Raw genomic sequence first — 60,948 nt, 5'->3', positions numbered from 1 at the left:
AATGCAGGAAGTGAGGTTACAGGGAACCAGGCAGAAGGCCGTCTCAGTAGTGGCACCTGCCCTGTGGAACGCCCTCCTACCAGATGTCAAGGAAATAAGCAGCTATCCTATCTTTAAAAGACATCTGAAGGCAGCCCTGTTTAGGGAAGTTTTTAATATTTAATGCTGTATTGTTTTTAACACTCGATTGGGAGCCGCCTTGAGTGGCTGGGGAAACTCAGCCAGATGGGCAGAGTATTAATAATAATAATAATAATAATAATAATAATAATAATAATGCACTGTGATGTACCTCAACCATTGTTTCTATAAATGGAGACACCAGCAAAGGCCTCTTTCTCCTCTCCCCCTACTCAAAACCACACAGACAAGAATGGCTTTAGCAAAGGCTTCCCTTTTAATTTTGCCCCTCACCTCTTCCCTGCCATTCAGCTCTGCCTTGGCTGGTGCCAGCAGCAGCCGAGATGCTTCGTGAGAGAGCCAGGTTCTTCCTGTCAAAGCCTCTCTTGCTCTTCCCGTTGTGGGATGGGGCTTTGAAGAGTCCTTTGCCCACCTCTAGCTTCCTGCAGGAGGGAATCAGTAGACAGGGCCAATGCTTGCTGCCCCCTTTTCAAACGAAACTAGGGCCCTCTGTTAAAACTGGGTTGCAGGCACTCCACCTTGGCAGGCCAAAAAATGACGTCCTCTTCCGTCAACACAGGAGACCTAATGGATGAGGCTGCAAAGGCCTATCTAGACCAACAGCCCTCTCCCCAACTCGTGACTCCTAGCAACTAATATTCAGAGGCAAACTGCTTCGAACAGTGGAGGGTCTTTAAGGTCTTATATATAATATATATATATTCATAAATGTACCAACCAAGCACGTACATGGATATGTGGACCACATGTCTGGAGCAGTACAGGAAGACCGCCCTGAAACCATTTTGACTCCCAAACTGACCAAATGTTTTCTCTGCAAGGAGGGAGGGGGGGTGAGGGAACCTTCCCATTGTCTCAGGAATTGGGTAATCACCATCTCAAAGGAATGGCCAGACCAGTAGGAAAGGCAATCAGATAAGGCATTATCAGATAACCTGGCAGACAGGAAAAACAACAACATTCAAATTTCTGTTGTAGACCTCCTTTTCTGTGATGTAGGTATGATGTTTGTGGGGGGTGGTCTTGGGTTACACCCCTTCTGTGATGTAGGTATGATGTATGGAGGGGTGGTCTTGAGCTCCAGGGCAGGAAATTTAAAAGGTCTATATAAGGGCAGGCACACCTTTGTTCTGGGTCCTCCTCCCTTCCTGCGTATGAGGGGAGCACCCTGTTGCAACAGTTCAATAAAGATCAGGCTTACTAGCTGCTTTGTTTCTCAATATTCTCTGGTTGGCCTCTGTTATTTTCTCCTACCGATGGAGAACCTACAAAGGACTCTACAAGGGCTCTTGTGTCCCCGTAAGGGAATAACGGCATATTTTGTTTATTACAAAATCCTCCAAGGAACTTTGAGGGATGGGTGAGGATCTTGCTGAGCTTCTGGGATTCTCGGAGGATGTCTGCAAGGTCGTGTAACTACATAGACAAGGCCCTGTCCCCCCCCCCCCAAAAAAAAAATCCAGAGGTACAAAAGACCTGCAAACTAGCATTCAGATGCCTCTTATCCACACAGTCCCCAGCCAGGAATGAGTCAAGAAGGGAAAAAAACACACCATTGCGTCTTTGCTTTAAGTTTGTATCAAAAAATTGCCAGATGCCAACGTTTATTGGTTTTTATGGCCCCAGAAAATTACAGTTTAAAAAACAAAATTGTGAAAACCCATAGAAAAGAGAGAAGATAGAGAGGGAGAAAGATAAGGCTGGCCCCTCCAAACTGAATCAATACTTCTGCTGTTCCAGAGGTTGAAAGGAGATACAGCTATGGGACCGTCACGGGGATCACCAAGCTTGGAAAAACCTTGGCTCCAGTTCGAAACTGAAACTTGTGTCACACGCACACAACACACACACAAAAGGTAAACATTAACTTGGCCCCCAAACAAGAAAAAGGCCACTAAAAAACATCCCCCCCCCCTTCAGCTGACACGGCGCATCAGACAGAAAGCAGGACAGCGACACGCGCATACACCACCCCACCAGGAGGAGGCAGCATTATCTCTGAATGCAACCCTCAGGCTCCTCACCGCTTGATGTCGGCTTGTCCTCCGTCAACAACCACACTGCAACATGGGCGTCTGATCCCCCAGAGTCTTTCCTCACAAACAGGAGCCTGTTTGGCGGGCCTGTCCGTGACTCAGCATCAGGCGATTATTTGCGGCGTGTGGTTGTTGAAGGAGGAAGACCGCCGGCCCCAGGCGCAGGGCTCAAAATGTGGCCTCGCTTTGGTGCCTGCGCACAAGCAATGAGCGCACCCTGGCCTGGCACGAGAGGAAAGTCATGCGTGCAAAGTTTTCCCCGGTTGGCAACAAAGGATGCAAAAGTGTGGGTGGCTCAGGAGTTATACTGGCCTGGCTATGCGCATCAGGCCCAAGGCCTCCAGCTGCGCACGCGACATTTGACCTCTGCCCTCTCCAGGCCAGGGACGGGGACGCTGTGGCCTCCCAACCCCCACAGCGAGATGCAGTGTAGCCATCTCTGGAAGGCCATCCATTGCTCTGTCCAAGGCGCTGGCCACCTTTCGGCCCTCCAGATGTGGCCGGACTACAGCTCCCATCATCCCTTGCCACTGGCCATGCTGGCTGGGGCTGATGGGGGCTGTAGTCCAATTGTGTCTGGAAAGGTTTTGCACCAAAGCAGAGAGGCTCCTTTGGCTTTCACCTCCCTGGAACAGGAGAGAGTTTTTCTCTGTCCTCCTTTGCCAGCCGGACTGTTTCTTTCCAGGCAAACTCTTCCTCTTTGTGGAAGGTGTGAGGGAGAAAGGAGAAACTCCTGCGCTTCCATCTCGCTTGCCGTAGGAGAGCAGGCCACAGCCGGCTGGAGAAGGAGGGGAGGGGAAGGGTCCCGACACCCAGGTCTGGCAGCTGGCCCCGGCTCAGGCCTGCGTGGCAGGGAGGTTGCTGCTGTCGGGCAGGCCGTCCTGGTGAGCCTCCAGGCGGGCGAGGCGGCTTTGCTCCAGGGCGATGGCCTCGGCCGAATGCTTGCACTTCTCTGAGCCGCACTGGCATGTGAAGTATTTGCTCTTGATGTCCCAGAAGCGGTCGCCGTAGTCAAACCTGGAGGGCAGAGCAGGGGAAGAGGGAAAGGAGGAAGAAGAGAAGAGGAGGAGTTTGGATTTGATATCCCGCTTTATCATTACCCTAAAAGGTAAAGGTAAACCCCTGACCATTAGGTCCAGTTGTGGCCGACTCTGGGGTTGCGGCGCTCATCTCGCTTTACTGGCCGAGGGAGCCGGCGTACAGCTTCGGGGTCATGTGGCCAGCATGACTAAGTCTCTTCTGGCGAACCAGAGCAGTGCACGGAAACGCCGTTTACCTTCCCGCCAGAGCTGTACCTATTTATCTACTTGCCCTTTGACATGCTTTCGAACTGCTAGGTTGGCAGGGGCAGGGACCGAGCAATGGGAGATCACCCCGTCACGGGGATTTGAACTGCCGACCTTCTGATCGGCAAGTCCTAGGCTCTGTGGTTTAACCCACAGTGCCACCCACGTCCCCTACAGGTGCCTGCAGAGGCCAGGAATAACCTCCAAAGGCGCATGCGTATCCATGGGTACCATGCTGAAAGTGGGGTGTGTGTGTCTGCATACCTGCATACTTTTGACACACCTGCCATTGGCAGGTAGCCCTTGAAAGGAGGTGGTCAGCCCTCAGCCAGGCCCTTGTGCTGAAACAGGGTTAGCATGACTGATGGAGAGGGGAGGGACTGCTCTTCATCAAGGGAAAGACAGCCAGAACCCCCACCAAGATCGGCATTAAAACTCTTGACAACCTGTGCCTGAGCTGGTGTTTTCCTCTTCCCTCCTCTTCCTATTTCCTCATGTGCCGTATCTTTTTTTTTTTTTAAAAAAAGATTGTGAATCTTAAAGGGAAGGACTGTCTTGGTGCTGATTTTTTATTTATTTTTTTCTTGCAAGCCTTTTTTGGCTAAAGGGTGGAGGGGGAAAATGGCTCAGTCAAGGTCTCTTATCTCCACTGACCCTAGCTCTTCGCCGGTCTGAATGTCCCGGCTGCTGAAGAAGGCAATGCGGGGGAAACGCAGGTCCTGGTGAAGCATGAATACCCGCACGGGGATGATGTTGGGGTCGCACAGGTGGTTGATGAAGCGGCTGACGTTCCCGTAATAACGTGCGTCGATGCAGTAAACCTCACCGTCCTGCAAGGTATAGAGGGAGGGAGATCAGAGACAGGGGGGACCCGGACAGTTTCCAGGGCTTTACATCCACCCAAGACCAAAGAGACCTGGGGCATCCACGAGAAAGGGTGGGTGGGGAGTCCCTCCACCAATGAATTATGATCCCCAGATTCCTAGAATTTCTTTTTAAGAAAAAAAAAAAGGAAGTTTCTATCATTTGTAGAAGCTGAGATCTGGGGCAAAATGTGCAGGCTCTCGTCTTCTCATTTTGGGGGTGAGAAACTAGCCTGCTCCCCCACTCCAGTGTTTTATGCCACCACCTCCCTGGAAATTTCCTGCTGATGACCCTGAAACAGCTAATAATAATAATAATAATTTATTATTAATACTACTACTACTATTATTTATACCCCTCCCACTCTGGGCAGCTCCCCACAGAATATTAAAACCACGATAAAACATCAAACATTAAAAGCTTCCCTAAACAGGGCTGCTTTCAGATGTCTTCTAAACGTCAGGTAGTTGTTTATTTCCTTGCGGCTACCGAGAAGGCCCTCTGCCTGGTTCCCTGTGACCTCACATCTCGCAGTGAGGGAACCCGGGTTGTAAGACCTAGCACTTTCAATTCCTAAACGTTGACCAATTTAACTCAGGTTTATCCTGATCTGCTTCCCTGAGCTGGGGCCCTTCTTTTCTAAGAGAGGATCCCTCTCTTCAGACTCCTACCCAGGCAAACCTATATAGCTGCAAACAATGACGCTTTAAGTGTGCTTTAAGTGCATTATGCAAACATGACACTAGATGGCGATGGTGAGCTTATGACAAATTCAATATATTTTTCTAACCTTTTTTTTTTAAAAAAAAGCATTTCCACAGTGTTTTTATGTGTGTGTAGATTCCACCCAGGAGCCTGGATAGCCTCACCTTATTGTCCAGATCAAACAGGTACGAGTCGTCTTCCCTGACATCAGCTTCTGCATCAGAAATCAGTTCCCCCACATACCTTCAGGCAGGAAAACGTGGGAGATGTGAGAGAGGGGCTTTGCTGGGCAGCTGCTCCTTGAAGCAGGCAAAGTCTAGTACTGAAACCCCAAAGTTTGGAGAGGAGGGCCTCTCTGCCTCCCTCCCTCCTTCCCACCCACCCATCACAACACCTCTCCTGATGTAGCTGGAGCTTTGGGGACGGGGGAAAGGGAAAGACAAGTTTTCCTCCAGCACCAACTCACTCGCATATAAAGGTTCCTTGGGGAATCGTCTGTAATGCCCGGACACCCCATCCCATCTTGGCCGTGCGGTAGAGCTGCAGGCGGACCCTGCGGTGAAGGGAGAACAGAAGGACACTGGTTTCCAGCAGGCTAGAGAGACACGCAGAAACTTGTGGTGGGGCCTGCGTCCCCTTTCGATGGTTTGGAGGTTCTGAACACAGCAGCAACAACAAAAAAGGACTCACTTGATGCCGCTCTGAACCACACGGTTCTTGCAGTTTCTCCAGCAGGTGCAGGCCTGGTTGCATTCGAAGATCAGGGGTGGCTCGATCTTGTTGAACTCTTGCAGCAAACGGCCGTCCTGCAAGAGGGGGAAGAACGGGAAGGAGAGGGTAAGGAAGTTATCCTGGCGGAGGAGATATTGTGGCAACGCTGCTGCCATTTCCCTATTGCCTTTCAAATCTATAGCCAGAGATTAAAATAGGGCTTGCCTGAGATATTGAGATAACAACAACAACAACAACAATAATAATGATTTATTATTTATACCCCGCCCATCTGGCTGGGTTTCCCCAGCCACTCTGGGCAGCTTCCAACAAAACACTAAAATATAATAACCTATTAAACATTAAAAGCTTCCCTAAACGGGGCTGCCTTCAGATGTCTTCTAAAAGTCTGGTAGTTGTTGTTCTCTTTGACATCTGGTGGGAGGGCGTTCCACAGGGCGGGTGCCACTACCGAGAAGGCCCTCTGCCTGGTTCCCTGTAATTTGGCTTCTCGCAGCGAGGGAACCGTCAGAAGACCCTCGGCACTGGACCTCAGTGTCTGGGCAGAATGATTTCCCTGTCAACATGTGTGGACAAAATCCCTCCAGGGATTTTGACTGCAAAATGGAAATTCTGCCCATAGGACAGTGGTCTGTTATCTTCAAGGAATTGTTTACTGTTGATGTGTCTGCAGAGGAGCTCTGCAAGTACACCTTAAAACCCGTTTGCCCTGCAAAGGGTTCTCTGATGTTCTCCAGGGCCTGCTCATTTCACGAAGAGCAGTGGCCAGGCACTGAGCAGATGGAGTTGACGCCAAGGACCCCCTGGCACACATCTGGCCCAATCGTGCCCCCCCCCCACTCCTCGCTCTGCCTACCAAAATCACCAGCACCCAGTTGACTTTTCCCGTGGGTAAACAGCCCTGCAAAGAAAAGAAAGGTTCCTCACCTTTGCCTTAGACCAGGGGTTGAGGAGCCTTTTTGGGCCAGAACTTTCTCTCACACTGCTGGCTAACGTTTGACACAGGTGGGCAGGAGAAACCTACCTGTCACTCACCCGACACCATGACAAAGTGAGGTAGACAATCCTGCCCACCTGCCAAAGGTGATCCATGGGGGGAAGGGGTGCGCTTTGCTAGTGTGTGTGTGTGTGTGTGTGTGTGTGTGTGTGTACACACACACACACACACACACAGTTATACCTCGAGTTGAATGCGCTTCGGGATGAGCGTGTTCGAGTTGCGCTCCACAGCAACCCGGAAGTAACGGAGTGCATTACTTCCGGGTTTCACCGTTCGTGCATGCACAGATGTGCAAAATGACGTCACGCGCATGCGCGGTAGCAGCGAAACAAGACCCGCGCATGCGCAGACGCGCCGTCGTGTCGCAGAACGGATCCCGTTTGCATCCCAAAGTACCACTGTGTGTGTGTATACACACACATACACACAAATACGATACACACAAAAACATTGTGAAGAACAGTTTTAACCATGCCACATCATAATATTGATGCTGTTCAAATGAACAAGAGATCAAAAACCCTTTTAGCTGTTGCTAAAAGGCCTCTTTGGGGAGAAAATTCCACAAAGAAGCTAAGCACCAAAGCCACCTTCCAGTTCAACCAAATGGAGACCATATCCCACTCTGACAAAAAAAAAGGGGGTGCCAGTTTATATACTCCACTTAGTAGGTTTCCTGACATTTCAAGGTTTCCATCTTTCTGGGTCAGCTAACAAGCCACTTATACTCCCTCAGTCACTCACCTTGTCATACCAGCAGCGGATGCTGAGTTGTCCACATAAGCAATTGCTGGAGGAACAGTCATCCTGGCAGGTGCAATGCTGGGAATGTGAAAAGACAAGGTGTGAGATGGATGCCACACAAGGGGAGGGGGAGGGAGAGGTACCAGCCCCCACCTGGGGCAAAGCCACCTGCAGCCCACAGGTGCACTGCCTTGCCAACTTGGGGAGGGAAAGGAGGAGGGTGGAGCAGGCACCACAAGAGGGGTTTTGCCACTGTGGTGCCCCTGAGATCTTCCCCTGGGCCCCTGCAAAGCCTCCCCTGTCCCCTACTCGTCCAGCACTGCCCCCTTAAACACAAGGTACTGGGGATGGTTAACGCTGGCGCCCTTAAGAAAGCAAATTTCCAATTCCAGATTAGCACAGCGGTAGCCTTTTCCGGCTCCTTGCTAAAAATGTTTCGTTCTTTAAAACTGTCCCTTTTCGTCTCAGAAACTGTTTTTATTTTTGGAAGGAGGGCAGTCACTACGAAGCCCAGGTTGCCCAGCCAATGGAAGTACCTGCAAATGGGTGATGTTGCGGTCGATGTTCATGGTGGAAGTCTCGCAGTTTTCCGAGATGTATTTGTAATCTTCTGGGCAGGGCTCGTCGTCCACGGAGTTGACACAGGGAATGGGGACGTTCTCGTAGCCACGGGCCACGTCCCTGGAAAGAGAGAGAGAGAGAGCTTTAAAGGTATGTCGTGTGTGCAGCCAAAGTGATGTCTTTTTGAGTACAGTGGTACCTCAGGTTACATACGCTTCAGGTTACACTCTGCTAACCCAGAAATAGTGCTTCAGGTTAAGAACTTTGCTTCAGGATGAGAACAGAAATCGTGCTCTGGTGGCGTGGTGGCAGCAGGAGGCTAAAGTGGTGCTTCAAGTTGTGCGTTTTCAGGTTGCGTCCTGCGGTGACCCGGAAGTAACGGAAAAGGTTACTTCCAGGTTTCGCCGCTTGCGCATGTGCAGACACGCAAAATGAGATCATGCGCGTGCGCAGAAGCGGTGAATCGCAACTCGTGCATGCGCAGACGTGGGTTGTGTTTTCAGGTTGCGAACAGCCTCCGGAACGGATCCCGTTCGCAACCAGAGGTACCACTTTATATTATTATCATTATTATTATTACTGCTGGTGAGGCAGAATGGATGCAATTCTCTGCTAGGTCCACACAGAAACAGCCATACAAGCACCACCTTGTCCATCAGGGAGGAGTTGGAGGCAGACCCCCCCTTCCCTCATAGAGACACGACCTCAAACCGCACCTGCTGATGATGCGTTCGGTGCGCACGGAGCGATTCATAATCCCTTGGCGGATCTTGCGGTTCAGCTGCAAGGCAAACCACACCTCCGAGTTCTCCAAGGTCAGGTCCAAGGGAGTGTCCCCTTCTTTGTTCCGCACTTCAGTGTCGGCCCCCCGGGACAGGAAGAGGCTGCTCGGGGGATAGGGGGGAAGGAAGAGAGGATTAGAGCCGAAGGTGTCGTGGCGCCAACCAGCCAGCTCCAACCCCCCTGCAATGCGGATGGGAACCCTGGCTGGTCTTACAGGACACACTCGTGGTAGCTCTCCCGCGCGGCTATGTGCAGAGGCGTGTCTCCGTGGAAATTGACCGCATGGAGGTCGCACTGGGCATTCAGCAGGACTTCCGCAATCTCCGCGCTCCCCGTGAAGGAGGCCCAGTGCAGGCAAATGTTCTCTTCCTGGTTGGGAGAAGAGGGAGGAGTTACGGGAGGATATGATTCTGTCAGGGGGGGTGGTACTATTATTGCAAGAGAGGAAAAGCAGCATAAAGGAACAGAGCAAAGAGAACACTAGGAGAGACTTTTGATTGTAGCTCTACGCGTTCAGCAGGCGTGCTGAGAGAATGAAGATTCCTTCTGCTGCTTTTTCAAGCTATAGTTACTTGATAAGAACAGGGCTTCTCTAAATTTTAAGAACGTGCATGCTTGCCTAACTTAAAGTAGATCAGTTGGGAGTCGTTCTTGAGTAAATATTTTGAATAATTTATTTTATGTAACTGACAGAATTAAAATAGGAAGTCCTTTTTATTTTTCTTCTATTTTTTGGTGTTCCTTTGGCATTTTCTTTTCTCTCTGGTTTTGTTTTTATTTAGACTGGTTTCTTTTATCTACTTGCGTTATGAAAAAGCTTTAATATAATCTTATTTAAAAAACAAAGAAACTTGCACACGTTTCACGTCGCTCTAGTGTTCATCTCTGAAACGCATGGAGCTGCAATAAAAAGTCTTACACCAGTGAGCTCCAGAGCCCATTTCTCCTCTTTGCTCTGTTTTACAAACAGGTACTAAGTCACGTTCTCTGGTCCATGGCGTGCTCTGGTCCATGGGGTCACGAAGAGTCGGACACGACTAAACGACTAAACAACAACAACAACAACACTAAGTCACGATGGATACGCATTTCTTCCATGCAGATTTATGCAAGTTGAACTGATTATCCCACTCATTAGAAAGCAACGGGCTTCAGGGTCAGAACCACACGTGCAGCAGAAGGGGGTGACAGAACGTTGAGGTGACCGGACGGACTGTACCACTCAAGGCTTCAAGTGGGATGGGGGTCACATTTATGGAATGCTCACCCACATTAAAAACAACAGAAAACCAGGTAGGATAGAACATTTCCAGTGCTTTCTATTGGCAGAGAGTTGTGTGCTTTTTAAAAATGTGAATGCACATTTTCTTTAAAAAAATAATATTATTATTATTTATCAAATTTGTGATAAATTTGATAAGTGAAGGTCCTGTGTGAGTGTCTGGAGGCGGTTGGAGGATGGATGGTGGCTAACAGGTTGAGGATGGATCCTGACAAGACAGAAGTACTGTTTTGGGGAGACAGGGGGCGGGCGGGTGTGGGGGACTCCCTGGTCCTGAATGGGGTAACTGTGCCCCTGAAGGACCAGGTGCGCCGCCTGGGAGTCATTCTGGACTCACAGCTGTCCATGGAGGCGCAGGTCAATTCTGTGTCCAGGGCACCTGTTTACCAGCTCCATCTGGTACGCAGGCTGAGACCCTACCTGCCTGCAGGCTGTCTCACCAGAGTGGTGCATGCTCTGGTTATCTCTCGCTTGGACTACTGCAATGTGCTCTTGGACTTCCAAGCACAATTCAAAGTGTTGGTGCTGACCTTTAAAGCCCTAAACGGCCTCAGTCCAGTATACCTGAAGGAGCGTCTCCACCTCCATCGTTCTGCCTGGACACTGAGGTCCAGCGCCGAGGGCCTTCTGGTGGTTCCCTCGCTGCGAGAAGCCAAGTTACAGGGAACCAGGCAGAGGGCCTTCTCGGTAGTGGCACCCGCCCTGCGGAACACCCTCCCAGCAGATGTCAAAGGGAAAAATAACTACCAAACTTTTAGAAGACATCTGAAGGCAGCCCTGTTTAGGGAAGCTTTTAATATTTAACAGGTTATTGTATTTTAGTGTTTTGTTGGAAGCAGCCCAGAGTGGCTGGGGAAACCCAGCCAGATGGGCGGGGTATAAATAATAAATTATTATTATTATTATTATAATTATTACTGCCCTTCATCCAAAGATATCAGAGTGGTTCACAGCATAAAAATGAAAAATTAAGAACACAAAATACATGATACAATCACGAATAAAAACAAAACAACCCCATAACGTTTCCAAGCACAATTCAAAGTGTTTGTGCTGGCCTTTAAAGCCCTAAACGGCCTCTGCCGAGTATACCTAAAGGAGCATCTCCACCCCCATCGTTCAGCCCGGACACTGAGATCCAGCAACGAGGGCCTTCTGGCAGTTCCCTCATTGCGAGAAGTGAGGTTACAGGGAACCAGGCAGAGGGCCTTCTCGGTAGTGGCACCCTCCCTGTGGAATACCCTCCCTTCAGATGTGAAGGAAATAAACAACTATCTTGCTTTTAAAAGACAACTGAAGGCAGCCCTCTTTAGGGAAGTTTTTAATGTCTGTATTGTTTTTAATATTCAGTAGGAAGCCGCCCAGGGTGGCTGGGAAGGCCCAGCCAGATGGGCGGGGTATAAATAATAAATTATTATTATATAACCCCTCTCCCCACCTGCAGGCCAAAGTGGTACAGTCCATTTGGCCCCCTTGTTTCTGAGCACGTGCAGACGCAACCTCTAGTTAATCTAGAGCAAGCCCCACCCACTTTTCCTTTTGCGCCAGCTTTGCCGGCCTGAGCTCATCCTGCACGGGAGCCAGGGGACCAAAAACTCACATACATTGTCAGTCAACGTGACGTCGGCTCCACGGGTGAGAAGCATGCGGATCACCTCAATGTGCTTATGCTCAGCAGCCCAGATAATGGGAGTCCAACCGCCGCTATCCTAAACATGGGAAAAGAGAGAGAGAGAGGAGGCTTGTGTGATGGCAACAGGAGGCTTGTGGCTCAAAAGGCGGTTGTGTGCTATTGGGAGAATTGCATTGCCTGCCAATTAGCTGCTGGGGCAAGTTCAAGGTCAAGGTGCCAGACAGGGCATCTTGCAGATAACGTTCTATCAAGAGGACTTTCCCTTCACCTGCTGAGAATTGGACCTCCAGTGCACGAACAAAGCAAATATATCCCAAATAAAGAATTATAATGTCTATTATGACATGAGGCATTGCTTTAGACACTTACAGAACACCTTTATTCAGTGAGGGAGGCAACCCAAACATGATTTAGTTACCCATATTCATTTTGTTTGTTTTTAATTTTTATATATGTTTGTTCTCAACGATGATGGTTTTAGGCACATTTGTTTCTTAAAATAGTTTGTGGATTTTATCTATGCTTTACTTACAATTTCATTTCTGTACCGCATGAAGAGCTCTTTGACCAAGCAGTTTACAAACCACCTAAATAATTCATCTTAAGCATTGCTGTATTTCAGTGTGCGTTTTCACAAAAAAAAAGGTTGTAGAGCTGCTGTTTTCAATAGATCTGTTTTAAATATTTTTGCTCCCTCGTACACAGCTTCGACTATTTACACACAGATATGTGTGAGTGTGTAAGTGCCACAAAATAATAAACATGCACAGACCAAGATGTGGAGGGGAGGTGGGGGAACAATGCAAGTCCGCCCCAATTCCCACTTGCAACGAGCCCTAGACTCACCTGGGCGTTGACGTCCACCTGCCCTGTGGAGAGCAGCAAGCTGACCATCTCCACATTTCCATTCTTGGCAGCGTGATGGAGACAGGTAGAGCCATCATCCTCCTGTAGTGGCACCACCGGGATGATAAAAACCAGCAGAAATGTATTTATTGTGGTTTATTTATTCCTTCCTCCTGAAGGAGTCCAGGGGTAGCAAACATATCGATTCAGTGGTACCTTGGTAGTCGAAAGGAATCCATTCTGGAAGTCCGTTCGACTTCCCAAACGTTCAGAAACCAAGGCGCGGCTTCCGATTGGCTGCGGGAAGTTCCTGCAGCCAATCAGAAGCCACAGAAGCCGCGCCAGAAGTTCAGCTTCCAAACAATGTTCAAAAACCGGAACAATTGCTTCCAGTTTTCAATCGTTCAGGAGCCGAAACGTACGCGTACTAAGGCGTACGAGTTCTGAGGTACGACTGTATATATATCGAGTGTGTGTGTGTGTGTGTGTGTGTGTGTGTGTGTGTATGCATTCTAAAACCACTCAGAACATTCTGAAAACATTCTCTCAGCCAGTAATCCCTGTGTTGTTAGGATCTGTGTTTTCAGTCCCTGAATGCTTAGGCGAACAGGGGTGTTTTTGAATTCGTCTTGAAAGTCAGTGATGAGGGAGACAGATGCACCTCACACAGGGTATCCGACAAACACGTTGTGAGGCCGGCACTTAACCTGAGTAATTTAATGTGTATGTAACAAGCATCTCATAATGGAACCCTACCACATGTCCCTTGTGTGTTACTTCCCTGCACATTTCTCCCATGTTCACCTGACCTGATAGGAAGAGCAACAACTCAGCGGCAGTGTGTCTCCCTCACAAACTCCAGATAGGGCTGGAAAAAGAGTCCCTGCCTGAAACTCTGGAGAGCTGCTACCAGCCTGTGTAGACAATACTGGGCTAGGTGGGCAAAATGTTGGGAACCACCCAGTTTCTCCTACCAAATCTACTTTGCCCTCAGACAGCTATTCAACCTCAGCTCCAGCAATTAGCATGACCCACTCACACGACCCACTGTGGCCGGCCCCTCTCAAACAGTGCAGTGTTCACAAAACAGGTTGTGTGCATGCCCCGCTGGAGACACACATCACACAAAGATGCTAATGTCAATCTAGCCCCTAGGCTACGTTTGCCTTGTTGCAGACGTGCAGAAATTCAACTTTCTGTTCAGGGAAGTTTTTAATGTGTGACATTTTGATGTATTTTTAATCTTTGTTGGAAGCCGCCCAGAGTGGCTGGGGAAACCCAGCCAGAAGGGCGGGGTACAAATAATAAATTGTTGTTGTTGTTGTTGTTATACAGGTGCACCTGTGGAATTCAAAGGCACAGTGGCCATTCCAGGGGGACATATAAGACCATAAGACGCACCTAGTTTTAGAGGGGGAGAACAAGAAAAAAATATTCTCTCCCTCTGTGCGTAGCGCCCCTTCAGCGAAGCAGCAGGAGAAACGGAGCCCCTTCCATTTCTCCTCCCACTTCGCTGAAGGGGCGCAGTGCAGAGAGGGAAAGCTGTGCAGCGCTTCTCAAGCGAAGCGAAGCCAGGAGAGCAAGAGGGATCGGTACGAACCGATCCCTCTCGCTCTCCTGGCTTCAGCGAAAGCAACGTGAAGCCTCCGGAGCAAGGCGGGAGCTCCCACTGCACTCCGGAGGCTTCACGTTACTTTCGCTGAAGCCATGGACCCTGCATTCGCTCCATAATACACACACACACATTTCCCCTTACTTTTTAGGAGGGGGAAAGTGCGTCTTATAGAGTGAAAAATACGGTAAATAGCATCTCTGCCCCTACAAAGAAACCCTCTCACAAACAGCCCAAATATCCCTCTAAGAGGGGTGCCTTCCCCACTCTCATCCACACAGATAATAATTCTCCTCTTGACCTTAGTGTAAACGCAGCCGCCTCTTTTGACCAGGTAACGTGCTAACTCCACGTGGTTGTTTGCAACAGCCTCCATCAGCGGGGTCCGGCGTAACTTGTCCACCGTGTTTATATTGGCACCAGCCTGGGGGGCAGAAGAAAAGTTAAACAGGGCTTGTATATTCCCCACTGTGCAAGCCCAAACCAAGCTCACATGTCACACTAAACAGTTTAAGGTAAAGGGACCCCTGACCATTAGGTCCAGTTGTGGCCAACTCTGGGGTTGCAGCGCTCATCTCGCTTTAATGGCTGAGGGAGCTGGCGTACAGCTTCCGTGTGGCCAGCATGACTAAGCCGCTTCTGGCGAACCAGAGCAGCACATGGAAACGCTGTTTACCTTCCCGCAGGAGTGGTACCTATTTATCTACTTGCACTTTGACGTGCTTTTGAACTGCTAGGTTGGCAGGAGAAGGGACCGAGCAACGGGAGCTCACCCCGTCACGGGGATTCGAACTGCCAACCTTCTTATCGGCAAGTCCTAGGCTCTGTGGTTTAATCCAAAGCGCCATCCGCGTCCCTTCTAAACAGTTTAGCCAGACACTAAATTGACTAAGTCAACCAGGAGAGGCTCACCTAGTTAGGATAGGATAGGCCTAGTTTGTAGGAAAGGTCTAGTTTAGTCAACCAACCAAGATAGGCCTAATTTCGTATGTCATCGAGGAAGGATGGGCAGAGATATTAGAAACAAGGGGAAGTCTGAGTGGCTGAAGGTGGCAGAGCTGGTGAAGGGAAGGCTAAAGAATATAAGAAAAAGGATTTGGAAGAAAAGATGGGGCAAAACTGCAGCCAGTTATATAGATCAAACAGATGGAATATTCTTGCCAATGACAGCTGTTTGTTGTTACTTTTTGTTGTCATGATGTTTATTTCAGGGTGGATAAAAATCAATGATTTTAAATAAATAAAATCAAATTTTTTATTTATTTAAATTGGATTTTTTTATATTTAAATCAAATTTTAAAAATAAAATGCTTTTGGAGGAAAAACCTTTCTAAAGATAGTTTTCTATTTAAGATACATTATAGTCATCAGGAAATAAGGATTTGTTTTAAGTTTTTCATGTATGCTAAAACACAGTCTACGGTTGTTGTTTTTTAAAAAAATTGTTTCAACCACATCAGTTAACAAACATGGATACATATGCTATAATGTTATTTATTGTTTTAGTTAAATAAATTGTTTAAATTGCTATTAAGGAAATGATTATTTTTCTCCTTCCAGCAGAAAAATTGTCCAGATATAAACAGTTAACTTATTAAACCTCACAATAATTTCATAATTATTGGTCTGTGTATTTCTAACAGTAGAACCAAATCAGTAATTTTTTATAGAACTGTAAAAACTACTCTGAAAATTTATTATTTCAAAAATGAAATCTTCATCTGGTTGTAAATATTGAGATTATACCAGCAGGCATGAGTCTTTCTGTAAAAAAAAATTTTTTAATCAAATCACTGACTAGTGATTTAAAGTGTGATTTAAATCAATTTGATTTAAATCAAATCCACCCTGGTTTATGTTTCTTTCTTTCCTGTTCCAGTTGCAAATTGTGGATATGGGGAGTTCAGGGCAAAGAGTTCAGCTTGTATTCAGGAGAGGACAGAAAGGCAGCAGAGGCCCAAATGTGTTGGTTTCCGTTTCCCTCACTGAGCAAATGCTGGTAGTGACAGGACTATGTGTTCATTCCACAGTCCAGATACTGTTGGATTGCCACGGAAAAGGGAGACGGGATGTGACGTTTACTGGTTTCCTGTTTCCTTGTTCTGTCATTTCGTTGTTGGAGTTGCTCTCTGCTTCTCACAGAGACAAGATGTAGATTTGTATGCTCTCTGCATAGCTTAGAAATAAAGCTTAGCAATGTAGCCATACCTGCCTCATCCTTCTGTTGCGGACTCTCGGTGTTTTATACTCTGCTGGGCTCAAGTGAAGATGAGCCGTATCAGCTCGGAGGACCGGAGCTGAATTTTACTAACAAAATGCACAGATACATGACACAAACAGACACACGTGTCACACCTGCAGCAGGACATGGCAGATTTCCAGGAAGCCCTTCTGCGCCGCGGCATGCAGCGGGAACCGCTTGCTCTGCTGCTCGCTCTGGAAATTGGGGTCCAAGCTGTCCACTGGAAAGGAAGGGCAGACGTCTGGGAGCCGAGAGAGATAAAGCAACTCGCTAAGCAGGACGCCCTCAGGGCTATTTCCCAAGCGCATGCAGAAGCGGCTGTACAAAGCAAGTCACTAACCTCCCTAACACGGATTTCAGTCCTTGGGCATGAAGAGGCGTTGAAAGACTGGGAAAGAAACCTGTCTTTTCACTGCTCTCTTCACAAGGCCCTCCTCGAAACCGTCAGGGGTCTGTGCGCATTCCGTTTGAGAGCTCACAAAACCCCAAGGGAACAGAGGAGGCTGTTTTATGCAGAGTCAGACCATTGCGTCCACTGCCTTTCCCCAGGCAAGAGGGGTTTTGCATGCACTCATGGGTCCCCAACGCTTGTGCCCTAGACGTCGTCATACGCTGCCTACTGAAATTGATGGATGCTGAGACACAGTTTGCAAAAACAGATACAGTGGTACCTCGGGTTAAAGACGCTTCAGGTTATGCGTTTTCAGGTTGCGCACAGGGCCGAACCCAGAAGTACCAGAACAGGTTACTTCCGGGTTTCGGCGCTTGCGCATGCGCAGAAGCACCACATCACGCTTTGCGCATAATAATAATAATTTATTATTTGTACCCTGCCCATCTAGCTGGGCTTCCCCAGCCACTCTGGGCGGCTTCCAACCAAATATTCAAATACAGTAACACATCCAACATTAAAAGCTTGCCTAAACAGGGCTGCCTTCAGATGCAGAAGAGCCGAATCGCGACCCGTCCGTGCGCAGATGTGGCGCTGTGGGTTGCGAACATGCCTCCCGCACAGATCACGTTCGCAACTCGAGGTTCCACTGTAGAAATGTTTTAAAGCATGCAGCCCATAAGAGCATTTCCGAACCACCTCTTAGCCATATTATGAGGGTACTCTGTTAATTAATTAATTAATTAATTAATTTTAATGTAATTTGTATATTGCCCTATACCCACAGGTCTCAGGGTGGTTACAACATAAAACCACAATATAAAAACACATAATAAAAACAAAAAACAACAGCCCCAACACATTTTAAAAGGGCATTGGATATCAATCAGCCAAAGGCCTGGTTTAAGAGGAATGTTTTTGCCTGGCGCCTAAAGGTGTATAATGAAGGCACCAGATGAGCCTCCCTGGGGAGAGCATTCCACAGACGGGGAGCCACTGCAGAGAAGGCCCTGTTCTCGTGTTGCCACCCTCCGGACCTCTTGTGGGGTGGGGGGGGCACACGAAGAAGGGGCCTCAGATGATCTCAGGGTCCAGGTAGGTTCATATGGAAAGAGGTGGTCCTGGGGGTACTGAGGTCCTGAGCCGTTAAAGGTTTTAGAGGTCAAAACCAGGACTTTTTTATTTTTTAAAGTACAGTGGTACCTCAGGTTACAGACGCTTCAGGTTACATACGCTTCAGGTTACAGACTCCGCTAACCCAGAAATAGTACCTCGGGTTAAGAACTTTGCTTCAGGATGAGAACAGAAATCGGGCTTCGGCGGCGCGGCGGCAGCAGGAGGCCCCATTAGCTAAAGTGGTGCTTCAGGTTAAGAACAGTTTCAGGTTAAGTACGGACCTTCGGAACGAATTAAGTACTTAACCTGAGGTACCACTATATGCTTGTTTTTGCCACTAGCCTCCCCATCTGAATGTCTACAACGCAGAGAAAAGGATGCTCAGAGGAACTTACGCAACATCAGGACCACTTTCTGGAGCTCCCCTTGCTTGACCGAGAGATAGAGCTGGCGGGGGTGAAAACGCAGCTTCTTGCGCCTGAGAGAGATCACAAAGGAGCCAGTGTGTTGTGGCTGTTAGAGTGTCGGACTACGGCCTGGGAGACCACGGTTTGAACCCCTACTTGGCTAGAAAGCTCACTGGGTGATCTTGGGCCAGTGACTCATTCTCAGCTTAACCTACTTCGCAGGTTAATATTCTGGTCTGGTCAGACCTCACCTGGAGTACTGTGTCCAGTTCTGGGCACCACAGTTCAAGAAGGACACTGACAAACTGGAACGTGTCCAGAGGAGGGCAACCAAAATGGTCAAAGGCCTGGAAACGATGCCTTATGAGGAACGGCTAAGGGAGCTGGGCATGTTTAGCCTGGAGAAGAGGAGGTTAAGGGGTGATATGATAGCCATGTTCAAATATATAAAAGGATGTCACATAGAGGAGGGAGAAAGGTTGTTTTCTGCTGCTCCAGAGAAGCGGACACGGAGCAATGGATCCAAACTACAAGAAAGAAGATTCCACCTAAACATTAGGAAGAACTTCCTGACAGTAAGAGCTGTTCGACAGTGGAATTTGCTGCCAAGGAGTGTGGTGGAGTCTCCTTCTTTGGAGGTCTTTAAGCAGAGGCTTGACAACCATATGTCAGGAGTGCTCTGATGGTGTTTCCTGCTTGGCAGGGGGTTGGACTCAATGGCCCTAGTGGTCTCTTCCAACTTTATGATTCTATGATTCTAGGGTTGTTGCGGGGATTAAATGACCCGGTGGAGAACCATGCGAGCGCCCTTGAGCTCCATGGAGAAAAAGGTGGGATATAAATGCAACCGATATATGACAAAATAAATAAGAGGAAGCTTTCTCTCTGGCCGATGCCTTTGCCCCACAGGCAAATATTTAAAACTGCCCCTAATCTGCTTTACTGTAAAACCCCACGACACTGCTTGAAGTTAATAAATATTCACCAATACAATAAAAACAGTAATAAAGGTAAAGGATCCCTGGATGGCTAAATCCAGTCAAAGGCGACTATGGGGTTGCGGCGCTCATCTCGCTTTCAGGCCGAGGGAGCTGGCCTTTGTCCACAGACAGCTTTCCGAGTCATGACTAAACTGCTTCTGGCACAATGGGACACCATTACAGAAACCAGAATGCACGGAAACACCGTTTACCTTCCCGCCACAGCGGTACCTATTTATCTACTTGCGCCGGTGTGCTTTCAAACTCCTAGGTTGGCAGGAGCTGGGACAGAGAAACGAGAGTTTACCCCGTTGCGGGGATTTGAACTGCCGACCTTCTGATCGGCAATCCCAAGAGGCTCAGTGGTTTAGATCACAGCACCACCCGCGTCCCAATAATAGCCACTCTTGCTTCCATGAAAACAGAGAGAGTGAGAGAGTGCTTCACTTACCGCTCGGATTCCTGTACCACGAGGGCCCGCTCCAATTGTTCCCGGCCGGGCCCTGGAGGCAGGCCTTGAGCGGACAGTACCGCCCCGTTTGGTAGCGTCAGCCGTGGCCCCGCACTGTCGATCCCTGGGCCGAGACCCGCCATATCGTCCTGCGGGGGCTCTACGCTTGAGCCCCCCCGCATCCGAGCACTGAGGAAAGGAGATCACAAAGACCTGTGAAATAATCTTGTACACACTATACAGTGGTACATAGCCTTCATGTTACATACGCTTCAGGTTACAGACTCAGCTAACCCAGAAATAGTACCTCGGGTTAAGAACTTTGCTTCAGGATGAGAACAGAAATCGTGCTCCGGCAGCGGGAGGCCCCATAAGCTAAAGTGGTGCTTCAGGTTAAGAACAGTTTCAGGTTAAGAACAGACCCGCAGAACGAATTAAGTACTTAACCCAAGGTACCACTGTACATTTAAAGCGCAATGACACCCCTGTAACAGACTTGGTTCCCCCCACCCCACCCCCCAAAAATCTTGGGAACTGTAGTTTTCTACTGGTGCTATTAGGAGAACCCTCACAGAGCTCCAATTCCCAGAGTGGTTTAACAATCCCTCTTCCCAGGGAACTCTGGGAATCGTAGCTCTTTGCTACAATTATGCATTGTTTATGGTAAATATTTTTCTATTGTCTAATCTTTCTTTTTTCCTTCTTTTCTAAACATTGCTAGAAATATGAAAATAATTATGTATATATGCATATGATTGAAATTTGTTTTTTGTTTTTTATATTCTTGTATTATCTAATAAAATTAATTTTAAAAAAAATAAAAAATACAATTATGCATTTATTTCTCATCTCTGAGAGAGATGAGAAATAAATGCATACTGTAAATGTTTCGTACAATGTTTTATTTTAGGCTTAATGTCTAAAAACGTAAGTCACCAAGGAAAAGCCCGCATTATTCCTTTTCTGAGGAGCCAGCGGTCCTGGTTCCTAGCTGGCCAGCATTGATCTCACCTGGGCTGGGTGGTGTCAGCACGGCCTGTGCTCTCAGAAGCTCCCTGGCCGTGAGAAGGTGGAATGGGGACAGGAGTGGAAGTGTCCGCCTTGGCTATCGTGATCTCCTGGGCCTCAGAAGCATCTTCCCCACAGTGCGGACAGAAGATCATGCCGTTTAGCTGCGACACGCAGGCCTTGTGGAAGCGATGGGCCACGCGGAAGTCAGGGTGGCACTCCAAAAAGGTTCCCTGGGGCAGGAAAACGGGCCGTGAAGGATCAGAAAGGGGCAAGAGAAATAATAATAATAATAATAATAATAATAATAATAATAATAATAATAATAAATTTTATTTATACCCTGCCCTCCCCAGCCAAGACTGGGCTCAGGGCGGCTAACACCAAATATAAAAACAATTGATTAGAATACAGCTTAAAAAACAAAATAAAAACACAACATTAAAACATTAAAACACAGCCTCATTTCAGTGGAACTCAAATCAAAAACTTTTGGGGGGATAAAAACATCAAGGCTAACTATCCAGACGACACGGGCCAGAAAAAAGCCAGGGAAGTCCCCAAATAGGAGTTTCATCACAGAAGGAGAAAGGGAAAAAGAAAGAGGGGAAGGGGATCAAGTTGATTCCAAGCCAAAGGCCCTGCGGAAAAAAATCAGATCCCGCAGGGCCCTGGTCTCATGAGGCAGAGCGTTCCACCAGGCCGGAGCCACTGTTGAGAAGGCCCTGGCTCTGGTTGAGGCTAATCTAACTTCCTTAGGGCCCAGGACCTCTAGGGTGTTGCTATATATGGACCTTAAGATCCTCTGTGGGGCATATCGGGAGAGGCGGTCCTGTAGGTACGGGGGTCCTCAGGAAACTCCTGAGCTCAATGGCTGAGCTTCCAGAAGTGTCCCAGAGCCCTCTCCAGACAAAGGCGGCAAACAAGGGTGGGAAGCCAAGGGCCTTGGCAACTGTCAAGCAGTAAGAAACCTCTCTGGGTTGACAGGGCCTAGTGTAAATATTGGAAGCCTGGCCCTTCCTGCTGCAGTTCAGACCTGAGCCTCAACAACAGGCCTCAAGGGACCTTGGCTTGCCCCTGGTCTGGCTCCAAGTATTAAACTGCCCCAAGATGCCAAGATGGGCATTGGCTGGAGTGGCTTAAAAAGAGGATTAGATAAATTCATGGGAAGATAAGGCTAGATCAGCCATGGCAGGTCTACCTCCACTGTCAAAGGCAGCATGCCTCTGAATATTAAAGGTAAAGGGACCCCTGACCATTAGGTCCAGTTGTAGCCGACTCTGGGGTTGCGGCGCTCATCTCACTTTAGTGGCCGAGGGAGCCGGCGTGCAGCTTCCGGGTCATGTGGCCAGCATGACTAAGCCACTTCCGGCAAACCAGAGCAGCGCACGGAAACGCCGTTTACCTTCCCGCCGGAGTGGTACCTCTTTATCTACTTGCACTTTGATGTGCTTTCAAACTGCTAGGCGGGCAGGAGCAGGGACCGAGCAACGGGAGCTCACCCCATCGCAGGGATTCGAACCGCCAACCTTCTGATCGGCAAGTCCTAGGCTTTGTGGTTTAACCCACAGCACCACCCGCATCCCGTCTCTGAATATTATTACTGATTAAATTTGTATACCACCCTATACCCATCGATCTCAGGGCGGTTCACAACATGAATACCTGTTGGTAGGACTTGCAAGTTGGGCACCTGCTTGCTGGCTTCCCAGAGGCACCCAGAGGATGCTGGACTTGATGAGCCTTTGGCCTTATCCAGCTATGTTCTCATCTACACTTTTATTCCCTCAGCCCTAAAAAACAACAACTGCCAGCAACATTTATATTCCACGTTTCTTTAATCATGGGATTCTCAAAGGATCATCCCTTTGGGCACAGACCAGACCCAGAGCTGTTTAGCTTTGAGACTTGTGGGTCTGCGTGGTACACAAATTTAATTAATAATAATAATAATACATGTGGTGGCTTCATCTGTTTTGAGACCATACTATGCTCTTTCGCCAGGGCCCAGCACAGATAGGCGCAATCTGGAATCCGATCTTCCTCTCAGACGCCTCATGAGTTCTGGCGATGCCTCCCCAATCGTGACTTGCTAGCAAGCCCTGCAAACCAAACGCTCTCCTACGGGTTTCCTTTCCTCACCGCGGTGCAGAAGTAGCCACACCCAGGGCAGCAGTGATGCTTCACCATCCTGGCTCGGTGGGCCTCGCACAGGACCATGAGGGGAACGCGGCTGGAGGGACGCATCGTCTCCCGCTTCAAGATGCTGCTGCTGCAGCCGTTCAGCTGTGAATAAGCAAACAAGATGGTTGCTCTCTTGCTCTCTCCAGCCTACGACTCAGTGAGGCAGGGCAATACTGCTTTAGACTGCTCACATGCCCAAATGCTCCTCTCAATCAATCAATCAATCAATCAATCAATCAATCTGCGTCTGTGTTTCTGTGTGCATGCACAACACCTTTCAGAGACATTTTGCCACTCTTCTTCCATTTGAGTCCGAGAGAGAGAGAGAGAGAGTGATGTCTCCTGATAGGCTGAATCTGATGCATGACATGCACAGGTAATAATGATAATGATGGCGATAATAACAATAGTAACCGCTTTCATCACCATCGCTAGTAATTATTATGCTTAAGCATTAGAAACTGGAACAAAATGTTGCAGTGTATCCTTTTCCTAACAGGGCACTCCCATTCAGGGTTCCAGACAGCCGTTTTTTTAACTACCGGTAATTAAAAGCATTTCTGGCCTGCTGGCCACCGCGAACAATTTCCTCCAGACAAGATCATTCCACTCTTCCACAAACACCCCCTTGGTTTCCTTTTCCAGCTGAAGCTCTGCATTCTGTAACAACTGAGAATAAGTCGTCCTCACTGGGCTGCTGATGGATCTGTTTGTTTGTTCTGTCCCCTTAAGGTTTAATTGTATATATATATATATGCGCACTTCTGCAAACCTTGGGGCAGCCCTGAGCAGCCGATACTTCCCTCTCATTTTCCTCAGAGGCTGCACTTGCGTTCCATTTCTGTTAGCACTCATCACCTGAGTTTGCTGCTAAAAGGAAAAATGATGATGCTTTATAATAAATGAAGGGCCTGCAATGGATCTCCAGGGTTGTAACGGGACAAAAGGAGGAGGCCTCTAATATATGTTAAATAACAGCTTGTTCCAGATTTCCCCCATTTTCTTACCTCTCCATCCGCACTCTCAGTTGCCATGCATTGATTTCCCGCCTGCTGGCTGAGGCGCTCAATGGTTGGAGCTTCCATGCGGCAGGAGCAGAGGGGCAACTCCTCAAAGCGCTCCGTCTCCAGAGAACTCGTCTCATTCGACACCCCTGTGGCGGGAAAGAAAAAGGGGAGGAAATAGGACCCGGAAATGGCTGCTTTTCACAAAACCAAACCCTGCTTCTACTGCATAGCCTTGATGCTGCAACCATCCCCTGGTCTCACAAGCTGCATCCAAAACCCTCCTCTATTGACCCTTTACAGAAATGGTGTTTGGCACTTGAGGCAGAAAACACTTTTAAGCTAGCTATTTATGCTCGTGGAGCGATCTTAATGCATGTGAGCAGCAAAGTTTTAAAATGGCATCTTCACTGGCGTTAGCATTCCAATCAATTTAATCCTCCTTAATATGTACATTACAGAGAATATAATACGGTTCTCATTAAAAAGAGAGGCATCTTTAATAATATTCAAAGGGCCTTCTTGGTAGTGGCGCCTGCCCTGTGGAACACCCTCCCAGCAGATGTCAAGGAAATAAACAACAATCTGACTTTTAGAAAACAGCTGAAGGCAGCTCTGTTTAGGGAAGTTTTTAATGTTTGATGTTTTATCGCTTTATTATTATTATTATTATTATTATTATTATTATTATTATTCTGTTGGGAGCCTCCCAGAGTGGCTGGGGAAACCCAGCCAGATGGGCGGGGTAAATAATAATAATAATAATAATAATAATAATAATAATAATAATAATAATAATAAATCCTTTTAATGTGAACTGTGTTTGAATACTGCTTGGGGGTGGGTTTTTTTTATAAAAAAAAAGCCTCCTCAGTTTGTCAGAGTAACAGTACCAAACTATAGAACAGAACAGTTCTCATTAAAAGGACAGACACCTTAAATAATTATATCCTTTTAACAAGAACTTCATTTGAATTCTGCTTGGTTGTTTTTTTTAAAGTCTCCTCAGTTTGTGAAAATAACAGTATCAATATAAAAAATGACAATTAGTGACTTTTCAAAATGAATCTTGAGGCAGAAGCAGTAAAATCTGACACCTGAGGCAAACCACCTCAACTTGCCTAACGGTAAAGAGTTTTGCCCTGATGTCTCCTATTTATAGCCAATGGATGTGAATAATATTCAAATAAGTTTTTTTAACAATTCTCCTTGCCTTCTATTCTGGGGCGACCTAGGCTGTTAAGATTGCTTTCAAAGACAAATTAAAACTAGTTGCACATAAACACAGAGCGACTAGACAAGTCAGTTTTTAAAAACTTGGGTACGGGTGTGCATGGAGACATCGCAATTCCTAAATGAAGTCTACTGGATACCCAGTTGGGTTGAGGAGCAAGGAGACCTCATTCTGCATTTGCTATCAGTGGTCAAGATCTTCCAGTCTCCTAAGAAGGGGCCAGTTGCCACCATCGCTTCCTGATCACCAGCCTGCCCAGTATTAAAAGAGGTTCTTTTAAACTGAGGCAAAGTCACTCAATCTCCATCCACTGAGGAGGACACAGGCATGTAGATTTCTCTTAGGTCAACCTCCTGGACTACAACTCCCATCAGTCCCAGCGAGCGCAAGAGGCAAACAAGGAAGTAGTGAACCAGGCTTGCTCAAAGCCACCCAACCCACAAATTCATAGCTGGGTTTGGGTTTGGACGCACCGGCATTGTTGGGGGACAGTGCCCCCTGGTTGGGCAGTTCCAAACAGCCAAGAGGCACCTCCGTGTACTCGCTCTGTGTGGTTGCTGGGCCACCATTCAGCCCTGGAGAGGGAGAAAGAGAAAAAGGAATGTCTTTTTAAAAAATTCATGCCAAATTCCGCTGCAAGGATGTCGAACCTCACGGAGGCCCTCCAAATATCGTTGGACTACGAATCCCATCATCCATTACCATTGGCCATGCAGTCTAGGACTTCTGGGAAATGGCGGTTTAACATCGTCTGGGGCTACAGACGGAGCAGCACAGCCTCGGCTGAGAGAGACAGAAGGGCTGTGAGGATACACTGGACGGGGCTGGTCCATATACAACACGCCACATCATGGGTTTTGTATTACTTAGCACTACAAGGGGGGAAAGCTGTGGCCCTCCAGATGTTGTGAGATCACAGCTTCCATCGTCCCTGGCCATGCTGACTGGGGCTGATGGGAGTTGGAGTCCAGCAACACCTGGAGGTTCCCCAACCATGTCTTACTGGTACAGTGCTACCTCGGGTTAAGAACTTAATTTGTTCTGGAGGTCCGTTCTTAACCTGAAACTGTTCTTAACCTGAGGTACCACTTTAGCTAATGGGGCCTCCTGCTGCTACCGTGTGATTTCTGTTCTCATCCGGAGGTAAAGTTCTTAACCCGAGGTACTATTTCTGGGTTAGCGGAGTCTGTAACCTGAAGCGTCCTTAACCTGAAGCATCTGTAACCCAAGGTACCACTGTACTGCTCTCGTTGTGGCTTCATCTTCCCAACTTTCTCCCTCCCATCCCAGGTCGTGGCTCTGGAGCCATTAGACAAGCACTCACCTCTCGCATCCTTGGGGTTGGGTTCTTTGCGCTTCCGTTTGCGCATCGGCTTGACCCAGGGGCTGTCGTTCCGCCAGCGCTTCCGGGCCTTTCGTTTGGAGCTGGAGGCTGCGCTCTGGAGCAGGAAAAGGGGCAGGGTGAGAAAACGGTCTGAGGAAGGTGCTGTCGTTCGATCGGGAGGCTTTGAGTTCCACATCTAGCTTCTCCACTTAGGAACATATAAGGAGCTGCCTTATACTGAAGGACCAGGTGCACAGTCTTGGAGTCATTCTGGACTCCCATCTGTCCATGGAGGCGCAGGTTACTCTGTGTCCAGGGCAGCTGTCTACCAGCTCCACCTGGTACGCAGGCTGAGACCCTACCTGCCCACGGACTGTCTCGCCAGAGTGGTGCATGCTCTAGTTATCTCTCGCTTGGACTACTGCAATGCGCTCTCTGTGGGGCTACCTTTGAAGGTGACCCAGAAACTACAACTAATGCGGCAGCTAGACTGGTGAATGGGAGTGGCCGCCGAGACCACATAACAGTTCTTCCTGAAAGAACTACACTGGCTCCCAGTACATTTCCGAGCACAATTCAAAGTGTTGATGCTGACCTTTAAAGCCCTAAATGGCCTCAGTCCAGTATACCTGAAGAAGCATCTCCACCCCCATCGTTCTGCCCAGACACTGAGGTCCAACGCCAAGAGCCTTCTAGTGGTTCCCTCACTGTGAGAAGCCAAGTTACAGGGAACCAGGAAGAGGGCCTTCTCGGTAGTGGCACCCGCCCTGTGGAACGCCCTTCCACCAGATGTCAAAGAGAACAACAACTGCCAGACCTTTAGAAGACATCTGAAGGCAGCCCTGTTTAGGGAAGCTTTTAATATTTAACAGATTATTGTATTTTAATATTTTGTTGGAAGCCGCCCAGAGTGGCTGCAGAAACCCAGCCAGATTGGAAGGGTACAAATAATATATTAGTAGTAGTAGTAGTAGTAGTAGTAGTAGTATTCTGAGGCCACAATCACCCCACACGGTTGAAACTGGGTAACCCCCAAGGGAAGAAGGCTCAGAGCCTGGGGAGAAGTTGTGAGACGACAATGAGTGGTCAGAGGGTGAAGACTGGGAGGAGGAGGTGTTGGAAACTGAAGAGGTCACAGGGCTAAGTGAGCAGGAAGAAGCTGAGGAAGAGAAAATCTAAAATCAGAGGCGGAAGCTGAAGCAGGAGGCGAGGGGGGCCAAGAGGCAGAGCTGAGTCAGGCTGGTGAAGAAGTCAAAGTGTCTCCCCCTCCTGCTGTGACCAGCTCCCCTCCGCCTTGGTCTCCCAGGACCAGAAGAGGTATGAAGAGGGAGGAGCAGAGACAGGTGTGCAACAGAGTCTCAGATTGCTTGGGAAGGACCATGGGGAGAAGGAGACTTAGGCAGCGGTGGGAAGGCAAAGACCTTCAGTCCCCACAACTGCCTCACAGGGCATAGCTGTCAACGTTTCCCTTTTCTTGCGAGGAATCCTATTCGGAATAAGGGAATTTCCCTTTAAAAAAGGGAAAACGTTGACAGCTATGCCACGTGGCAAGACCTACCGAGAAGAGTTGCTATATTCATTAGGCCTGGCACCCTAGAGCTGACCTTGTTTCTTCTAATAAAGAGTTACTGTATTTTTCGGTCTATAGGACGCACTGGACCGTAGGAGGGGGAGAACGGGGGGGGGGGGAATCTCCCCCTCTCTGCTCAGCACCCCTTCAGCAAAGCAGCAGGAGAAACGGAGCCCCTTCCATTCCTCCTCCCGCTTCGCTGAAGGGGCGCTGCGCAGCTCTCCCTCTCTGCTGAAGCCGGGAGAGTCTTGCTCTCCCGGCTTCAGCAAAAGGAACCCGAAGCCTTTGGAGTGCAGCGCGAGGTCCCCCTGCGCTCCAGAGGCTTCAGGCGGCTATCCCTGAAGCCTGGAGAGCAAGAGGGGTCGGTGCGCACCGACCCCTCTCGCTCGCCAGGCTTCAGCGAAAGCAATGCAAAGCACTTCGGAGGCTTCGCATTGCTACCGCTGAAGCCAAGGAGCCTGCATTCGCTCCATAGGACGCACACACATTTCCCCTTACTTTTTGGAGGGGAAAAAGTGTGTCCTATAGAACAAAAAATACGGTAACTTCATTTACACCCTGTGATTTATTGCTGGCTGGCTCCTGAAAACTCTGATACCACTTTAAACAGCCTTGGCTTCACCCAAGGAATCCTGGGAACTGCAGTTTGTTAAGGGTGCTGAGAGTTGTTTGGAGACTTCCCCGCTATTCCCTTGTCCCAGAGAGGGTTAACAATCAATCAGGCTTGCATACAGCAAGCCGACTGCATGTCTACTCAGGATTTAAGCTCCCACAAAGTTCCGTGGGACTTACTCACAGGTACGCACAGGATTGTAACTGGAAAGGGAGCGAAGAATGTGAATGCAGAAAAACAAATTATAGAGGAAAGGGAAGAAAAATGGGGGTGGGGAGGCAAGAAGAGGTTAAAAACAAAAATAAATGGAATGAGATGTATAGTGTGGGGGGTGACGAGGGGGGAAAGTGGAATTAAAATTTAGAACGCAATGAGAGAGAAAACGAAGAAGTGAAAAGCAACCTTCCCTGCCCTTTAGCTGCCCAGAGGTTGTTGAACTACAACTCCCTTGATCCTTGACCATTAGCTCTCCTGGCAGGGGCTGATGGGAGTTGTAGTCCAAAACATCTGGAGGACACCTGGTTGAGGAAGATTGGTTAAAAGGAGAAAGAGAGAATTTGAAAACATGGAAAGGCAAGCCTCAACCTACCCTGTCAGAGAGGTTACCCGACTCTTCGTCTTCATCTTCTTCCTCGTCGTCATCTTCGTCGTCCTCTTCCTCCTCCTCCTCTTCTTCCTCCTCTTCCTCTTCCTCCTCTTCTTCCTCCTCACTCATATGCTCTCCAGCAACATCTGCATCAGACTGTCAGGCAAAAAAGGGGGGTGCGACAGCGTGAATTCAGAAATCTGTGCTTTTGACGCTGAACAGGAGACGTCTACAACAGTCAAGAGGGAGAAGGGCACATGTCACTCACTGTGGAAGCAACTACAGGACAGGCTCACACAGCCCTAATGGTCCTTTGCTACCTAGGAAAACCAGCGGTCACAGCCCTAATGGTCCTTTGCTACCTAGGAAAACCAGCGGTCAGTTTCTCAGAGCAAATATTCTGAATATTTGGGTGTCTTATGTGTATCCAGAAGGGGCATCCTTTTTCTGTGAAGCCACAGAGCATCTATACCTCAGGCAATCCAGACTTGGGATGAGGAACATTTCTCCACCAGAGGGCCAAATTCCCTTGCAGGCAAATTTCTGAAGGCCGCACGACCAGAGGCAAAAGTGATCAGAACAACAGATGCAGCTCTTATACAAGGGTTTCCCAAACTTGGGTCTCCAGCTGTTTTTGGACTACAATTTTTGGTTTTGGGCCTTCTGGCGGTTCCCTCACTGCGAGAAGTGAGGTTACAGGGAACCAGGCAGAGGGCCTTCGCAGTAGTGGCACCCGCCCTGTGGAACGCCCTCCCATCAGATGTCAAGGAAATAAACAACTATCTGACTTTTAGAAGACCTCTGAAGGCAGCCCTGTTTAGGGAAGTTTTTAATGTTTGATGTTTTATTGTGTTTTTAATATTCTGTTGGAAGCCGCCCAGAGTTGCTGCGGAGGCCCAGTCAGATTGGCAGAGTATAAGTAATAAATTTACTATTATTATTGTTGTTGTTGTTGTTGTTACACTTCTCAACGTCTCTAACCACTGATCCTGTTAGCCAGGGATGATAGGAGTTGTGCTCCAAAAACAGTGGGAAACCCAAATTTGGGACATCCTTCCTTATACAATAGGATACAGTCAAGCCACACAAAAGGCAGAGGCTTCTATAGTCACGCACCTACATCTCTCAGGTATTAAGGCCTGCAGCTGAGCGGAAGAGCTTCTGCTTTGCATGCAGAAGGTCGCAGGTTCGATCCCCATCATCTCCCTGCCTGAAATCTCAGAAAGCTTCTGCCAGTCAGTGTAGGCAACACTGAGCTAAATGGGCTTCCTACGCCCTTATCTCTCCATTCAGATAAGCCAGAGTTCAAGGGTATATTCCAGCAAGGCAAAAGTGCTCAAAGAAGAAGCACAAAGCAGGTTTGGTGAAGGGCCTTACAGAGTGAGAGCCCTGAGGGACTCCATGAAGTGAGAACAGGACTAGATAAGCCTTTTGCCTGAACCGGCAAGGCTCTGCTTATGTTCTTACCTACCACTCAGCCCTATGAAAGGTAAAAGGTAAAGGACCCCTGGACGGTTAAGTCCAGTCAAAGGTGACTATGGGGTTGCGGCGCTCATCTTGCTTTCAGGCCAAGGGAGCCAGTGTTTGTCCACAGACAGCTTTGCGGGTCATGTGGCCAGCATAACTAAACCACTCCTGACACAACGGGACACTGTGAAGGAAATCAGAGCGCGTGAAAATGTCGTTTACCTTCTTACCGCAGTGGTACCTATTTATCTACTTGCACTGGTGTGCTTTTGAACTGCTAGGTTGGCAGGAGCTGGGACAGAGCAACGGGAGCTACCCTGTCGCGCAGATTCAAACTGCCGACCTTCCGATCAGCAAGCCCAAGAGATGGTTTAGACCACAGTGCCACCCACCCTATGAGAGACAAGCCCCGCCTTGCTTGGCATTACCTTGCTGTCGGAATCAGCATGGCCGTCGACAGAGTAGCTGTCGTAGAAGAGGCTGAAGTCATCCCCCACCTCGGTCTCCCATTCCTGACTCCTCTCTTCCTGCGAGGCAGTGGCTGGAGCCGTCATCTCTTCCGTCACAGTGATCTGGGAAGGAAGAAATGTTTATGCGCTGGTGGTAATTGTTAGTCACTCGTTAACCGTAGCGCTCAGAGCGGCATATGCACGGCTAAAGCTCAGGAATACCAAATAAAATCAATAGTTTAAAACATATCGTGGGTTACAAATCAGCAGGTTAAAAATGGCAGCATAAAACAATGCCAAACTAAAAGGCCAGGGCAAATTATAGAGCCCCGCCCCCCACAAGCCCTTAGGCACCAAAAAATAAAATGAAATGAAAAATCTCCAGAACAAAAGACAGTGGCCAGAAAAACCTTTCAGGAAGGGAATTCCAAAGGCTGGTTTCACAACCAAGGCCCCATCTGCAATATCTATTTAAAGCATGATTGTGCCATTTTAAACAGTCATGGTTTCCCCACAAAAATCATGAGAACTGTAGTTTGTTAAGGGTGCTGAGACTTCATAGGGTGCCCTCTATTCCCTTCACAGAGCTATGTTTCCCAGAGTTCCCTGGGAAGAGGGCTTGATTGCTAAACCACTCTGGGAGGGAACTGCAGGGTCTTCTCAGTGTGGGCCTCTGTGTGTGATCCTATGTACACACCAACTTGGGAGCAAGTCTCATTCAATTCAATGGGACTTTTGAGTAGTCATGCATAGGATTGCCCCGCAGATCCACCACAAATGGTCAAATTTAACGGTTAAGATTTCTCTACTCTATTGATAGAGAGCCCTGATCAGAACCTGACATAATCTGAATGTTTGTTTTTTACAAACCTTTGAAGAAAAGCAAAGAAGGGGAAAAAGGAGTCGTACCTCAGTTGTAGCTCTGGGACTTGACCGCTGAAGAGAGAGGGGCATCCTCTTGTGCAGGGCATCAGCCATATAATCATATTTTCTACGCTTGGCAGGTTCCTCTTTGGAAGGAAAAGCAGAGGAAATAGAAATATAATTCTGACAGACTCCGGTGGAGCCTTAACAAACCTGCTGTCTCCCAGAAGCTTAGGATTACAATATCATCATCATCATCATTATTTAATATTAGTTCCTTTATCTTGCTCAGGGCAACGGAAAATGACTTATAACCCAAACCCCCCACATAGATTAAAGGTAAAGGGACCCCTGACCGTTAGGTCCAGTCGTGACAGACTCTGAGGTTGCGGTGCTCATCTCGCTTTACAGGCCGAGGGAGCCGGCGTACAGCTTCCGGGTCTTGTGGCCAGCATGACCAAGCCACTTTTGGAGAACCAGAGCAACGCACGGAAACGCTGTTTACTTTCCTGCAAGAGCGGTACCTATTTATCTACTTGCACTTTGACATGCTTTTGAACTGCTAGGTTGGCAGGAGCAGGGACTGAGCAACGGGAGCTCACCCCGTCGCGGGGATTCGAACCGCCGACCTTCCGATTGGCAAGTCCTAGGCTCTGTGGTTTAACCCACAGCGCCACCCGCGTCCCTTCCCACATAGATTAGGATTGTCATATTTCCAACAGTGAAAATCCGGATAAAAGTTGTTGAGCTGCCATACGTCCAGATGTTCCTGGACATATGGCAACCCTACACATAGAAACATTAAAACCAAGAGGAAAGACAAATACATTTCAATCATCCCTCCCACTTCTAAAAGGCCACAAATAGTTAAAGGCCAAAGGCCTGGTTACAGAGGAAAGGCCTGGCACCTAAAGCTATATAACAATGGCGCCAGACAAGCCTCCCTAGGAAGAGTATTCCGCAAGCAAGGAGCCACCGCAGAAAAAGCCCATTCTTGTGTTGCGACCCTCAAGAACTTGCAGTTGAAAATATCTGGAGAGCACCAGATAAATGTTGATTGACCATCGCCAAGCCATACCTGGTTCTTCAATGCTCCTGAGGTCATCGGAGACTCGGAAATGCAGCATCTCAGAGACTCGCTTTTCGGGGACCTTCGGAAAGAAAAGTTACACCCAAGAATAGGTTTTTTAATATTTCTGCATTCGGCAGCTTCACACAGGGTAGATTGGTATGTACTGGGCAATTGAAGAGAACAATGTTATTGGGTGGCCCAATGTAAATGTGACTTGAATGACACTGTGGGCTGTATTCAACTAACTTTTACTTTTTATGGACCATATAACCCTGTTCCTAAAGGATCTTCACTGGGTCCCAGTATGTTTCCAAGCACAATTCAAAGTGCTGGTGCTGACCTTCAAAGCCCTAAACGGCCTCAGTCCAGTATACCTGAAGGAGCGTCTCCACCCCCATCATTCAGCCAAGACACTGAGGTCCAGCTCTGAGGGCCTTCTGGCGGTTCCCTCACTGCAAGAAGTGAGGTTACAGGGAACCAGGCAGGGGGCCTTCTCGGTAGTGGCACCCTCTCTGTGGAACACCCTCCCTTCATATGTCAAGGAAATAAATTTTAATGTCTGAAATCTTATTGTGTTTTACTTTGTTGGGAGCTGCCCGGAATGGCTGAGGTAACCCAGTCACATGGGCAGCACATTAATGATGATGACAACGACGATAACATCCAGTAATTTCAGTAGGTCTGCTCTGAGTAAGAGTCACTTTAGTAAAAAAAAGTAAAGGTAAAGGACTCCCAGATGGTTAAGTCCAGTCAAAGGTGACTATGGACTTGCGGCGCTTATCTCGCTTTCAGGTCAAGGGAGCCGGCGTTTGTCCTCAGACAGCTTTCTGGGTCATGTGGCCAGCAGGACTAAACCGCCTCTGACACAATGGGACATCGTGACAGAAACCAGAGCGCATGAAAACGCCATTTACCTTTCCACCATAGTGGGACCTATTTATCTACTTGTGCTGGTGCGCTTCTGAACTGCTAGGTTGGCAGGAGCTGGGACAGAAGCTCATTCCGTCGCGGGGATTCAAACCGCCACCCAAGAGGCTCAGTGGTTTAGACCCAAGCACCACCCGTGTCACTTTAGTACAACCCAATAATAACTTAATGTAGGACAACAGACCAAACACTATAGACAGTGTTCCATCATTAATAAGACACAGTACTTTTCCACTGCAAACATTTCAGCCCATCAGCTGCAAGTGACTTATGCTGTTGTCGGCAGTATATGCCTCTGAATGCCACTGGCTGGGAATCACAAATGAGGAGAGCGCTGCTGTACCTGGTTGGCCGCAGTGAAGACTGGATGGGCCTTTGCCCCGGTCCAGCCGGGTTGCTCATATGTCAACAAAACAATATTTATTCTTATTTATTACATTTCTATACCACCTTTTTCTTCCAAGGTGCTCGAGGTGGTGTAGGTGGTTCTCCTGCCCATTTCACCCTCACAACAACCCTGTGAGGGAGGTTAGGCTAAGAGATGGCAACAGGCCCCAAGATCACCCAGCGAGCTTCATGGCTGAGCAGGGATTCGAACCCTTCTCTCCCAGTCTCTAATCCAGCACTCTTAAGCACTGTGCATGTGGTCTTGTGAATCAGCCCTCAAGTTGGACCAACGTTTGTATCACTCTTTATTATTATTATAATTATTGTAAGGTAAAGGTAAAGGTACCCCTGCCCGTACGGGCCAGTCGTGTCCGACTCTAGAGTTGTGCGCTCATCTCACTTAAGAGGCCGGGAGCCAGCACTGTCCGAAGACACTTCCGGGTCACGTGGCCAGCATGAGGAAGCTGCAGCTGGCAAGCCAGCACCAGCGCAGCACACGGAAACGCCGTTTACCTTCCCGCCGGAGTGGTACCTATTTATCTACTTGCACTTTGACGTGCTTTCGAACTGCTAGGTTGGCAGGAGCAGGGACCGAGCAATGGGAGCACACCCCGTCGCGGGGATTTGAACCACCGACCTTCTGATTGGCAAGTCCTTGGCTCTGTGGTTTAACCCACAGCACCACCCACGTCCCTTGGAACCCGAGGTACCACTGTATAAAAACCAGAATATGCCATAATCCTAAAAAACGCATCTCCAATACATGTAAACGGGGTATATTACCCCAGTCAAATTGGCGAAAATGTACAAAACAGGAAACAAAACTTGTTCGAAATGTAAAAATAAAGATGGGGACCTTTATCGTATGTGGTGGGTATGCGAGAAAATGAAAAGATTTTGGAACCTGATATATGATGAATTAAATAAACTTTTTAGATATACCTTCCAAAAAACCCCGGAGACATTCCTTTTAGGGATAATAGCGGATGAAATAAAAAAAGAAGACCAAAAGTTATTTAAATATGCAATGGTGGCAGCCAGGGTCCTTGTAGCACACAAATGGAAGTCATCAGAGATTCCAACAGTCATGGAATGGCAGGCAAAACTTTTTGAATATACTGAATTAGCAAAAATGACAAATAAAATTTGACACCAGAAAGGGTCAAAGTTCACAGAAGAATGGAGTAAATTTGTGACATATATAGAATTGAACTGTAGAAGTTTAAGAACTACAGCAGGACTAGGATAATTCTTGTGATGTGTGCAGAAAAGCAAAAGAAACTGTAAGAAGAGATGTATATTATGAAAACCGCAACTGGGATGGAAGGAAGTTGAGGCGCAATTTAGCGCAATGTAAATAAGTTGACATTAAGAATGAATGTAGAGATTGATTTATTTTGTTTTTTGGAAAATGACCATAAAAAGTGTATATATATAAAAAAAGGAAGGACAGATCCTGAAGCTGAGGTTCCAATACTTTGGCCACCTCATGAGAAGAGAAGACTCCCTGGAAAAGACCCTGATGTTGGGAAAGATGAAGGGGACGACAGAGGATGAGATGGTTGGACAGTGTTCTCGAAGCTACCAGCATGAGTTTGACCAAACTGCGGAAGGCAGTGGAAGACAGGAGTGCCTGGTGTGCTCTGGTCCGGGGGTCATGAAGAGTCCTACACGACTAAACAACAACAACAAAGCAAGAAGGTAGCCGTGCTCCCTACCTGTCCACTGTTGGGTTTCGGCATGGTTTTCCGGGCCCGGTGAACCTTTGGCTTGGCCTCTTCCACGGTCGGGGCTGGAGGCTGAGCAGGGGCCGGTGTCGGGACTGCGGCTGGTGCTTCTGCTGCGGGAGTCCCAGAATCCCCAGGAAGTCGCGACCCAGGCATACTCAGCAGACGCATGGCCAAACTTTGGATAGACGTTGGGGACTTGCTGGTTCCAGTGAGGGACATCTTTGCCCGGCTGGTCCCACCCGCTTTGCTAGGGGACGATGGGAAGGTCTTGGCGGCGTGTCCTGAAACGGAGGAAGAGAAGCGAGCGGCCTTTAACCGTTTTGCCTGATTTTATTTATTTATCTATCAGATTTATATACGCTGCAAGGTCTCAGGGCAGTTCGCAAGACAAAAACACAAGACAAAAGCACAAACACACAGTCCAAACAGGGTCCCAACGAAAGAAAAACGGCTTATGAAGGTGATGGAATCTGCTGAGATGGCTAGACTGTGAGAATTAAAAGAACAGAATGAAGAAAAGTTTCCCGAAGAACAGAAATATTTTGTAGAACATGTTAAAACGTACGCAGGATTTGAAGTACGGCAGCAGATGAGAAGTGGTAGTTTAAAAATTTTTAATTAACGTATAAATGGGTAAAATAGAAGCAACATAGAAGCATTTTAAGGGAGGAAAAAAAAAACATGGAACGGTGGGTGGGTGGGAAGTCAACAGAGATGGATGTTCTGATGGTTGTTTAAAAGAATTTGAAAAATTTGAAAAGCTAATTTTAAATTTTGTTTTTAAAAAATATTTAAAACAGAGTGCCTGAGGCAACCCACTCAGATGGGTGGGGTACAAGTAATAAATAGTAGTAGTAGTAATAATAATAATAATAATAATAATAATAATTTATTATTTCTCAGAGACCTTGGGGTTCTGAGGTCCTGAGCCATGCAAAAAGCTTTATGGGTCAAAACCAGCAGTTTAAATCCAGTCCTGCTGCCACACATCCCAGCTCCCTGCTTCCTTCCACCTCACCTGGCAGGCCTTTATTCCCTGGACTAGGGCTGGTGTTTGGGCCAGCAGAGACACCCCCCGATTCGGGCGACATCCTGCCCATTTCCTTACTGCTCCCGGTCATCTGCGCTCGTGCTCCCTCTTCACCATTCCTGCTGGAGCCCAGCGGGTTATCTCCCGCTCCCCCCAAGCTACTTTTGGGTTTCCGAGGAGACAAGGACCCCGAAGAGGGATCGGGGCCATCTCTGGACGACACCACGCCTGGAGCAGGAGACACACACATACACACACACGCTTAGCTGAGCAGCAGAGAAACTGCCTTGCATGCAGAAAAAGTCCTTGCTGCTGCCTGCCAGTGCAGACAATACTACATGCAGACAGTACTAGGTTTAAGACAGCTCCATGCATTACAGTGGTACCTCGGGTTAAGTACTTAATTCGTTCCGGAGGTTCGTACTTAACCTGAAACTGTTCTTAACCTGAAGCACCACTTTAGCTAATGGGGCCTCCTGCTGCCGCCACGCCACCGGAGCCCGATTTCTGTTCTTATCCTGAAGCAAAGTTCTTAACCTGAAGCACTATTTCTGGCTTAGTGGAGTGTGTAACCTGAAGCGTATGTAACCCGAGGTACCACTGTATTCCAATGCCCTACCACCATAGCTCAGTGGCAGAGCAGCCACACTGCATGCAGATCTTGTTATTTATCTACAGTGGTACCTCGGGTTAAGAACTTAATTCATTCTGGGGGTCTGTTCTTAACCTGAAACTGTTCTTAACCTGAAGCACCACTTTAGCTAATGGGGCCTCCTGCTGCTTCCGCGCCGTTGGAGCACGATTTCTGTTCTCATCCTGAAGCAAAGTTCTTAACCTGAGGTAATATTTCTAGGTTAGCGGAGTCTGTAACCTGAAGCGTACGTAACCCGAGGTACCACTGTATTCCTAAAAATACTTGTCCACCGCATTTCGTTAAAATGTATCAGAGCGGCTGACAACGATGACACAATAAAACCACGTGGAAATTTAAAACCACAGATCTTCAGCTGACTGTTCCAGAATCCTGTTCTCCTAGTTGTCTACAGAAGCTGGCAGCGTAGAAATTTTTTCAGCAAATGGATAAAGGTTAAAATAGAAGGAGACTGCTGGATTCCACCAGACCAGGCTGACGACGCTAACCATCGCGTTAATGTCCAGTGAGCCACGAAATTTCGAGGGGAGGCCCGACGCTGCTCCTGAATATGATCTCGGTGATCCAGCTGGGATCAGGTGGTCTCCAGGGTACCCTGGAGCAGTTCATAGCTTTGTAAATGAACACAAGGACTTTGATCCTGGCTCTGTACAGTGGTACCTCAGGTCAAGTACTTAATTCGTTCCGGAGGTCCGTACTTAACCTGAAACTGTTCTTAACCTGAAGCACCACTTTAATTAATGGGGCCTCCCTCTGCCGCCGCCGGAGCCCGATTTCTATTCTTATCCTGAAGCAAAGTTCTTAACCTGAAGCACTATTTCTGGGTTAGCGGAGTTTGTAACCTGAAGCGTATGTAACCCGAGGTACCACTGTATTTCAGTTCCTGGGGGAAAGACCCCTGCCTTAACAGCTGCCAGTCAGTGTATAGATAATACGAGCTACATGGATCATACACAGTCCCATGCTATAGGATGGCTCTGAGGCCAGCAGGCTTCAAATGTGGGTGGGCTGTTAAAAAGAAAACCAGGAACCCCCCCCCTCCCTCCCCAAGGCAGGCTGGCACAAAAACCTACCTATTTCGTCCGGTCTCACTTCCACCAGCGACGCCGCCCCTGTCACAGCCTGGGAGGAGGGGGCGAAAGCAGAGATTAAAAACTCAGACTGAATTCCATTTTATTAGTAACCCCGAGAACTGTAGTTTGTTAAGAGCGCTGAGGGTTGCTAAGAGGCCCTTATTCTCCTCAGAGAACTACAAATCCCAGAGTTCTCTGGGAAAAGGGATTTGACTGTTAAAGCATGATGGATATTCTAATAAAGAACCTAATAATAATACCTTTGCTGTCAATATACAACCAGTGTACGATGAAATTAGCCAAGCCTCCCTCCCCCACACACAAACACTCGATCTCGTGTGTCGCACAGCACACCAACCCCAAAAGTCAGTTGCACTATATTATTTTCCGTTCAGCAGCCTAACTGCCCACAGATAGAAAGTGGTTTTTTGCCTGTTGGTACGACTGATTATACTTCTATATCTTCTGCCAGAGAGTAGAAGATTAAAGAGGTGCTTTAATCTCGTCCCTGAGAATTTTTCTCGCTCTCCTAAGGCAGTGTTTTTCAACACTAGTGTGCTGCAAGATGTTGCCTGGTGTGCCGTGGGAAAAATTCGAAAGATTTAAAAATAAAGTATTTTATAATTTTTCATATTTCTCTTTACTTACTATTTCATAATAAAGTAATTATAAAATACTTTCTTTGTGTTTATTTGATTCCTATTCAAGAGAATTACTTTATATATAGTCAATATAGGCACAGAGTTAATTTTTTCAACATTTTCTAATGGTGGTGTGCCTCGTGATTTTTTTCATGAAACAAGTGTGCCTTTGCCCAAAAAAGGTTGAAAAACACTGTCCTAAGGCATCGATCCCTTGCGATGTCATCTAGCGGGCTCAGGGGACAGCCCATGATATCATGATAAGAACGTGCGTTTGATTGTTTTAAACAAGGGTCCCTCCAGATTATGTATGATTATCTGTGCTCATGATGGTTATACTTTCAATACTGTTTGTGGCTGCAAAAGTTTCAGGGCAGAGAGTTTATTTTCCCATCTGTGCATGTCCCACAGCTTCCTGCTGAAATCCTGTAACTTTTCATTCCGCAAATATTTCGGAGTTGTTTTGCTTTTGTCCTCATTCTGGTAGCAGTTAAGTGAATAGATTGCCCTTCCAGGTGGCAACAATGATATAAGAGAAGCATTGCAGAGCGACTGATTAAATAAAACCATCTGTGTGGACAGTGCAGCGCAAATCCACACTGGATGTACTGTTACTATATACTGGGAAGAAAATGTCCAGTCTGGAGGTTCCCTCACTTTCTCATGAAATAGGATCTCTCTGCGAAATTAAGTCCCCAACAAAGAGAGAGAGGATTGAATCTATCCAAACACTTCTAGTTAGAGGGTCAGGGGAGAGGGGGGCGTTTGGCGGAGGATAGTTGGGATCTGTTTGAAACAGGGGCTGAAAGCCACGAGTTGCAACGTGGGGTAGGTTGCAAATGCGGGCATAGGTCAGACGGGAAGGAAATAAGGGAGCATATGTCGATAAGGGATGGCTCAGAAGTCAAAGAAGGACGAAAGCCCGTCCTTCCGCCCCCACCCCGACGGATCCCAACATTACTCTCCTCTCCCCCGCCCCGAAGTAATCCTTCCTCACCCTTTCCCTTCCTCGTTGCAAAAGAGAGACGGCGGCTGCTCCGAACCAGCGCGATCGCCCCCCACCTCCCCATCGCAAATCACGACCACTCCTCCCGGGATCGGATCGGGTAGGGAACGACGCCCCGCGCCCGCCGGATCAATGCAACATTTTTTTTTTGCTTTTTTGCATTTCCGAATGTGAAGGAAGCCCCTCCCAGTTTGCAATGGGGAGCAAAAAAAAAAAAAAAGGGAGGCCACGAGTGATGGGAGGCCGGTGGCAATCGGAAAACCTTCCCGCTCTCCTGATATTTAGAAATAAATATTTTTGCAAAGAAGCCCCCCCCCGCCCCCCGTCTCCCGCCCCGCCATCCGCGTCCCCAACCTGCGCGGGTCCCGCTCCCGCAGCCTCCATGGCCTCGCGCCGTAGCAGCAGCAGCAGCAGCAGCAGCAGGAGAGCCGGCCCCGCACTGACGTCACGGGCGCGGGGAGAGTGAAAGGGGAGGGGGAGGGAACCACTTAAAGGGGCAGCGCCTTCGCTCGGCTCAGCCCAGACAAAGAGGGAAGGAGGGAGGGAGGGGGCGATGGCGCGCAGATGAACCCCCTGCCTCTCTCCTCTCCATAGCTGTCACCTTACAGATTGGAAAATAAGGGACCAGCAGCCTCGAAAAAAAGGGATCAGCAGCCAAAATAAGGGATTTTGGCTTAGCTTATGCAGAAATCCGGCACTGATGGAGCCATGCTGATTTTGCTGCCACTGACTGTGTTTTGCAGGGGGTTGGGCTAGATGATCCTAAGGGTCTACAACTCCCACCAAAGAAGACGGGCAGACAAAACTGATGAATATATTGCATTAATGCAGTATTGTGACAGTGGAGTGGTGCCTCAGTTTATTTAGACCTAACAGGAGGCGGGTGGTGCTGTGGGTTCAGAGCTTGCTGATCAGAAGGTCAGTGGTTCGAATCCCTGCGACGGGGTGAGCTCCCGTTGCTCGGCCAACCTAGCAGTTCGAAAAGCACATCAAAGTGCAAGTAGATAAATAGGTACTGCTCCAGTGGGAAGGTAAACGGCGTTTCCATGCGCTGATCTGGTTTGCCAGAAGTGGCTTAGTCATGCTGGCCACATGACCCGGAAGCTGTCTGCGGACAAACACCGGCTCCCTTGGCCATTAAAGCAAGATGAGCACTGCAATCCCAGAGTCATCCGCAACCATAGATGTCAACTTACAGAAAATAAGGGACCAGCAGCCTCCTCACGACGCTGAGGGGGAAAAGGGAGAGACGGAGACGCGGCAGCTCGTGCACGCTCTCTCTCGCGAGCTGCTGCTTCCCTCCCGAGCCGGGCGAACATGAAACCCGGGAAATTTAAGGGACATCATCAATAAGGGACAGCAGCAGGACATGGCGCTGGGATAAGGGAGTTTCCCGCCAAATAAGGGACGGTTGACAGCTATGCTCCTCTCACAGGAGGGATCTGAGGGCTGTGGTCGTGGGGTTATTATTTAAAAATATTCCAAACCGGCCTTCATCATATTAGGCAAGGGATTCCCAAAGGTCATCTAGTCCAACCCCCTGTAATGCAGGGATTTTATTTTATTTTCCCCCCCCAACGTGGGGCTCGAACCCACGCTGGCTGTGAGATTAAGAGTCTCTCCCACTACCGACATCGGGTGAAGCTGAATGTTGTAAGACTATTCAAGGCAGAGGAAGAGGAGGGACTTCTTCATGCAGCACATGGTGGATCTGTGGAACTCGCTGCCACAAGAGGCAATAAAACGGAATCAGCAGCAAGGGATTGCAGAAACCCACACTGGGGCCGTGCGCTTTTAGAGATTATAAACGCCGTACTGAGTTGTCAACCATAGGACTTTGCAGTAATTGCGATGTTTGGCTTATTTTTCAATTGCTGCGTTGTTTGTGGTGTTATACAGCTTGCAACGGGTGCAACTGATGATTTGTTCATTATTCAGTGTGGTACGCTGGTTTGACATCAACTGATAGGAAGTGCCTACAGAGGGTGGTAAATACAGCACAAGATATTATGGGCTGTCCTGTGAATCCGCTGGATGACATCGAGGGCCGCAGGAGAGTGAGGAAAATTCTCAGGGATGATTCACACCCTGGCCGGCACTTTCTTGATCTCCTGCCCTTGGGCAGAAGATATAGAACAGGGGTCAGCAAACTTTTTCAGTAGGGGGCCGGCCCACTGTCCCTCAGACCTTGTGGGGGGCCGGACTATATTTTGAAGAAAAAGAATGGACAAATTCCTATGCCCCACAAATAACCCAGAGATGCATTTTGAATAAAAGGACGCATTCTACTCATGTAAAAACACCAGGCAGGCCCCACAAATAACCCAGAGATGCATTTTGAATAAAAGGACGCATTCTACTCATGTAAAAACACGCTGATTCCCGGACCGTCCGCGGGCTGGATTTAGAAGGCGATTGGGCCGGATCCGGCCCCCCGGGCCTTAGTTTGCCTACCCATGATATTGAAGCATGATTAGTCACACCAACAGGGTAAAGAACAGCTTCTATCCGTGGGCTGTTAGGCTGCTGAATGAAAAGATAACAACAGGGCAACTGACTTTTGGGTTTGGTGGGTGAGCGTCAGTAAACGAGGAATTAAGACTAAGAGAGCTGGGGGGGGGTGCTCATGTAATCTCACTATATACAAGTTGTACAAATGACAAGTATTTCAATTCGATTTCAATTACAATTTTACATGATTATGTTGTGTTTGTGACAGTCTATTATGTTTTATCATGTGGTTGTTATTTATTGTTTGTAAGCTGCTTTGGGATTCAACTGAAATGCAATAAATCAAGCCAAATCTTCATCTGGGTACATAGTGAATAATAATAATAATAATAATAATAATAATAATAATAATAAATAATAATAATAATAATTTATTATTTGTACCCCGCCCATCTGGCTGGGTTTCCCCAGCCACTCTGGGTGGCTTCCACAGAAACCAAAAATACACTAAAATATGACACATTAAAAACTTCCCTAAACAGGGCTGCCTTAAGATGTCTTCTGAATGTCACGTAGTTATTTATCACTTTGACATCTGATGGGAGGGCGAACAACAGCAGGGGGGGGGGGGGTTGCAGATTGTTGGTTGATGTCTAACACTGCAATCAAGCCTACTGAATTCAATGGGATCTATCTACTCCCAGGTCAGTGGGATTAGGATTTGCGTTCATTTTATATCACCATAGGAACATAAAAGGAGCCTGCTGAATTAGGCCAATGGATCTGTTCAGCATCCTTTTCTCACAGCGGTCAGTCAAGATTCCTGTGAGAAACCTGTGGAACAATGAGATGGGTTTCAGTTCTAATTTCAGCGACGGACAGCCCTTCAGATATTATCCCATTTATATCCTCAGGGTGGCATACGGGGTTCTCCCCATTTTATCCTCACAACAACCCTGAGAGGTGGGTCAAGAGTGAGACAGCAAGTGACATGCAGTAGACACACCATACGGATTCTCCTCGTCCTAATTTATTTATAAGCCATCGTTGGCACCATGAATTTGGCTCCACTCTCCTCATGCATTTAAAACACTATCATGCCTCTTTCAACAGTCATGAAGAACCCTGGGAACTGCAGTTTAAGGGGGCTGGGAGTTGTAGCTCTGTGAGGTCAACACACCTAACAAGCTAGTTACCAAGGTTTTCCATAGTCAAAACAAAAAAAATTCCTTCCAGTAGCACCTTAAAGACCAACTAAGTTAGTTCTTGGTATGAGCTTTCGTGTGCATGCACACTTCTTCAGATACACATGCACACGAAAAGCTCATGCATGCACACGAAAGCTCATACCAAGAACTAACTTAGTTGGTCTTTAAGGTGCTACTGGAAGGAATTTTTTTTGTTTTGACTATGGCAGACCAACACGGCTACCTATCTGTATATGGTTTTCCATGACAGCTAAAGAGGTATAACAGTGCTTTAAAGACTTGACGTTTTCATCCCCAAAAAAGTTTTTGAGTTTCAATTGAAATGAGGCTGTGTTTTAATGTTGTATTTTAATCTTGTTTTTAAGTTGTATTTTAATCAATTTGTTTTTATATCGGGTGTTAGCCGCCCTGAGCCCGGTCTTGGCTGGGGAGGGCGGGGTATGAATAAAATTTGTTATTATTATTTATTATTAAATGTATGGTGTGTGTGCAACCCAAATCATAGATTCATAGGAAGGGACCCAGGGGTCATCTAGTCCAACCCCCTGCAATGCAGGAATCTGAACTCAAAGCATGCATGACAAGTGCCCATCCAACCTCTGCTTCAAAACCTCCAAGGAAAGAGAGTCCACAACCTCCCAAGGAAGTTATTCTTGACGTTTAGCCAGAATCTCCTTTCTTGTAACTTGAAGCCGTTGGTTCAGGTCTTTCCCTCCACAGCAGGAGAAAAGAAGCTTGTTCCCTCTTCCACATGACAGCCCTTGAGATATTTGAAGATGTCTTATCATATCTCCCCTCAGTCTCCTCTTTTCCAGGCAAAACATACCCAGCTCCTCCAACCATTCCTCACAAGGCCTTTGATCATCTTGGTCGCCCTCCTCTGCACGTTTCAGCTTGTCGACATCCTTCCTAAATTTGGGTGCCCAGAACTGGACACAGTATTCTAGGTGTGGTCTAACCAAGGCAGAATATTAATGGTACTATTACTTCTCTTGAGCTGGGCACTGTAGTTCTGCCGATACAGCATTAGCTCTCTTTTTTATTTTTATTTTTGCTGCCGCAAATTGTTAGCCTGTGCAGTTCTCTCAAGACCAGAGCGATAACACTGCATTATCAGCTAGCATTTTGCGCTAGCTGGAAGCTTTCAAACCATTCTCAAGGGCAACCCCACATAAAAGTACGTTCTAGTAATCTAGTCAGGAGATTTGTTAGGTCTGCCTGACGTCCGGATTTTCCAGAATTGACGTCTGGGGTGAATTTTGTGAAAGGCAGCGCTTCGTCTTAAATCTTAGGCAACTGAAAAACTGTGAGTTTTGGCTTAACAACTTGGGGGGGGGGGGTTTCCTAAAAAAAGCTCAACAAGTGTCCTGACTTTTTGAAATATGGCAACCCTAGAGGAATGACTTTATCTGGTGAACCAGCTATAGCTATGACTCTTAAGAATCACCAGTGAGGAGCGCCTCCATTTTGAAGGATTCAGTTATGGCCTACTGAATCTCACCCAGCCACCAGCGCATTCAAGTACTGGTCTATGTTTTGTCAAAGGCTTGCTTGATTTCAGCAATACGGAGACAAAAGAGCTGGCGTTATCCACAGGCTGGTGGCATCCAGCTCCAAAACCTCTGATGACCTCGCCACACAGCTTTATGCAGCTATTCAACAGCATGAGGGGCAAGATGGACGCTGGGTGAACCCCACAACTCAAGCACCATGGAGCTGAGCTGGCAGCAGAACCCCCCACCCATACCAGCTTCTCATACTGATCCTGCAGGTAACGGCGACACACCGTATTTTTCACTCCATAAGGCGCACCAGACCACAAGACGCACCTGGTTTTTGGAGGAGGAAAACAAGGGAAAAAAATATTCTGAATCTCAGAAGCCAGAACAGCAAGAGGGATCGCTGTGCAGTGAAAGCAGCAATCCCTCTTGTTGTTCTGGCTTCTGGGATAGCTGCGCAGCTTGCATTCGCTCCATAAGACGCACACACATTTCCCCTTACTTTTTAGGACAGAAAAAGTGAGTCTTATAACGCAAAAGATACCAATAGTATTGGAAGCCACTGAGAGATCAAGCACCAGTCTCTTTGCAATACAAATCATCTGTCAGAGTGGCCGGGTTTATTTCAATTCCAATCTATGGTAGTAACCAAACTGAAATGGACTGAGATTATCTATTTCCTTGAAGATTGTCTGAAGTTAAACAGCCACCACCTTCTCAGGAACCGTGCCTACGGAAGGGATATTTGCACCCAGGAGGTAGTTGTCATTTTCTTCTGGGCCCAGGTGGGTTTTTAAAGAGTTGCCTCACTGCTGCCTCTTTACCGGCTGATAAAAGAGAAAGCTGCCCCATTCAGGCCCTGCTTATAAGCTTTCTACAGGAATTTGGCAGGGATAAATGGACCTTGTTATACAGTCGTACCCTGGATCCCAAAAGCCTTGCGGGTCAAATGTTTTGGCTCCGGAACGCCGCAAACCCAGAAGTGTTCCAGTTTGCAAACGTTCTTTGGAACCCGAACGTCTGACACGGCTTCTGCAGCTTCCAATTGGCTACAGGAGCTTCCTGCAGCCAATCGGAAGCCGCACCTTGGTTTCTGAACGTTTTGGAAGTCGAACACACTTCCGGAACGGATTCCATTCGACTTCCAAGGTACGACTGTACTTCATAGAATTGTAGAGTTGAAAGGGAGTCCAACCCCGCTTTTCTTCAAATCTTTCCCAAGTCCCTCCTTCCTGATGCATACATACACCCTAATGCACCCTGAATTTAATAATTTGTGATAGTTCTTCTTCTACTACTTCTTTTACAATTAGGGCTTTAATAATTTGTGCTTTTTCTTCTTCTACTACTTCTTTTACAATTAGGGCTTCCTGCCCCCTCCGCTGAAACAGGTAACAACAACAACAACAACAAAATTATAGTTTCTTTTATTGATTTATTTTTAGAAAAAAAAAGTTTTAATGAGAAAAAAGACACTAGTTAAGGGTCTTGGAGATCAGAGCCATTACCACCTCAAGGAGATAATTCACCACCCCCCATTGCCTCTGGGACAGATTCAAGAACCGTTGAGTATCCCGCGTATGCCACTTGGCATTTTGGTACCATGTACAGAATTCAGTGTCCTGAGAATTTCAGTTCCTGTTACGGGTTTTGGAAAAGGAAAGTTTCTAGTCCTCCAAGCTGTGACATGCTTGAAAGTGAACAGTGTTGCCGATACCTCAGAAACCAGAGCAGCAGTTTGGCAGGATTCCTTGTGGGAAGCGCTAAAGGACTTGGTGCAGGGCTTCACCCTCAACAAACCCCACCCCAAGTTATTCATTAGCAGAATGAATGATCAAATATAAGCAGTGATACCCGTGCACATCCCATACAGGTTGCAAGATCCAGCTTTCCATGGCTCAGAATTTTAATATTATATATACACACACGTGTGTGTACCTGTGCGTATATATAATTTAGCACAAAGCACATGCAGGGCCGAAGTGGAAACAAAGAATGGCCACATCTGAGTAGCGGAACATCTGCTTTGCATGCAGAAGTTCCTGGGTACAATCTCAGGCATCTCCAGATAGGGAAAATAACATCCTCTGTCAACTTTCCTGGCAAACAAACAACAATCAATGTTGATAGTACAGTGGTACCTCGGGTTAAGCACTTAATTTGTTCCGGAGGTCCGTTCTTAACCTGAAACTGTTCTTAACCCGAGGTACCACTTTAACTAATGGGGCCTCCTGCTGCCACCACACAATTTCTGTTCTCATCCTGAAGCAAAGTTCTTAACCTGAGGTAATATTTCTGGGTTAGCGGAGTCTGTAACCTGAAGCGTATGTAACCCGAGGTACCACTGTATTGAACCAGCAGTCTCACTTGGCATAAGGCAACTTCCTATGTATTCAGGGCCAGCCCTACCGTTAGACAGTGAGGCAGCAAACTTCGGGTGTCATGAAAAGCTAACAGGTTGTTATCAACAGACTTCATTACCATTGGGGGTTTTTTACTGCCAAGGAGGAGGAAGAGATGCATGGGGCATTTTCAGCCTCAAATTGCCAAAATAACTTAGCTGGTGGCCTTGGGTATTACGTACCTTTATTTGGGGGTGAGGGATTTGCCTACTGCTTTGCCTCAGGCAGCAAAATGTATTGGCCTGGCCTTGGAAGGACACCTATAAATGTGCCTTGCTTGCCCTTTTCTGGACCAAATAACAGTATCTTTGCATTTATTTGGCACTCGTTCTTTCTTAGTATTCAGCATGACTCGCCTTGATCGCAAACACATCCACAAAAGCTACCGGCCTGAAAATTGTTTTACTAGCCTGGCAGGGGTAGACTTTGGTCACCTTTCATAAAATTTGGCACTCCCCAAAATGCATCTTCTCAGTTATGGATCTTCACAATTTTGCCACCCCCACCCCCCGCTCAGTGCCCTGTGCAGGGGAACTGCCTGCAATGCCCTAAAATTCAGGGGTCAGCAAACTTTTTCAGCAGGGGGGCCGGTCCACTGTCCCTCAGACCTTGTAGGGGGCCAAACTATACTTTTTTGGGGGGGGGGAATGAAAAAATTCCTATGCCCCACAAATAACCCAGATGCATTTTAAATAAAAGGACACATTCTACTCATGTAAAAACACGCTGATTCCCGGACCTTCCGCTGGCCGGATTGAGAAGGCGATAGGTCCAGCCCCCGGGCCATAGGTTGCCTTCCCCTGCCCTAAATCTTGAGACAGACAGCTCTGTTCCTCCCACTGCATTTTTATAAAGGGCTCTTAGCAGGAGTAAGGAGGGATTCTGGCAACCCACTTGTATATGCAAGTCATTGCATCCCAGTGTATGGCTCATGGGGGACAGCATGTAGCTGGCCACTGTGAGAGAAGGATGCGGAGGCAGATGGGTCATTGGTCTGATCCAGGAGGGATCTTTGTACGTTCCTAACTGGCTACTTGCTCAGATCCACTATTTTGCATCTGGCTCTGGTTAGTGGACTTTGGGATCCTACCTCCTTTTTTAAATGAGGAGATCCCACAAGCTCCAGGTTTTCCCATGTATTGGCATTAGCCAATACAAACGTAACTTGGAAGTCAAATGGAATCCGTTCCGGAAGTCCGTTCGACTTCCAAATTGCAGCTTCTGATTGGCTGCAGGAAGCTCCTGCAGCCAATCGAAAGCCACGGACGTCCCATTGGACGTTCGGCTTCCCAAAATAGTTTGCAAACTTTGAACAGTCACTTCTGGGTTTTGATTGTTCGGGAGCCAAAACATTCGAGAACTAGGCTGTTTGAAAACTAAGGCACGACTGTATCTCACATTGGGTTTCTAAAGGTTTCCTTCTTCGCAGCGTTATGTCTATTCTCTGTCCTTTGAAAAAAGACGTAGCGGTCAATCCACATTTTGCACCAAGGAAAGCAAGACCTTGTGACCTGAGCAGACTTATACAAAGCAAAGGGCTTCACTGGTTTATTTTTGCGTCATTCATTTTTTTGCTGCTGCTAGCCATCGAAAGGAGTGAGGAGATCTGCCCTGGAAGTCCACTCTCTGATCAGAGGAAGTCCCGCCTCCTGGCGCTCTTCCAGCTTCCTGTCACTGCTGCTATCAGATTCCAAACGTATGTTCACAGCCATAAAGACTAGTAACTTCCTTGTTTGTTTAAAGTATTGAACGTTGAGATTCCATACGTACACGGTGCAGAATATGCTCAAGCCTTGCTGTCCCGCCCCCCTCCAACAGTTCCTCACAGAATTACAGTGGTACCTCGGGTTAAGTACTTAATTCGTTCTGGAGGTCCATTCTTAACCTGAAACTGTTCTTAACCTGAAGCACCACTTTAACTAATGGGGCCTCCCGCTGCCGCCGCCGCCGCGCAATTTCTGTTCTCACCCTGAAGCAAAGTTCCTAACCCGAGGTAATATTTTTGGGTTAGCGGAGTCTGTAACCTGAAGCGTATGCAACCTGAAGCGTATGTAACCCGAGGTACCACTGTACTGGCTTCTCAGTATTTGGATCAAAATGTGCCCCAAGACTAACCGGTTTCTGAAGTCAAACTACACAGTAGAGACTTGTGTGTGTGTGTAGGGGTCTGGCTCTCGCAGCGAATTGACATGGGAAAACAAGATCACTGCCAATTTCCCTGTCACAGCTACAGTCACTGGGAGGCTTAGGGCCACATCTGGCTCCCTTCTGCAGGCTCCTGGGTGAATTTGCACCCACCCTGCTCTGTGTAGTTACTGAAGGACAAAGGGGGACAGGCTCAGGGCAGTGCTTGCTGTCTCTTAATGCAACTCACCCTCCCTACAGACACCGTGTTGTTTCTTCAATGGCCTTTTAAAGTAGTTCTTTGGCTGCTGATATAGGTCAGGGCTATAAAAGAGGTAGTGGTTTCTGGTAACTGGGCACAAAGGACAGAGGGATGGGGCACTGCGGAAGAAGAAAACAGATCCAAGCAATCCGGTATCCTCACAGCTCCCTCCCCTGACTAACTAGACCCCCTCCCCACACCTCCCAGGCAACCCAGGAGCAACTCTTCCCACGTGATTTACGCTTCTCTAATCCTCTATCCCTGCCCACCCTCATTCCCTTCCGAATAATCCAGGAATTCCATCCCTCTAGCAAACTAAGACACTAAACCTACCCCAAAAAACAACCCTCAAGGGGTTCCTGGCTCGCAGCCCCCACATTCTAACCGCTACACCCCCGCTTCCCTCCCTTGGAGCTCAGGAGTCCCCTCCCTTTCCACTTCCTGCCGCCGCGACTCCGCCTCTTCCTCCTCCTCCCTCAGCGAATGAGGACGTTGATCTCGGTCACGTTGGCCTCCATGACGTTCTCGGCCGTGGTCTTCCCGTGCTGCTCCTTGAGGTGGCGCCGTATGGCGGGCTTGTGGGCGAAGCGGACGTCGCAGTAGGAGCAGCGGTACGGCCTCTCGCCGCTGTGGAGGTTCATGTGGTCGTGCAGCGTGGACTTCTGGGTGAAGCACTTGCCGCAGATGGTGCACGAGTGCGACTTGACGCCGCGGTGGACGTTCATGTGGCGGTTGAGGTTGCTGCTGTGGTTGAACTGCTTGCCGCAGCGGGGGCACATGAAGATGAAGTGGTGCGCCCGCATGTGGAAGACCAGCTTCTCCACCCCCTGGAACACCTCCTCGCACTTGGTGCAGCGGATTATCCGCGAGCCGCCGCCTCCGCCTCCCCCCGGCGTCCCCGAACCGCCGCCTCTCCCTGCCGAAGGGAAGGTGGAGAAAGGCCGCCCGCTCAGTCCGGCCAGCACCAGCCCCATCCCTCCACCGCTGCTCTGGCATTCTGCTGCAACGGCCGCCGCCTCGCTGGTCTCCTCCAAGTAGCCTCCGCCGGGGATGATGAGAAGGCCTTCGCCCTCAGCGTCCTCCGAGAGGCTGTAGGAAGCCTTCACCACCCCCTGCTGGGACTTCTCCGGGGTCGACTCTGGAGGGGAGCCCATGGCCTCCGCCACCGTCGAGTTGACCTGAGGTTCTTCCTGGTCTCCGGATGCGTCCTCGCTCCAACCGGGTGGCGGAGAAGACTCTTTGCCCCAAGCTGGCTGGGGAGAAGGTTCTTTGCTCCAGCTCTGCTGTGGGGACATATCTTTGTTCCACGTGATGCCGGCCTGCTGCTTCTTCTGCCGCTGCGCCACCTCCAGGGCGGACTCCACTTTCACGATGCAGATGTCGGAGACGGCGTCGTCGTCCCCGTAGTCGTCGTCCTGCTCTTCGTCCTCGTCCTCCGCCTTCATCTCCAGGTCTTCCTCCATCGGGAACTCCAGCTTGATGGGCCGCGGCATGGACCTGCCAGACACAAAGACACAAATTAGTGCAACGGTGGCAGAGAATCATCATGGAATCATGAGGAATCCCTTATACAGTCGTACCTTGGAAGTTGAATGGAAACCAAAGCGCGGCTTCTGATTGGTTGCACGTAGCTCCTGCAGCCAATCAGATGCTGTGGAAGCCCCGTCAGACGTTCGGCTTCCAAAAATAGCTCGCAAACCGGAACACTCACTTCCGGGTTTGCGGCATTCGGGAGCCAAAACGTTCAAGAACTAAGCTGTTCAATAACCAAGGTACGACTGTACATGCATTGGACTGTTGGCTGATCTAGGCCAGGATGGGGGAACCTCTGGCCCTTCAGAAGTTGCTGGGACTATTAACTCTCATCAGGCACAGTTTGCCAGGCATGGTACAGTCAGATGGATTCGAGGCCAACGGTTCTGATTGGCTGCATTTCTCTTTTTAAAATCAATTTTTATCATGAATTTTCAACATAACAGGAAAGAAGCAAGAATAAACAAGGGAATAAAGAATGAGAAGAATAAAAAACAAACACCAGGCCCTCTGTTGCAACTATATCTTAATCCTTATTCCACATACAGAAAAGTGAATCCTCCCAGCTTTTACCTGGGATCTTCCCCCTCTACCTTCAGCCTCACACCCTGGGATAACCTCCCTACCCTGCCTTCACCTTCCACTAATTGGCTACGTTTCTCCAAGGTCTTGGGCCTTGGAGACAATTCCCAGCACTACTTCTAGGTCAAGAAGTCAGGTCACTGAATGCAAAACCTCCCATGCAGAAAAACCGTGCTCCACCGCTGAGCTATCGACCATCTCCCATATCTATAGGTTGGAATTAGCGCACTGGAAAACTTGCCCGCTTACTACTGGCGATCCTGAGGAGGTGAACAGGTGTTTGTTTAGTCAAAACACATTAATTAGCTCAGATTAATTGAAAATTAAAGCAGATGGTGTGCTTATTTCACTGGCTACCAGAAAATGGTGCTACTGCCTTACTTACCCAAAGCATTCCTTACTGCACATTTAAACAAATATTATCACTAAACCTCTTGCCTTGGTCACCTGTGGTGGGCAAGAAATCACCTCCAGGCGACCAGGCAGGGAACCTTCCCCAAAAGTCGGTTTTCTTTTTTATTTTATTTTATTTCTTCTTTCAGGAAGGAACTTGATTAAGGCGGGTAACGTGAGCTCAAGTGGACCGATTATTTTTGCAGACTTTTTGGGGGGTGGGGGGGTGGAAAGATCAGATGAAAGCAGATTCTTCAGCAAACCTCTTGCGTGAATGTTCTTTGCGGGACGAGGTGGAGCAGCCCACTACGCTAGGGGACTTGGACCTCCGGTGGCCTCCGAACTTCGCCGAGTCTTCCTTGAGGCTGATTTTGGGCTCGATGAACTGGGAGAGGGCATTCCGGCACTTCTCCACCACGTGCTCCATCTGCAGGTAGCTGGCGGCGGTCAGGTAGTTGACGATGTCTCTGACGGCAAACTCCAGGGCGCCGGTGTAGCAGGAGAGGAGCAGGTCGGCCACGATTTTGGCGCTGTGCATAAGGGAGACCTGGAGCTCAGAGGAAGGGTTGAGGAGGAACTGGTCCCTCAGGAAAGGGGAGCAGGCAGCCAGGATGACCTTGTGGCCCCGGAACTTGAGGCTGTCGGCCACGATGGTGACATCGCAGAAGCGCTCCTCCGAGCGGAGCTGGTTCATGTTGCGAAGGGTGGCCGCCTCGTGGCCGGGCAGCTGGAAGCGAAGAAGCTCGACACCAGATGCCATCAGTCCTCACGGGAAGGAGAGGAGGGTCAGGCTGTGCGTGGAGAGGGAAGGAAGACGCGGAAGAGGCAGGCCCAGGTGGGCAGGAGGCCGAGACACTGAAAACAAAGAGAGGAAAATGTGGTGCTGCAGTATTGAAGGATCAACAGCCTTTGGGCCGAGAGGGAATTAGGAACATTAGAAGAGCCCGCAGGATCAGGCCATTGGCCCTTACAGTCCAGCATCCTGTTCTCACAGTGGCTGAACAGATAATAATAATAATAATAATTATACCCTGCCCTCCCCAGCCAAGACCAGGCTCAGGGCGGCAAAACAACCAATAATAAAACCATTTGATTGAAATACAACTTAAAAAACAAGAGTAAAATACAGTGGTACCTCGGGTTAAGTACTTAATTCGTTCCGGTTTGGGCAAAAGCCTGTTCCAGGCTACATCAGCCAAATGACAGCAATGGGTTTGAGATGCAGCAGATCCTGGGCCAGCTCAGCTCCTGCCAGTCCTGTAGAACACCCTGTTTTACGGCTTGCCGTGAGCAGCAGGTGGTTGGGAAGTTGGAAAATTTTACAACATAGAAAAGCCAGTACAAAGGACCAAGATGCAGGCAGCTCTTCAGATAACCTGGGTCCCAAATCATTTAGAGCTTTAAAGGGAACCACCAGCACTTTCAAATGGGCCTGGAAAGACCAGTACAGAATTTGTGCTATATGCTCCCATCGACTGGCCTGCCAAGCAGCAAGGTGATGCTTGAATTTTCAAGCCGCCTTTAATAGCAGCCCCAGGCAGAGCACACGTAGTCTAATCTGGATGTAACCAGGGTGAAAGCGAATGAGGCCAGATCTGTTTTCTCCAGATAACGTCTCAGCGGACAAAAAAGGCAGTTCTGTATATGATGTTCATCATTTTCTTTAACTTCCTCTTTTGAGATCAGTGCACCAGTACAGTAACACCCATTTATCTGGCCTCCCTTTCCAAATCTTAGTTCACACATTACACTGAAAAAGAGAGGCGAAGATGTAGGTCCGTCACCACTGTGATTTTGAAAACTTACACTTCCATCTCATCTTTCAGCCCATAAGAGGCTGAACCGTGTGTTCAAAGAGAGTTCATTTGCTGGGAACCAGAAGCTGAACCGGGCTTTCCAGCACATGAACGCATTGTGAAATAGATGCACGTGCAAGAAGAGATGCAATTAACTCCACAAATGTTTTGTTTTTTTAAAAAAATGCGGTTTGCTGCATTCAAGTTTTGCACAGAAAAAGCACGAGAGCGATTGGGGGGTTTAGAGAGAAAGTGATTAAACTCTATACGGATCATTATGTGGGTAGGTGGCTGCGTTTCTCCAAAGCTAATGGTTCTCCGAGGCACCTGCAAGCAAACGCTGGAAAATCTCCTACACGTAACGTGTGAAACAGCCTGCCAACCTATCTCTTTCCCTCCCCAGCTCTCCCGTTCACACCCATGCAGTGTGGTGATGCGAGCTAAGGCGAGGCGCACCAACGCTGCTCCTTCCTTTGCACCCCGGTGGTGGTTTTTTTGGTTTTTGGCAAGGAATAAAGCTTCCCACGCTCCCGCGTGCGGCATTGCGCGATAATACAGCGGTACCTCGGGTTAAGTACTTAATTCGTTCCGGAGGTCCGTACTTAACCTGAAACTGTTCTTAACCTGAAGCACCACTTTAGCTAATTGGGGGCGCCGCCGGAGCACGATTTCTGTTCTCATCCTGAAGCAAAGTTCTTAACCTGAAGCACTATTTCTGGGTTAGCGGAGTCTGTAACTTGAAGCGTATGTAACCTGAAGCGTCTGTAACCCGTTGTACCACTGCACAAGCAGCACGTGCATTTTCTCCTATTTAAAATTTCCCCCAAAAAAGAGAGAAAAAAGCGCCTTTCTGCAAGGTTTTCGAAACGCCCACCGTCCGCCCCGCCCGCTCTTTTCACACACCCCCTTTGCTAGCAAGCAAGTGCAAAGGAGCTCTTTCTTTTTCTCTTTTTCCCCCACCACCCGCCCCCTCCCCCCTTTTTTTGCAAGTCTTCCCCACTTCCCATTCACAGCCGGGAGCAGACAATACCATCCCCACCCTCCTCCTCCTCCTCCTCTTTGGCTTACCCTCCTCTGCCCCCTTTTGCACGCTCCTTTCTTCCTCGCGAGCAAGCGGCAAAGAGGCACCCTTGCCCCCCCCCACCCCAGCTCTGAGTTTCCCAGCCCCCCCTCCTTCCCCTTCCCCCTCCTCACCTTGCAGCCTTGCTCCCCCTCTCTTGGAGGAGAAGGGGTGGGCCCCGAATGGCCAAACAAGGAGGCAAGAGCCAGAGAAAGGAATTAAAGGGGCCTCCTTAAAGGGCCAGGCGGCCGGGGAAAGGGGAGGAATATTCGTCCTCCACATAGGGGAAGGGGGAAAAAATAATTAAAAAAAAGCCAATGAGGGGCGGCGTGTTGGGGGAGGGGGAGAAGCGAAAGAAACTACTTGGCTGCACGGTGGGACAAGTTGCTAATCCCCTGCGCGGGCGCTTTAAGAGAAGGGAGGGGGGAATCCTCGCCCTCTTCCCCTTTAAGGCCTGTGGCGTCATAAATGCGCGACGCCGCGAAAGGAGCCTGGCGGGAGGAGCGAGGTTCCGGTCCCCCAGTCACCTTGGCAACCAATCCCCGCCCTCCTCTGGAAACAGGAGGCTTCGCGGCTTCCCGGGAGCGGCGCTTGAGCCACGTTGCCGCCTCCTATAAGCGGCCCCGGATGCCGCTCTTCGCTTTCGTTATAGTATTCTATCGCTCAGGAACTTCCGATAATGTTTTGCTTTTATTTTAGGGTTTGAGCAGTTTCTCAAACCGCAAACATTATTATTATTGTTAGTAGTAGTATTGAATAATGATGATGATGATGATGATAATAATAATAGCTTGCATTGCGACTATGGCAAAAAGAGACAAAATTTACAGCCTGCTACACAATAAAAGAAAATTTCATGAAAATGTTGCACAGGTGGTACATGACCCCCAGTAAATTAGCTAAGATCAGGGGTCAGCAAGTAAGTGGTTTATTGTGTGTTAAAAAGATAACAAAGGTAAACAACACAATGGAAAGGAAAAGTAGGATAGAAGCAGCAGCAATGAGGTGGTGAGAAATCACTGGTGAAAAAACATGGATATTGTTTGGATTATGTACACACACAATATATATATATATATATATTAAAATATGGACTGGAATAAATAGTAATAGCTTGCATTGCATCAGTGCTTGTCCTGAAGGAATTAGGGGCGAAGGGGTGGAAAGTCCCCTCAAATAATAGATTTTTTGTTATGCCCAAGATGGAAACTTTTGAGACACTTGAATTTTAACAGCACATTACGCAAGATTCTCCAGACTGGATCTGTGTGCTGGAACATTTTCTTTTGCACTCGAGAAAGATATTTGAACGTTGCTGCATTACATGTTGTTGCAATTTAAAATAAATTCATGTTTTACCAATTTCATTACTTTTTTCCTGACAAGGTACCTGTTTCGGAAAATTGCAGTTAGCATTATTTTTATTTTTTTTAGTGGGGTGTAAGTAGTTAGCCTGGTCTAGGACACAAAATAGCCTGGCACCAGCACAGGGTGGTGAGGAGAGAGAATCCTACCAGTGATCATGGAATTGTAGAGTTGGAAGGGACCCCCCAGGGTCATCTAGTCCAACCCCCTGCAATGCAACATTTAAGAGTCTCATGCTCTACCAACTGAGCCATGCTAGCATCTTATCCAACCCCATGGCCAGATCAGGAAGTCCTACAGCATCCCTGCTAGGTGTGGCCTTCCAGGCTCTGATTAAAAACCTCTGGTGGAAGAAAGTCCACCACCTTCTGAGGCAGCCTATCTCTCATTGTTGAGCAGCCCATACTGTCAGGAAGTTTAGATGAAATCCTTTTTCAGGAAGTTTAGATGAAATCCTTTTTCTTTTGATTTCAACCCATTAGTTTGGCCCTCACGCCAAGGGAACATAAAACAAATTTGCTCCATCGTTGTGCAACAGCCCTTCAGATATTTGAAGGTGACTTTTATATCGCCTGTTAATTGTCTCTTGTCCAGCCAAAGCAATGCTTGGCTCCTTCAGTCTCCCCCCTCTACTGGACATGTTGCAGTTTGTCAGTCTCCTTAAACTGCAATTCCTAGAAGTGGACAAACTGTTCCAAGAGCCTCAATATGTAAATATTCCCAGAAATGCCTGTTTAGTAAGGAAGGAAGAGGAGTTTGGATTTGATATCCCGCTTTATCACTACCCGAAGGAGTCTCAAAGCGGCTAACATTCTCCTTTCCCTTCCTTCCCCACAACAAACACTCTGTGAGGTGAGTGGGGCTGAGAGACTTCAGAGAAGTGTCACTGGCCCAAGGTCACCCAGCAGCTGCATGTGGAGGAGCAGGGAATCGAACCCGGTTCACCAGATTACGAGTCCACCGCTCTTAACCACTACACCACACTGGGGAAGTCTGGCTTCTTATGCTTGGTAAAGGTAAAGGTGTCGGAATCTCCGCTCGGCCAAGACGATAAGGCCTCATCTTCCTCCGAGCTGAGCCTTTGAAATCGCCTCCGACGTGTTTAATAACCTGAGCCTTTGATAAGGCCTCAAGCACATTCTATCCAGCAGCACAGAGAAGAGACGAGAGGTTGGGCTACATTGTAAAGAGTTTTATTTCTAAACTACGCAGAACAGAAAAGACATCCTCTCTCTATGAAAGGAGAGAGCAATCAAACAAAGGAACAAAGGAAACAGGAAACCACTAACGTCACATCCTGTCTCCCTTTCCCGTGAGACTGCAAGGTCTCTGGAATGTAAACAGAGTCCTGTGACTCCACACAGCTGCTCAGTGAGAAACAGAAACCAACAAAAGGGACCCATGACCATTAAGTCCAGTTGTGACCAACTCTGGGGTTGCGGCGCTCATCTCACTTTATTGGCTGAGGGACCCGATGTACAGCTTCCGGGTCATGTGGCCAGCAGGACTAAGCTGCTTTTGGCGAACCAGAGCAGTGCACGGAAACGTTTACCTTCCCGCCAGAGCGATACCTATTTATCTACTTGCACTTTGGGGCGTGCTTTCAAACTGCTAGGTTGGCAGGAGCAGGGACCGAGCAACGGGAGCTCACTCCGTCACAGGGATTTGAACCGCCAACCTTCCGATTGGCAAGTCCTAGGCTCTGTGGTTTAACCCACAGCGCCACCAAAGAGTGGCTGTGTGCACATGACACACCCCAAATAATCCTGCAAACTATACCCCTCACAGAGCTACAATTCCCAGCACACTTAAACTACAGTTCCTTTAAATATATGGGGTGTGTTTAGGCAGTCATTGTGGGAAGGCTTACTGGCAACGACTCCTGAGCGACTCTCCCCTTCGCCAGGTCCAAGGTCTGATAGTCTTTCGCTTCCAAGTCAATTCCCCTGCCCGGTCTTTCAGGGTCAATTTCGGGGGAGTCCTTGCACAGGGCCTCTGCTGACAGGACTCATTTGTGGTATCCCACCCATCAGAGACATAGGAAACTGTCCATCTAGCTCAGCATTGTCTACACTGAGCAGGAGACTCTCATTCCCTGGGTTGTGTGTTCGAGCCACACGTTGTGCAAAAGATTGCTGAATTGCAGGGGGTTGGACTAGATGACCCTCGTGGTCCCTTCCAACTCTACAATTCTACGATTCTATGACTGGTAGCAGCTCTCCAGCTTTTCAGACAGGGAATCTTCCCCAACCCCACTTGGAGATGGTAGGGCTTGAAACTGGGACCTTCTGAATGATGATCCGCCATTGAACTAGGGAACTTACCAGTAGTAGTAGTAGTAGTAGTAGTAGTAATAATAATAATAATAATAATAATAATAATAATAATAATAATAATAATAATAATATATTATTTATACCCCGCCAATCTGGCTGGGTCCCCCCAGCCACTCTGGGCAGCTTCCAACAAAACACTAAAATACAATAACCTATTCAACATTAAAAGCTTCCCTAAACAGGGCTGCCTTCAAATGTCTTCTAAAAGTTTGGTAGTTATTTTTCTCTTTGACATCTGGTGGGAGGGTAGAGTGACTTGTGGGTAAAACAGCTGGTACAAATTTGTCACATACCCCTTAAATGTATACATTATGCAGCCAGGAGCGCCGTTACTGTATGTTTTATGAGCTGTTCACATATTTTAGGAGCTCTTCTGCCCATTAATCAGCAGGAAATTATTTTTTGTGCCATTTGTCATGGGCCACAGCTCCTTGCTGGTTCGTGACCTGTTTCCAATTCTAATTAAAATGTAAAACAGTGGCATTGGATATCCCTGAATTGGTTGCAATAAGCCCTTGATGTCTTTCTTTCTTTCTTTCTTTCTTTCTTTCTTTCTTTCTTTCTTTCTTTCTTTCTTTCCCAATCAACACAGCTGAACTGTGAGCCTATCCGTTATTTATTTAGTTGTATCTTCATCTGAAGATCTCAGGGCATAAAAATGCAGAATAAAACCACAAAGTACACTTAAAATATGTAAAGATCTCAAACTTTCGTTTTTGCCTAACTAGAATAGGAAGGGCCAATGGTTTTACCCGGGTGGGAAGATCTTGGACCTTTGAAAGATTAGATACGCTGGGAAGGCTGGGACAGAGCCTTGACCCCTGCCTTAGTAAACTTGCAAAAATAACACAGATTTACGGGAAATCAAAGTGGGGAGGGGAGTTGTTTGCAGAGGGCATGTTTTGCCATCACAGCAGCACACCTCATGCCAGCTGCACAAGGCAAAAAGTGCCAAACTAGGCTGGCTTTAGTTACCAATAATGAAAGGGAAATTGGAGTAAATTGGAGGGAAAATTGGAGTAAATTGTTTTGTGGGGGGAGCGGAAGTACTGGCCACCATTTTAATACATATAGTTGAGTAGCAATGGACTTCTTTCAGTTATGTGCTGCCCCCAAGGAAGGGGAATCTCAGGCCCACAGAGGCAAATGCGGCCCTCCAGGCCCCTCTTTCTGGCCCTTGAGACACCCCTGCTTTGCCTCCTCCTTGAGTGGTTTCGCCAGTCCAGAACGCATCCTTGAACTCTGGCAATGCCCATTGGTTGCCTGGAAGGAGGACAGAGAGGGAAATGTATAGAACCAAGCCA

The 60,948-nt window shown here is 48.0% G+C and overlaps 2 protein-coding genes and 1 long non-coding RNA gene across 7 annotated transcripts; 1 reads left to right on the top strand and 2 right to left on the bottom strand.

The window, feature by feature from the left end:
- Positions 1 to 1,708: 1,708 nt before the first annotated feature.
- On the bottom strand, positions 1,709 to 41,092 carry EHMT2 (euchromatic histone lysine methyltransferase 2). Of its 4 annotated transcripts, none has more exons than XM_083723246.1 (28): positions 40,988 to 41,086; positions 38,987 to 39,035; positions 37,250 to 37,489; positions 36,220 to 36,512; positions 33,194 to 33,266; positions 32,161 to 32,261; positions 31,231 to 31,374; positions 29,339 to 29,491; positions 26,567 to 26,681; positions 25,716 to 25,817; positions 24,012 to 24,157; positions 22,963 to 23,106; positions 20,824 to 21,053; positions 19,813 to 20,001; positions 18,370 to 18,452; positions 16,581 to 16,708; positions 14,527 to 14,649; positions 12,614 to 12,715; positions 11,739 to 11,843; positions 9,067 to 9,221; positions 8,786 to 8,953; positions 8,045 to 8,189; positions 7,509 to 7,586; positions 5,723 to 5,838; positions 5,499 to 5,585; positions 5,197 to 5,275; positions 4,118 to 4,293; positions 1,709 to 3,194 (listed from the first exon to the last, which is right to left on the bottom strand). In XM_083723246.1, exons 1-28 carry the CDS (start codon positions 41,015 to 41,017, stop codon positions 3,014 to 3,016), a joined length of 3,735 nt encoding a protein of 1,244 aa, XP_083579372.1. In that variant the 5' UTR covers positions 41,018 to 41,086; the 3' UTR covers positions 1,709 to 3,013. The 4 variants fall into 4 exon arrangements, with proteins under 4 accessions (XP_083579372.1, XP_083579373.1, XP_083579374.1 ...); XM_083723247.1 differs by having other exon boundaries at positions 16,581 to 16,687; XM_083723248.1 differs by lacking the exon at positions 37,250 to 37,489 and having other exon boundaries at positions 16,581 to 16,687; positions 40,988 to 41,092.
- Positions 41,093 to 42,474: 1,382 nt separating this feature from the next.
- On the top strand, positions 42,475 to 49,296 carry LOC310838281. Its single transcript, XR_014560886.1, has 2 exons — positions 42,475 to 43,077; positions 48,983 to 49,296. It is a non-coding gene; the product is annotated as an uncharacterized lncRNA (long non-coding RNA).
- Positions 49,297 to 49,770: 474 nt separating this feature from the next.
- ZBTB12 (zinc finger and BTB domain containing 12) lies at positions 49,771 to 56,412 on the bottom strand. Of its 2 annotated transcripts, none has more exons than XM_083724556.1 (3): positions 55,952 to 56,412; positions 53,351 to 53,942; positions 49,771 to 52,076 (listed from the first exon to the last, which is right to left on the bottom strand). In XM_083724556.1, exons 2-3 carry the CDS (start codon positions 53,845 to 53,847, stop codon positions 51,056 to 51,058), a joined length of 1,518 nt encoding a protein of 505 aa, XP_083580682.1. In that variant the 5' UTR covers positions 53,848 to 53,942; positions 55,952 to 56,412; the 3' UTR covers positions 49,771 to 51,055. The 2 variants fall into 2 exon arrangements, with proteins under 2 accessions (XP_083580682.1, XP_083580681.1); XM_083724555.1 differs by having other exon boundaries at positions 56,078 to 56,412.
- Positions 56,413 to 60,948: the final 4,536 nt, after the last annotated feature.

This window comes from Podarcis gaigeae (genome assembly GCF_964106915.1).
Source record: "Podarcis gaigeae genome assembly, chromosome: 2".
NCBI lineage: Eukaryota > Metazoa > Chordata > Lepidosauria > Squamata > Lacertidae > Podarcis > Podarcis gaigeae.
The sequence above is the reverse complement of the archived record's forward strand: the minus strand, read 5'-3'. Positions and strand labels throughout refer to the sequence as shown.

Excerpts from the sequence above, each read along its gene's own strand:
- EHMT2 (XM_083723246.1), bottom strand. The coding sequence starts at position 41,017 with ATGGAGGCTGCGGGAGCGGGACCCGCGCAG. Across the intron at positions 25,818-26,566 it reads CAACCCCAAGGATGCGAGAG|GGCTGAATGGTGGCCCAGCA; the intron begins GTGAGTGCTTGT and ends CTCCCTCTCCAG. Across the intron at positions 5,586-5,722 it reads GTGGTTCAGAGCGGCATCAA|GGTCCGCCTGCAGCTCTACC; the intron begins GTGAGTCCTTTT and ends CCTTCACCGCAG.
- ZBTB12 (XM_083724556.1), bottom strand. The coding sequence starts at position 53,847 with ATGGCATCTGGTGTCGAGCTTCTTCGCTTCCAGCTGCCCGGCCACGAG. Across the intron at positions 52,077-53,350 it reads AAAGAACATTCACGCAAGAG|GTCCATGCCGCGGCCCATCA; the intron begins GTTTGCTGAAGA and ends TGTGTCTGGCAG.